A 72,089-nucleotide genomic window follows, 5' to 3' on the forward strand; every position below is an offset into this window, starting at 1 on the left:
TCCCTGCAACCACAGTCTACCTCCCCTTTAAGAGTTGCAGGTTGTCTTTAAGTAGCGCTAGCCACTCCTGATATCGGGGCCCCCTGCTGATGCGTGCAGTCAATCAACAGCGCAGGTAGGGCTGACTGCACGCAGCAATCATTCAAATCATCAGGCAGCACGAATGTTACGTGCTGTCTGCATCACAACCGACGGGCGCAGGTTAATAGCACACTGCGATCCCAGCGCCCGTTTTCAGGGGTTACCCAATATAACCCCCTACATATTTTCCCTCTTGCGAGAGCTATCATAGACAAAAAGATGTGATTTCATTCTTTAAGCAGTGCATTTATAGCAGTTTCAGGAATGAAAAATGTTCTTTGACAGTAATAAAATGAATACCACATTAAGAAACTTAACCTGTAATCCAAAGCATCCCCACAAAGATGGACTATTTCTGACAGAGAAAGTGATAACAGAGACTCAAAATATGGCCTTATTACTATTTTGAGTTTGTCAGGCTCTTAGTCATTGCCTTAATGATTTTTTGTTCTCTCTCTCTCACCCGTGGGTTGAAACAGCTCTGCTATTACCATCTTGAACAGGATGACATCAGTCGACTGTGCGATCCCATTCTGTCTGTGCGGTGGTTTCACATTGCAGTGTCGATGTGCATGGTGTCACAGCACTGTCGTTGTGATCATTGCCTTCTAATGATGCTGAGATGCAAAAATGCAATTCAGAACCCTTGTGCTTTCTGAAGGCTTTCCGTAATTATGTGCAGAAGGGGCCTCTATTTCTCCTTGCTCGGGCCTGCAGGAATGCCTCTGCAACGAGATTAGGAATGTGCTGTGATTCAGTCTGGTGCTCTGATTCCCCTCTGTGACATTCAGCATTAAAACACAGAACACTGTGTTTTGAAAGTAACACTGCGGGATTGAACCTCTGAAGACGTTAAGCCTTTGTGTGCTACCATCTCACAATGTAGTTTCTTACAAACATACGAGAAAACGACAGGGAAAAAGACCAGCTGGTCCTCTCTCCACCGCCATTTAATCTCCTTGGAGAGACAGAAAAAGTAGGTTTTAAGGCCAACAACTGTCGAAACTCTTTCAAAGTTGAAAGTATGTGAAGATATCGAAGGACATTCAGGACTCAAAGAATTAACAGGTGTTGGCTAGGGACCGCGTGAATGGACTAAATGGATGGATGGGGGTTAAGTACTGGCACAGATGGGCAGGGAGCTCCAACCCTTGTGAGGGACACCTTATTAATGAGTTTGGCATTAAACGCAGCAGTGATTTAACACAGGGTTAAGATCTGTTGGGAAGATCCTCGACACGCAGTGCATTTCACGATTGAATTGGGACATTTCATGGGACATTTATACTGCAGAACTTGCTCGAGATGACAGCAACCAGATGCCTAGCTGCCACCTGCCATGATTCTTGGTAATCGTGGCAGGTTTGCAAAATGGCGGCATATTTAGCACAGGGGCTTGCCTTTGTTTGCATGTAAAAAGTACCATCAAATCTTAAGGCGTCAGGTCAAGTCAAATTAAATGCTCTAAATGGGACAGATTTCTGGCATCTGTTATAGATGTAAAATGGTCTCATTCAGATCAACAGCAGCAACAGCTTGCATTCATAAAATGTCTTTAGCAGAGCAAAAACAGACCAAGGCATTTCGCTGAGGTAAAAATGGATGCTGGTACAGCAGCTGGAGGAGAGCTGGGGAGGTGACTGAAGACGGGGTTGAGGAGATTGGTTTTGAGGATTTTCAGAATTTATGTTCCTCCAATTCTGGCCTCTTGCACATCCCCGACTTCCTTCGCTCCACCATTGGCGGCCGTGCCTTCATCCGCCTGGGCCCTAAGCTCTGGTATTCGCTCCTAAATCTCTCCTCCTCTCCACCTCTCTCTCAACAACAACAGTCACAATTTGCATTTATATAGCGCCTTTAACATAGTATCATGTCTCAAGACACTTTGCAGAAACGTCATGGAACAAAATTTGACACCGAGCCACATAAGGAACTTTTAGGACAGGAGACCAAAAGCTTGGTCAAATAGGTAGGTTTTAAGAAGCGTCTGAATGGAGGAGAGAGAGAAAGAGAGGCGGAGAGGGGATTCCAGAGCTTAGGGCCTGGCCGGTGAAGGCATGGCCGCCAATGATGGAGTGAGGAAAATTGGGGTTGCGCAAGACACCAAAAATGGAGGAACGCAGAGACCTCGGAGGGTTGTAGGGCTGGAGGAGGATACAGAGATAGGAGGGGCGAGGCCATAGAGGGATTTGAAAACAAGGGCTCCTTCGAAACGCTCCTCAAATCCTACCTCGTTGACCAAGGTTTTGATCGCTTGTCCTAATAAATCGTTCCGTGGCTCGGTGTCAAATTTTGTTTGATAACGCTTCTGTGGAGCACCTTGGGACGCTTTTATTACGTTAAAGATGTGATATAAATGCAAGTTGTTGTTGTTGTTGAGGAGGCTTTGTGAAACTAGGGTGAAAAGTAACTTTGGCGCTGATTTTAAAATGAGCGATACTCTTAGAAACCAAAAGTAAAGGAGGTGAATCCCCTTCGGACGGTTTTCCTACTCGCCCATCATAACATCAGCTGAAGAGCTGCAGACACCCAGGAAAACCGGCGTAAACAAGGGAATCCATCCCTGGAATGTCACCACGTACTGCCTGGAATTTTAAGGTGACATCTAGTAGATCACAACTCCACTTTGCCAATTCCCTCTCCACCTTTCCAGACGGCTTCTTTTGGGCCTTGTGTCCCAGGCGCCAGCAGCCCTTGTCCAAATAGCCATACTTCACGGGTGAGCCCAGACAGTAAGTGTTGGCAGGCTATTCAACCATGAGAGACGTTACAGGATCTTCTCTTTGCCCCAAATGGGTATGCGTCGTGTGTCAGCCTAGACAGTGGGTGTGGCGGGCTATTCCACTGGGCCAGGCATCACGGCTGAACCAGATCCTTCTCTTGCCCCAAATAAACACGCTTCACGAGTGGGCTGGGTATCCCTTTAAGGGATGGAGTTCTTCTGCCCGAACCCCGACTACGACCCATCTCCCGTGGTCGGAAGCCATTCTGCAGCGGACTCCCGGTGGGATTCCCATCACCAAGACGGACCCCGCCAGTTGCGTCAAGGGAGACTCAGGCATTGCTGAAGTGGGACGGCGGCTGCAGCATCACAAGAGGCAGGAGCGGCATTAAAGAGGAGAGAAGAGCCCTGAAGATTGTGAGAACTGTCCCACCGAAGAGCTTTGGCCAAGACCAAGGCCTTCAGCAGGTCAGTGCTGGGGGCAAAATGGAGGGGAGAGAAGGCCACTACAAGGCCCTCTCCCTCCCTCAGAGGACTTTGACGACCTTCCCGCTGCTACACTGGGCCTACCGCCACCTTCCAGCAGGTGACCCCGGGAGCGGCGGTAACTGAGGTGAATAGGAGGGCAGCGGGCTGGGGATCACCCCGCCCCCCCATTTGCATGCGGTGGGCAAGGAAAGAGTGACTAGTGGTTGCCTCAGTAGGAGGTGGGAAATGCGGGTTAAGCAGTGAGGAGGCTGAATTTTACTCTCATTCTCCACCACCCTGAACCAGGAGCAGAAAATTAGCTCTAAAATCTACTTTCAGATATTTTGGTCCATCTCTGTTTTTCCTGTTATGAATTACTGTCCCACTGTGAACTCAGCAAATATATAGGTTACCACCCCCACTGTGGTATCGCACAAACAGCAGCCACTGCATAGCTACCTTCCATTGATTAATTTTAACTGTGTTGGAGAGCTGCCCAAAATGATGCAACAATATAGTCTTAACTACCTATAGTACAATAAGCTGTTAAGATAATTCTTTACTTAAGTTACATGAAACTATTACAAACTGAAAGATGGAGATAAGGGAGCAGCTTTGTTAAAAAGAGTAAAATATTTTACCCAACAGTGTTTATTTCTCACAGTTGCATGTTGGATATTAATCTTTGGTTGCACAGTGGCAAAACATTAGCATCATTATTGAATAACCTATAATTTAATTTCTACTATATGACAACGACAGTAGCAACAGGTAACACAAGGGTAAACAAGGGTTGAGAAACTGTACTTATCTCATCTTCTGTCCACCTCTTCGAGTCTTCACATATTGCAGCCTATTATGAAGACTAAATACAAGCATACTAATCTAATCAAATTAAACCTTAATTATAAAGTGCCTTTGTGCTGTGCATATTACAAAAAGATGCTTTCGTGAATTTAGTGTCACATTGGAAGATAGGAACAGGAGTAGGCCGTTCAGCCCCTCGAGCCTGTTCCGCCATTCAGTGAGATCATGGCTGATCTGTGACCTAACTCCATATTCCTGCTTTAGTCCCATATCCCTTAATATCTTTAGTTAACAAAAATCTATCAATCTAAGATTTAAAATTAACAATTGAGCTAAAATCATCTGCTGTTTGCGAAAGAGAGTTCCAAACTTCTACCATCCTTTGCGTGTAGAAGTGTTTCCTAACTTCACTCCTGAAAGTCCTGGCTCTAATTTTTAGGCTATGTCCCCTAGTCCTAGACTCCCCAACCAGCGGAAATAGTTTCTCTCGATCTACCCTATCAGTTCCCCTTAATAACTTGAAAACTTTGATCAAAGCACCTCTTAATCTTCTAAAGTCCAGGGAATACAACCCTAGTATGTGTATCTCTCCTCGTAAATTAACCCTTGGAGTCCAAGTATCATTCTAGTAAATCTACACTGCACTCCATCCGAGGCCAATATATCCTTCCTAGGGTATGGTGCCCAGAACTGAACACAGTACGCCAGGTGTGGTCTAACCGGGGCTTTGTATAGCTGCAGCATAACTTCTACCCAGAAGGCTGGAAATTATAGGCCAGTTAGCTTAACATCTGTGGTGGGTAAAATTTTGGAGTCTATTATTAAGGAGACAGTAACGGAACATTTAGATAAGCATAATTTAATAGGACAAAGTCAGCATGGCTTTATGAAGGGGAAGTCATGTCTGACAAATTTGCTTGAGTTCTTCGAGGATATAACGTATAGGGTGGATAAAGGGGAACCAGTGGACGTAGTGTATTTAGACTTCCAGAAGGCATTCGACAAGGTGCCACATAAAAGATTATTACTTAAGATAAAAAATCACGGGATTGGGGGTAATATTCTGGCATGGGTGGAGGATTGGTTATCGAACAGGAAGCAGAGAGTTGGGATAAATGGTTCATTTTCGGACTGGCAACCAGTAACCAGTGGTGTTCCACAGGGGTCGGTGCTGGGTCCCCAACTCTTTACAATCTATATTAACGATTTGGAGGAGGGGACCGAGTGCAACATATCAAAATTTGCAGATGATACAAAGATGGGAGGGAAAGTAGAGAGTGAGGAGGACATAAAAAACCTGCAAGGGGATATAGACAGGCTGGGTGAGTGGGCGGAGATTTGGCAGATGCAATATAATATTGGAAAATGTGAGGTTATGCACTTTGGCAGGAAAAATCAGAGAGCAAGTTATTTTCTTAATGGCGAGAGACTGGAAAGTACTGCAGTACAAAGGGATCTGGGGGTCCTAGTGCAAGAAAATCAAAAAGTTGGTATGCAGGTGCAGCAGGTGATCAAGAAAGCCAACGGAATGTTGGCTTTTATTGCTAGGGGGATAGAATATAAAAACAAGGAGGTATTGCTGCAGTTATATAAGGTATTGGTGAGACCGCACCTGGAATACTGCATACAGTTTTGGTCTCCATACTTAAGAAAAGACATACTTGCTCTCGAGGCAGTACAAAGAAGGTTCACTCGGTTAATCCCGGGGATGAGGGGGCGGACATATGAGGAGAGGTTGAGTAGATTGGGACTCTACTCATTGGAGTTCAGAAGAATGAGAGGCGATCTTATTGAAACATATAAGATTGTGAAGGGTCTTGATCGGGTGGATGCAGTAAGGATGTTCCCAAAGATGGGTGAAACTAGAACTAGGGGGCATAATCTTAGAATAAGGGGCTGCTCTTTCAAAACTGAGATGAGGAGAAACTTCTTCACTCAGAGGGTGGTAGGTCTGTGGAATTTGCTGCCCCAGGAAGCTGTGGAAGCTACATCATTAGATAAATTTAAAACAGAAATAGACAGTTTCCTAGAAGTAAAGGGAATTAGGGGTTATGGGGAGCGGGCAGGAAATTGGACATGAAGCTGAGTTCGGATCGGTCAATGCCCTGTGGGTGGCGGAGAGGGCCCAGGGGCTATGTGGCCGGGTCCTGCTCCGACTTCTTGTGTTCTTTAGATTTGTGGTTGGGATCAGATCAGCCATGATCTTATTGAATGGCGGAGCAGGCTCGAGGGGGCGATTGGCCTACTCCTGCTCCAATTTCTTATGTTCTTATGTTCTTATGTACTCTAGTCCTCTAGATATAAAGGCCAGCATTCCATTAGCCTTTTTGATTATTTTCTGTACCTGTCCATGACATCTTAATGATGGATGCCTAAGTCTCTTTGGTCCTTCAATGTTTTGAGCTTTGCACCATTTAGAAAGTACTCTGATCTATCCTTTTTAGGTCCAAAGTGGGTGACCTCACATGTGCCTACATTGAAATCTATTTGCCACAGTTTTGCCCATTCACTTAATCTATTAATATCTCTCTGTAATTTTATAGTTCCATCTACACCGGATGGTAGAAGTTTGGAACAGATAATCTGTTTTTTAGTGATGTTGGTTCAGGGATGAATATTTAAGTGAAGAATTGGCTTAAAGGCTTACCTTAGCGCAAGTAATGGAGTCTCTACTTTGCTCTGGAGATAGGGCAGGTCGTGACCGTGAAATTACACCACAACATTAGTGAAGATGTGAAGCCAGACCACTTTGCATTGATGCAATGTTTGTCGGACAAACGGGCCTTAAAAGAACAAACGACTTGTAAAGCACCTCGTCCTCCCTCTCAGAAATACTGCTTGGATGAGTGCAGCTCCAACAACACTCAAGAAGCTCGACACCATCCAAAATAAAGCAGCCTGCTTGATTGGCACCACATCCACCATCCTAAACATTCACTCCCTTCACCACCGATGCACAGTGGCTGCAGTGTGTACCATCCATAAGATGCACTGCAGCAACTCGCCAAGGCTTCTTTGACAGCACCTCCCAAACACGCGATCTCTACCACCTAGAAGGACAAGAGCAGCAGGCACATGGGAACAACAGCACCTGCACGTTCCCCTCCAAGTCACACACCATCCCGACTTGGAAATATATCACCGTTCCTTCATCGTCGCTGGGTCAAAATCCTGGAACTCCCTTCCTAACAGCACTGTGGGAGAACCTTCACCACATGGACTGCAGCGGTTCAAGAAGGTGGCTCACCACCACCTTCTCAAGGGCAATTAGGGATGGGCAATAAGTGCTGGCCTCGCCAGTGACGCCCACATCCCATGAACGAATAAAAATAAGAAGTGACTTGGTTTACACTACCTATTAGGGGTGAATTTGTAATTTTCACCTGAATCGAACCATTTTAATTTGAATCGTTTTTTCCTTCAAATGGTGTCTCTCTCATACAGAAGAACAATTTTACCATTTGTGCCCTTCCTGTATATGTGTGACATTAATTCCAGAATCGTCAAAACTTCCTGTCTCCCCGTTTCATGCACTGGTGTCACTGCTTGGAGAGAGGTGACTGACCAGTGAGTGATTCTTGAAAAAATTTGCCCTTTTTTGCACGTTTCTATTCTCTGGTGCTCCAGTGCTGGCTTAATTGAACTGTCCATTATTCAACCGAGCTCCCTGGTGGACTAATACATCAGAAGTCCTTGACAATCCATCACCAGCTTTCATTCAAGTTCTCTGGTAGTTTAGTGTGTTCCCTGTAGTCTAGCAATGTTCTCCGAAAACTAGACAGTCTTATTAAAGGTTTTGAATTTGGATTCCCTAATTTTTGGTTGGTGAATGGGGATGGTGCAATTATGAAATGCAAATTTTTCTGAATATAACAACAACTACTTGCATTTATAGAGCGCCTTTAACATAGTTAAATGTTCCAAGTCTCTTCACAGGCCCGTAATCAAACAAAATTTGACATTGAGCCGCATTAGGAGATATTAAGACAGGTGATCAAAAGCTTGGTCAAAGGGGTAGATTTTAAGGAGCATCTTAAAGGAGGAGAGAGAGGTGGAGAGGTTTAGAGAAGGAATTCAAGAGCTTAGGGCCTAGGCTCAGGCTCAGGCTCAGGCTCAAATAGGATATCAAGCTTGCGAATAGTGTGGTTCAGCCTCAGACAGTGGCCAGGGAGAGAGACGGAGTCAGTGGCTAGAGAAAGGAGTCAAGGACTGAAGACAGTGGCTTCGGTCTTCCCAATATTTAATTGAAGGAAATTTCTGCTCATCCAATACTGGATGTTGGATAAGCAGCATGACAAATCAGAGGCAGTGGAGGGGTCGAGAGAGGTGGTGGTGGGGTAGAGCTGGGTCTTATCAGCGTATATCTGGAACATGATGTCGTGTTTTCGGATGATTCGCATATGCCTAGTGGCAATGTGTAGATGAGTAATAGGAGGGGGCCAGGGATTGATCCTTGGGGAACTCCAGAGGTAGCAGTACGGGAGCAGGGAGAGAAGCCACTGCAGGTGATTCTCTAGCTACGACTGGATAGGTAGGAATAGAACCAGGCAAGGGCAGTCCAACTGATCGATGGAGGAGAGTTGTTGGAGGAGGATAGTGTGGTCAACCATGTCAAAGGCTGCAAACAGGTCGAGAAGGATGAGGAGGGCTAGTTTACCGCAGTCACTGTCACATAGGATGTCACTTGTGGCTTTGAAAAGCGGCATTTCAATGCCATGGCACTGAAATACCTATTGTTTCTCACTAGTGGCTGTTGCCAGATGCTTCATAGAATCATAGAATTATAGAATGGTTACAGCACAGAAGGAGGCCATTCCACCCGTCGAGCCTGTGCTGGCTCTCTGGAAGAGCAAACCAGTTAGTCCCACTCCCCCGCCCTTTCCCCGTAGCCCTGCAGATTTTTTTCCCTTCAAGTACTTATCCAATTCCCTTTTAAAAGCCACAATTGAATCTGCCTCCACCACCCTTTCAGGCAGCGCATTCCAGATCATAACCACTCGCTGCATGAAAAAGGTTTTCCTCATTTCACCTTTGGTTCTTTTGCCAATCACCTTAAATCTGTGTCCTCTGGTTCTCGACCCTTCCGCCAACGGTCTCTCTGTTCCTGCACCACCTTAAGAATTGTACTATTTAGTTTATGTTGCCTCTCCTCATTCTTCCTGCCAAAATGTATCAATTCCACACTTCTCTGCGTTAAATTTCATCTGCCACGTGTTTGCCCATTCCACCATCCTGTCTGTGTCCTCTTGAAATCTATTACTATCCTCCTCACTGTTGTACCATTTCGTTTATATCAGTTGAGATAATGACTGTAGCCAGTAACTGACCAACTGACTCTGGTACACACTGGGTACCAAGAAGCAGTATACTAACGCAGTGCATCCTCACAGTGTCTATAGCTCCCCCAGATATCCATTGACCTTAAATGTAAGAGCCTTAATGAGCTGTACACCTCCTTGATGGAGAAAATGCCACCAAAAGTTAAAAAAAAAGAACGAATCTGTGAGTTTGATGATATTCAGATTCCGTAATAGTTTAACGAGGCCCAATAGTCACGTTTATTAGCCCTGGTCAGTTTGGTCACTTCAATTCTCCATCTCTATTTTCCTCTCCCCATTTCTCCTCTTCTTTCTGGAAGGGGCTGACACTTCCTGATATGTAGGGCCAGAATTTCCCACAACGGCGAGACTGGTGACGTACGCCATAAATTTCACCATTTTGCGCGCCCATCTCGCCGTTGCAAACTTACTCCGAATTCTCCTGGACTTGTAATTTGAATAGACTTAATGAGCAAAGATGCGAATCAGAAGCAACACAGCTAATGTCCGAATTAATTAAAGGCAGCTGCAAGATTCACTTCAATATTCATTGTCAGCCACGGATTTAAACCTGATCTGATGACTGAACTGCTAAAACTGGCGACTGCTTTTAAAAGACACATCCTGCCTTACATCTTACTGTAAATGATTCCTTTTATCTTTGATCTGAAACCATTGAATAGCTAAAATGTTAAATAACAAACCGCTTTGGGACGCCCTGAGGTCGTCAGAGGCGCTATATAAATGCAAGTCTTTCTTTCTTTCCTTCATATTACACCTTACCGAAGAATTCAGGGCCTAGAAATTCGGGAACACCCATATTTGGGGCAAACCAAAGTTTCAGCGGGGACCTGAAACAGGCATTAGGCCTGTTTACATATGCAAAGGGTCTATAGCCTGCCTCAGGTGTGGGTAAAGGACACCTCTTGTTTGTCCTTACCCCATATGGTGGGTGGCGCACTTACAGTTGGAATTGTGTGCGCACGTTCCTGCCCGCCATTTTGGGCTCTTAGGAGGCCGCGTTGCGCCTGAAAATTGGGTGCTATACAACCTAATTTCTAAGCCCAGGTGTTTTCTGAAAATGACTTCCAAGGAGCTTAGATTATTTGGAGCATATTTCAATGAGTCTCATACCATTTGACAAGCCATATACAATCAATTTAAATTCTGGTAATCATCTCGTGTAGAAATGAATCCCAGTGTCCAATACTCCTCCCACTCCTGAAAAATATAGTTGCCTTGTTTGCTATATGCTCTATTTTCACACAATGCAACTAGATAGAACAATATAAATAAGTCCAAACAATTTTTGTCAAAATAAAAAGAAATTGGTTTTATACAATGTCAAGGTCAATTTTTCACCAGTGATTTATTTACTGCTTAACTTTATTTACTGCTCATCCAAAACTCTGCTGCCCGTATCCTAACTCACACCCTCCCGCTCACCCACCACTCTTGTGCTCACTGACCTACAAGGGTTCCCGTTCCGGCAAATCCTCGAGTTAAAGTTTCTCATCCTTGTTTTAAAATCCCTCTATGTCCTCATCGCTCCCTATCCCTGTGACCTCCTCCAGCCCTACAACCCTCCGAGATCTCTGCGCTCCTCTAATTCTGGCCTCTTGCACTCCTCTGACTACCATTGCTCCACCATTGGTGGCCCTGCCTTCAGCTGCCTAGGCCCTAAGCTCTGGGATTGCCTCCCTAAACCTCTCTGCCTCTCTACCTCTCTCTCTTCCTTTAGGTCGCTCCTTAAAACCTACCTCTTTGACCAAGCTTTTGGTCACCTGTCTTATCTCCTTATGTGGCTCGGTGTCAAATTTTGTCTTATAATGCTCCTGTGAAGTGCCTTGGGACATTTTACTATGGTAAAGGCGCTATATAAATGCAAGTTGTGTGGATATGAAATTGGCTAAGAGACAGAAAGCATAGAGTAGTGATGAACGGTTATTTATCAGACTGGAAGATGAAATTTAATGCAGACAAATGCACATAGCAAGACAAAATGGGTGACACATGTACTCCAGGAATGGTGTTGAAATTGCAAAGGTGAAGTTGAAAGAGACCGAGGAGTCTTACTAGAATCAACACTCAACATGTTCAACCAATGCAAAGCAGCGATCAACAAAGCCAATAGTGTGTTGTTGAACTACATAGCTAAATAATAGTCAAAGAAAGTTATGATCAAACTGTGCAGTGCTCTGGTCAAACCATGCCTTGAGTACTGTGTCCAGTACTGGTCATTGAGAAACAGGAGAGACATGCAAGAATTGGAGGCACAGGAGAGCTACAAGTGTAGAAAGGCTTTGATGCTTTCACTCAGCATTCTAACTCGTGGCAGTATGTTTCCAAAGAAATATTGCAAATCAAAGTGAACCTTTTATGTAAAGTGTCAGCTGTGGCTCAATTGGTCGTACTCGCACCTGAGTCAGAAGGTTATGGATCCAGAGACCTGAGCACAAAATCCAGGCTGATACTCCAGCACAGTACTGAGGGAATGCTGCACTGTCGGAGGTGCCGTCTTTTAGTTGAAACATTAAACCCAGGCCCCATCTGTTCTTTCAGGTGGACGTTATAGATCCCACCGCAATATTTCGAAGAAGGGCTGGGGTGTTCTCCCCGGTGTCCTGTCCAATACTTATCCCTCAACCAACGTCACTAAAAACAGGTTATCTGGTCATTATCTCATTGCTGTTTGTGGGACCTTGCTGTGGGCAAATTGGCTGCCACGTTTCCTACATTACAACAGTGACTACAATTTGAAATTACTTATTTGTCTGTAAAATACTTTGGGACATCCTGAGGTTGTGAAAGGCGCTATATAAATGCAAAAAGTCTTTCTTTCTTTCTAAAGTGGTCACTGGCTGTTTAACAATGTGCAGCATTGTTATTCAGAATGTTTTGTTTGTCTGTTTAGGGCTACAATTCAGATCTAACAATAGACTGGGTGAGTAAAATCCCTCTATCTGGTTCAACGGGGAAAAGGAGAAAATATGAATGGAACTATCAGTTAAAAAAATTACCTACTTGGTCGCAATCAACTGACCGTCCCTTTAGTTCCACAAACAAACCTGGCTAACTTTTTACATGATTAGAAGGGCTACAAGCTGCATTTTAAATGCATTTATTAAATCATAACATGATAATAAAATGGTGACTAATTTACCAAGGTAATGAAATCCCTATAAATCTCCCAGCAGGCAGCCCAAGTAATTTCCTGCAGTTTTAATTCAAAAGTAATAAATTGAACTGCTGATGGATCCTCTATATCCATAAATCAGACCGCAGCTAGGTCCCCAAGGACCCACCAGCTCCATTATTTTACAGTCTAAGTGGTAGAGGTAACAAAAGGGAAATTTGTGATCGCTATTGATTTTAATGGTGGGGTGGATCTCTAAAATTTAACTTCTCACTGTTTCAGTGAACCGGCACAGAAGTCCCAGGAAATTCTGGCACGCCGTTAGGAGCGTGGGAACATTTGGAATGGAAGTAGGCCATTCAGCCCCTCGACTAATGGCGTAAGTCACTTAAGCCTAGTGTGCATCAGTGACAGCACACTAAGTTGCTCATTTACCTATACAAACAAACTAATAAGAGAGAACTTGCATTTATATAGTGCTCCTCGTAACCTCAGGATGTCTCAAAGCACTTTACAGCCAATGAAGTGCATTTTGAAGTGTAGTCACTGTTGTAATGTAGGAAACACAGCAGCCAATTTGTGCACAACAAGGTCCCACAAAGAGCAGTGAGATAATGACCAGATGATCTGTTTTAGTGATGTAGATTGAAGGATAAATGTCAGCCAGGACACTGGGGAGAACCCCCCTGCTCTTCTTTGAACAGTATAATCGGATCTTTTATGCCAATCTGAGAGGGCAGATATTTTAACGTCTCATCCGAAAGACGGCACCTCTGACACTGCAGCACTCCCTCAGTACTGCACTGGAATGTCAGCAGGATTTTGTGCTCAAGTCTTTGGAGTGGGGCTTGAACCTACAACCTTCTGACTCAGAGGCGAGAGTAGAATGACTGACAGGCTACAAATGTGGTTAAAGCATTTTCTGCTCCAAGGAGGCAATTCTATTTACTGATTGAGGTATTCTGATGTAGGAGTATGCAAAATGTAACAGGATTAATATCAGATTTACAATTAAATGTTAAAAAAGCAAATGACAAGGAGGCTATCTGTGCAAATCAAGCTTGTTACCGACAACAGCTCACAAAAGGAATTGCAAATTTTACAGGTCCCACAAAAAGGGTTGCTAGAACTACTGGAGATACAAAGCAAGCCATGCCAATAAGCCAGAAAAGACTCGTTAGTTTGAGAAAAGTAGCATCTCTCGTGATGGAGGAATAATGTAGAGAATTACGTATTGCTATTGAGTGGTTATAAACCATCAGTGAGAGGAGGATCACCTTTACTTTTTTTTTATTCATTCATGTGACGTGGGCAAGGCCAGCATTTATTGCCCATCCCTAATTTTTTTTAAAATTTGTTCATGGGATGTGGGCGTCGCTGGCGAGGCCGGCATTTATTGCCCATCCCTAATTGCCCTCGAGAAGGTGGTGGTGAGCCGCCTTCTTGAACCGCTGCAGTCCGTGTGGTGAAGGTTCTCCCACAGCGCTATTAGGTAGGGAAACCTATTACTGCTGGCATATTGTAGAAAAGTACATCTTAATAAAGCAGTTATCCCATATGTCATATCAGGAGCTCATCATCCCTCTTAAAGGAAAGCTTAAAAATGACATTTTCTCATCTATTGATAAAAGTAGGTTATTAATCACATTTAAGCTTTCCTTCTGGGTACTGCAGGGACATCTTAAAGCACCCAAAGGCAACTGGTATGAATGTGATAATTTTACTATGCTATATACCTATAGACTAAATACCTATATAAAGTACTCTGCACAATAGAGATAAAATGAAATCCATAAATGCTAGAAACTGTAACAGAAAATGCTGGAATACACAGCAGGTCAGGCAGCAAGTGAAAAGAGAAAAAGGCTGGTTAACGTTTTATGATGGGACCCTTTCATAGCTCAAGCAGCAGGCCCACTGAACAAAAGTATTGTGATTTAGATTGATATGTGCCTTTGGTGCTGAATAAGAGAAGGGAAAGGGAGACAGTTTCTTCTGAACAATTAGCCTTTAAATCAGTGTACCATTTATTTAATATAGACAGCATGTGGGAGGCAATTTCTGTGACTGTATTGTGGCAATATGATGAATGAGAAGAGAAATTTTGTAGGATAATTAAAGATCAGGCTCACTCATTGAACCTTATAACAAACGATGCGTCCTTTGTACTACGATGTGTATCAGAATGATTAATGAAATTGCCATTCATATTTCAACAAACCAAATGCAGACACTTGCATTACCATGCTAAAAACGTTTGATCAAAAGAAAAGATATTGCCATTGGCAAATAGGAAGAGGCAAAGAATTTTTTTCTAGGTTAAAACAAAAACAAAGTTTGGTATGGAAACTGCCACCAAAAGCATTTGATCAAATTAATATGAGGGTCAAAGCTGGAGTACGATGTTCTTTTCTGGGACTTCACCCAAGCTGTTGAAAATTTCAGGGACCAGTTTCTCAAGATTATGGTCATTGTTATCACTTTTGAGATTAAAGCCACATTGGTCTCCTTTGATTAGCGCTGCATTAGTAAACCTGTGATCGAATGATAAGAGAAAAAAAACTTGCAAATGCTGGAAATCTTGGGCTCGTTTTTCCCGGGAAATTGTGGGTGCATTGGGGGCGGGGTGCTCCGAAAATCGGGGAAATCCCGTTCGGGTTAACCTGCCGACTTCCGAGTTCCCCACGGACGCACTTGAGTGCGGCGGGTGCCCAGAATCCAGAAGTCCCTCCGGCAATTAAAGTCGGCGGGATGATAGTTAAAGAGCCAAATGTACCTCATTGAGGTACTTGGGGCACTGACATATTAGGTAGTTGGAACGATTTTAACTTACCTGGGTGGCATGCCCAGCACTTCTGATGCATGTGTGGTGAAACCAGACGTGAAGGGCCGGATCAGGCAAAAATAAATAAAATAAAAAACCATTGCACGAAGTTAAAACACAAAATCAACCTACCTTTCCACCCTGTTCCGATATCCGATGTCTCCCTCTCCGATCTCCCCCTCTTCACCCCCCCACCCCCCACCAATGTCCCCCCGATCTTCCCCTCTTCACTCCCCCTGAGCCATCGGACATCGGAGCAGGGTGGAAAGGTAGGTCGATTTTGTTTTTTAACTTCCTTCTATGGTTTTTGATGTACTTTATTTTGTTTCTTTTTCCCTGATCCGGCCTTTTGGCGTGAATCAGAAGCGGTGGGCAAGCCGCCCAGGTAAGTTGAAAATCGTTGCAATCGCTTAATCTGTCATAAGTAAAGTGCCTTAAGTACCTCAATGAGGTACATTTGGCTATTTAACTGTCACCCTGCCGTCTTTAATTGCTGACGGGACTTCCGGTTTCGGGTTGCCCGTGCGCACATAGGTGGGTCCCTGGGAAACTCGGAAGTCGGCGGGTTGGAACCGGCTTCTGAACCTGAGCGGGATTTCCGTGATTTTTGGAGACCCCCATCACCATTGCACCCACAATTTCCCCATAAAAATGAGCTCAATGAATCTCCAGTGACCTTGACCACAGATGTTTTACCTCTATAATCTCCAACATGATGCTGCCGTGAACATCAGATGCATAATTTGTTCTCCAGATGGAGACCACACCGCTGACCCTACGAACCAGCCAATAGCGACAGGAACAGTGGATACACACTTGGCCAATATTTATTTTTAAAATTGAGATTTAACATTTAAGTTTTAAGATTTAAGATAATTGGCAAAAAATCTAAGGCGACATGAGTAGAATTTATTTTGTGCAGCGAGTTGTTACGGTCTGGAATGTACTACCTGAAAAAGTGATGGAAGCAGATTCAATAGTAACTTGCAAAAGGCAATTGGATATGCACTTGAAAAGGAGAAATTTGAAGGGCTGGGGGAAAGAGCAGAGGAGTGGGACTAATTGGATAGCTCTTTGAAAGAGCCAGCACAGGCATGAGGGGCCGAATGGTCTCCTTCTGTATGATTCTATGTTTCAATGATTCTAGTTAATAGCCAAGGCGAGAAACCTTCAATGCTGAAAAGAGTAGGACAGAAGATTAAGCAAGTTAATAATATTACCGGTGATACAATTCTCCCCACTAGATAACTAAGGAAATGGATGTTTAATACTGGATACTTTCATCTGTCATGGTTTCAGCTCCAGACAGCAGCTTTCACCCCACAAGGAGGTCAGACGTTTACAGCAGAACAAGAAAGGTCACAGCGAACATGTGCAAAGTGACATTTTGTTTCTTATTATTACTACTTTAAATGGGACAGAATAACACAGACACCACCTCCCCAAAAAGACATAAATCAAGGTAAATGTGCGTATTCAACAAAGGAATCCAAAATTCAACACACCTCAATTTAGTTCAGGCTCAACTTTACATTATACAAAGGATAACTAGGCAGATTTGTATAAAGCGGTTAATTCTAACCCTTAATGTCAGAGTAATGTTGAATTAGAATCATAGAATCATAGAAAGGTTTCAGCGTGGAAGGAGTCCAGTCGACTTATCGAGTCCATGCCGGCTCTATGCAAGAGCAATCCAGCGAGTCCCACTCCCCTGCCCTATCCCCGAAGCCCTGCAAATTTTTCCTTTCGAATACTTATCCAGTTCCCTTTTGAAAGCAACAATGAATCTGCCTCCACCACCCACCCTGGCAGTGCATTTCAGATCATAACCACTCGCTGCGTAAAAAGCTTTTTCCTCATGTCACCTTTGGTTCTTTTGCCAATCACTTTAAATCTTTGTCCTCTGGTTCTTGACCCTACTGCCAATGGGAGCAGTTTCTCTCTATCTGTCTAGACCTTTCATGATTTTAAATACCTCTATCAAATCTCCTCTCATTCTTCCCTGCTGAAATACATGCTAAAATGTTGCAGGCGATGCTATATTGTCATTGATTCATCAGTTTATGATATTACAGAAAAGAGGCATGCTGTATACATAATTGCACAAAGTGCTGGAAACATTTTTGTTGGGGGAAGGACATGATAATTATTTCTAAAGCAATTGTTCAGAGACACAACATTCTTTCTTGTTCCTTCTAAGTTCCAAATATTCCATCTTACATTCTCTCCATCCTTCCTGCCTCCTCACTGTGTTGAAATCAAGATTGATTGCATTATCTCCTAGTCTCACTTTTTCTTTCCCAGGCACTCATAGCTGTGGGACAATTGTCAGCGTGGCTCAGTTGGTTCTCTTGCTTCTGAGTGAGAAAGTTGTGGGTTCCGGCCCCACTATGGACTTGAGCTTCAGTGCAGCAAAGATTGTTGAAGGTGCTGTCTTTTGGATGAGATGTTGATCTGAGGCCCTGTCCACCCATTTAGTTGGACAAAAAAAAGCCTCCCATGGCACGATTCAAAGTTCTTCTGGTGTCCTGGACAACATTCCTCCCTCAACCGACATCACCTTAAATTGATTAACTGGTCATTCATCCAATTTGCTGTTTGTGGGACCTTGCTGTGCCAAAATGGCCTCAGTATTTGACTGTATTTCAAAAGTAATTAATTGATTGTGAAGTCCTTTGCGATGTCCCTAAAATGTGAACATGTCCTATATAAATGCAAATTCGTTCTTCCTTACCACCCATGGTCTTCCTTTCTTCCTAAAATCTACAGACTTTTAAAACCCAAGCTTGGTGTCACCTAACCACCATTTCCTGAATTATTTTGTCTTCTCCACTACTCTTTTCAAGCTGAGTGCTTTTGTGCACCATTATTCTTAGTCCCTTCATCTAGATTTTCAAAACAATCAACCAGCCCTACCAAGCAAATACTTTATAAAAGTGTAACTTTGATAGCATTTTGTTTCCATTAAAATTATTTACATGGCAGCAAACATGAATTAAACATGGCAGTGCTTTCAATAAATAAAATGCTGTAGTCTAAACATATGGAATTGGCATTACTAGTGCAAAACACTGAAATAAAAACCAGGGAAATTAAGCAAGACATACATTGATATAGCACCACAGAACATCCAAAAGCACAGCACAGCCAACAAAGTACTTTTGAAATGTAGTCACTGTTGTAATGTAGGCAGACACAGCAGCCAATCTTCACGCAGCAAGGTCCCACAAACATCAACAAGGTAAATGGTCAGATAATTTATTTTGGTTGAGGGATATCTGTTGGCTAGGGCACCAGGAGAACTCCACTGCTCGTTTTCAAATAGTGGCATGCAATCTTTTTCATCTACCTAGGAGAGCAGACAGGAACTCAGTGTAACATCTCAACCAAAAGGACAGCACCTCCAACAGTACTTCACTAAGTAACAGCCTAGATTATGTGCTCAAGTCGCTGGAGTGTGCCCTGAACCCACAACCTTCTGACTCAAAGGTAAGATTGTTACAACTGAGCCAAGGCTGACACCTATGGTGCAGTAAGGGGCAGATTAAATATTTGACATTCCCATTAATACTCTTGGCCCAAAAAATTGTCATTTCCATATTTTAAAAGTTGGAAGAGTACACTCATTATGCTAGTAGATATAAAATATAGATCAATTATTCTTATTGTAAACCAGTTCCCTCAACGTTTATAAATGTTAGCTTTATTAATCTTGGTGAGTATGTTTGATATGGTATTAGGCTCCATAAATTATGTTCATTGAAACTTAATTTTGTATGAAAATTAGATTAATAAGAAAATAGATGTTCTCAGTTACTCAAAAATAATGAATGGGGGGGAGAGAGGAAGAATTCCTCTTGTTCTTTTGTGTAACAAAGTGTAAGTTCTAGAATTCCCTCCCAAAACCTCTCCACCTCTCTCCCTCCCTCTCCCCCCTTTAAGACACTCCTTAAAACCTTAAAATGTTCCACTCCAGCCTATCGTGTGGCCTCCTTGTGTGAGACTTCCAATTTAGTACCAATTTTGGGTAGTGTTAGTTTGTGAGACCACACCATGGGTTGACAAAATCCCAAATCATATTTTACAAGTCCCACTGCAGAGACCTAAGTAGACTATCTAGACTGACACTTCAGTGCTATACTGAGGGAGTGCTGTACTTCTAATGAAATGTTAAACCAAGGCCATGTCTGCCCTCTCAAGTACAAGATGGCATTTTGCAAATAAGAGCAGGGAATTCTCCCGCTGTCTTGGCTAAAATTTATCTCTCAACCAGCACCTAAAACAAATTATTACCATGTCTATTGTCTAGTCAGCTACATATGTGTGTAAGTGAAATCAAATTAACACAATTATCAATGTTATCTTCCAAGCATCAGAAAACAGAAACTTAATTTTTGACAGAGAAAGTCTATTCAGTAATTAACCTAATACGATTATTTTAATTGGGCTTAATTAACACACGTCATTAATCAGGTTTCTCTTTAAATAGAATGATTATACCTTCCAAGATTTCCAAAGATGGCATTTATGGGGTGTGAGCTAAAGGGGAAAGTAAAGAAAGAACTTGCATTTATATTGCACCTTTCATGACCTCAGGACGTCCCAAAGTGTTTCACAGCCAATGAAGTACTTTTTGAAGTGCAGTCACTGTTGTAATGTAGGAAACGCAGCAGCCAATTTGCACACAGCAAGGTCCCACAAGCAGTAATGAGATAATGACCAGCTAATCTGTTTTAGTGATGTTAGTCGAGGGATAAATGTTGGCCAGGGCACCAGAGAGAACTCCTCTGCTCTTCTTCGAATAGTGTCGTGGGATATTTTACGTCCGCCTGAGAGGACAGAAGGGGCCTCGGTTTAACGTCTCATTTGAAAAATGTTATGACTCCCTCAGTACTGCACGAAAGTGTCAGCTTAGAGTATGGGCTCAAGACCCGGAGTGGGGCTTAAACCCATGATCTTCTGACTCAGAGACGAGAGTGCTTCCACTGACCAAAGGTTGACACCGCGTATTATTGTGTAATTAAATAAATTCACATTTGTAACTTGTATATAATTAGCATACAACATCAATACTTTATTCCCAATAGCTTAATAAATGGACCTTCCAAATTTGTTTTTACATAATAAAAACACAGTAACAATTACAAATTACAATGAATCATCCAATGTTACTAAATAAAGTACAAATCCAAGCAAGAGGACAGATAACATTTAATAATTAACCCCTCACTCACCTGACGAAGGAGGTAAGCTCCGAAAGCTTGTGATTTTCAAATAAAACTGTTGGACTATAACCTGGTGTTGTAAGATTCCTTACATTTGTCCACCCCAGTCCATCACCGGCATCTCCACATCATTAATAATTAACAGCAGAGGTATGATCAGTGCACAACTTACAACTTTTCTAAGATATTTAACTTGAGTGTGTAAACATTTCTCTGCTCGCTGAGTTCCAACATTCTTTTAGCTAGTATTTATGATTTACAGAACAGGGGAAATTTTCATAGTTACATTAAAAACAACTTACATTTATATAGCACCTTTAATATAGTAAAACATCCCAAGGTGCTTCATAGGAGCGTTATCAAACAAAATTTGACACCGAGCCACATAAGGAGGTATTAGGATAGGTGACTAAAAGCTTGATCAAAGAGGTAGGTTTTAAGGAGCGTCTTAAAGGCGGAGAGAGAGGTAACTAGGCAGAGAGGTTTAGAGAGGTAATTCCAGAGCTTAAGGCCTAGGCAGCTGAAGGCATGGCCGCCAATGGTGGAACGATGAAAATCAGGAATGTGCAAGGGGCCAGATTTGGAGGAGTGCAGAGATCTCGGAGGGTTGTAGGGCTGGAGAAGGTTACAGAGATAGGGAGGGGTGAGACCATGGAGGGATTTGAAAACAAGAATGAGAATTTTAAAATCGTGTCGTTGCTGGACTGGGAGCCAATGTAGGTTAGCAAATGCAGGGGTGATGGATGAAAGGAATTTGATGCGAGTTAGGGCACGGGCAGCAAAGTATTTGGATAAACTATAGGGGTACAAGGTGGGAGGCTGGCCAGGAGAGCTTTGGAACATTAAATTCCTTGATAATGCAGAGCAGTGCCTTTCCACATAATCAATGCAACATCCATTGTTCACTAATATAACAATTTCAGATTCACGCCACTGAAGTCATATATACCAACATATCCTTGAACGACTGTTTTTCCAAACCACAAAGAGCAGGCAAAATCTAAATATGCTTTATAAATGATGGGGTCTGTCAACTATAGATATCTTGTAAACTATGAACCATAGATCACACAAACTTGGAAAGCATTTTTTTAGTTAACTAAAAAATGATCTAGCACAAGTAGATAAGGAATGCAAAGGGTTGACAGACTGGGCAGAGGGAAAGCTGTTTGAGGGCACATGTGTCCATAAAATTAAAATTTGTAATTTATTCTCAGTGCTGTTACACAGTTGGACCAATATTCCTGGTGTGTTTCACTTGACAACCTATCTTGGTTACTCTCAGCAAGTATGCAATAAAGGAAAACCCTTGAGCCAACCATTTTGTCATCAATAATTAAGAGGGATTAGAAGCAGATTTTTTTTTCAGGCTTATTGTTCAAGTATATTACTTTAATCTAATTTATGTACTAATTACTGCACATACTCACTAATGGTCACTGTTTTAATTCTCTGAGCGGTTCATGCAAATGACAAACCTTTTTTGCATATGGCACAGAAACTAGATTAGAAAAGTGTCAGCACAGCCTTTGACCTGAACAGCAGTAGCACTGGAGTTTCAAACTGATTTTCAATCTTACAAGCATAAGTAATTATCATTAGAATTTTGACTTACTGAACGAATATTGCTATATGAATGCATTAAGTGTTCAGCTCTTATAGTTGAGCAGTATAATTTCAAAGCCAGTACATTCCTTTTAACAGAAATGTTAGCCTTTAAATAGGTTCATGCCTCCACTAAAATAACAGGCAAAAATGAATTGCAGTTTATGTGGCCATGCTCCAACATTCATGTTATTTCCAGGCATCCATTGTAACACCAACTGAAATTTACATTTTTACACCTGGAAAATATCAGAACTAAAGTTTATATAACAACAACATTGTGCATTTATATAGCACCTTTAATGGAGTAAAACATCCCAAGGGGCTTCACAGGACCGTTATCAAACAAAATTTGACACTGAGCCACACAAGGAGATATTAGGACAGATGACGAAAAGCTTGGTCAAAGAGGTAGGATTTAAGGAGCATCTTAAAGGAGGAGAGAGAGAAGTAGAGAGGCGGAGAAGTTTAGGGAGGGAATTCCAGAGCTTAGGGCCTACGCAGCTGAAGGCACGGCCGCCAATGGTGGAGCGATGAAGATTGCGGATGTGCAAGGAGACAGAATTCGAGGAGGCCAGATGGTGAGTTTTTGACTTTTTGACTGTGTGGAGGGGCAGGCATCACAGCCCCGTATTCAGCTGACATCCCCATATAGTTAGCAGAGTACACTGGTAGTGATCAGGACTGGGACCACTAGCTGATTTTTTTTGCCTTCCTGAACCCCTATCATTACCCTAGTTGAAATCAGATACACTGTATGAATACAATCCAGAACCTTCCTAGGCAGTGGAGCTTTACATACTGGATGCGACACTTACCAACTGACCCTTCAACAGAGGCCTCTTAAAACTTTTTAAAATTATCTTCCATTTAACATCATCACCTCAATAAACTTTCTATAATGTTATGACTAAAGGTATCCCCTCCATTGACTCTTCATACAGACAAAACTGCCTCTGACAGAAACACTTTCAGAAGTCTATCATATGCTAAAGTCTTTGGTTTACAATTACACGGCCACTTCAAATGGTTTAAAATTATTTCCTGTAATGTAATTGCAGCATAGAAGACTACCTTTAATTACACTTAAGTAAGGACATCTGATTCAGTCAATTTAATTACATGCTGGATTCTGAGACTGCGAGTTACAAGGCTGATGGATATCCTTTCTGGTGTGCATGTTGCTGTCTGCAATAAAACTAGTTGCTCTTAATCAAATTTTCTTATTATCCTACTTAAGGAACTGTTCCCAGAATTCTGGGTTTATTTTAAGGCAGATTGAAAAACAGCTTATTGGCTCCCAACTGCATTAATGACATTTGGATGTGTTCAGATTGTACTTTGAAACTTGAGCCAATAAGCTGCACCACTGCCAGTAAGTCTAGGCACTTCCTGGCAAATTTTATGAGAACTAGCTCAGTAAGCTGCAGGCAAGAGTCACCTGAACCAAAGAGAAAACCTAATTCAAATTAGTCAGTCACTAAAAGTTAATTTGTTCTTGGTCTATGGATGATGATGCTGCCAAGGCTGCATTTGTTGTCCATCCCTAGCTGCTTTGGAGGTGAGAGACTAAGTGTTTTTATAGCTGAATGGCTTGTTAGGCCAATTCAATGGACATTAAGAGTCAATTGTGTAGTATGGGACTGGAGTCATATCTAGGCCAGACCAGTTAGGGGTGGCAGCTTTCTTTCTCTAAAGGATATTAATGAGTCATTTGGGATTTGAATCTGCCCCATGGGCATACACCATGTGAATTAGTTGTTATATGGGACAATGTCAATGGATATCCATTGCCTTATCCTTATCTACTAGATCTGTAATGTCTTCAAAGAAATCCACTAAATTGATCAGACACAACTTGCCGCTTCTGAACCCATGCTAGCTCTCTCTAATCAGACCCTGTCCTTGCAGGTGATCTCTTAGGCTATCCCTAAGAATATACAAAAAAGCACAAAAGTAAAAGCCCAACTTATCCATCAAGCTTATTCAATCAACACCAGAGGTTGATAACTCTCTGTTAAAATAAATATTTCCTGGCATTTAACCTAACTCTACATTTTTATATTTTATACTGATGCCCACCCTAGTTCTCCCATTTCTATCTCGCTCAAATAGCCTATCCACCCAGACAGGTTCAATCATATCAACTCAAAGTCTATTCTTCGCCAGTGAAAAAAGCCCTAATATCTTGAACCTATCCTGATAGCTATGAGCCCTAAGCCTTGGACTCATTCTGGTTGTTCTCCTCTGGCCTTTTTCCAGAGGTCCTCCAGACATATTCTCAAGAGGCAGTGGGAGGAAGTAGCGGACAAGGGCAATGCCAGGAGCATAGCGCCAAGAACATGGATGCAGTGCAGATTGAAGTTCAATGATTTGACACGAGTAGTCAAGGTGAGTGAGTTCAACTTTCAAGTGGCATCTCCTACCAACTGCACCATTAGCCTCATCCACTGCTCAATGCACTACACCCCCCCATCACCCACCTACCAACAAACACTTTCAATCAGTACTCAGCCCTTCAAATCAGATGCTTCATCTCAACCACGCTCATTACCATTGCACACCCACAGCTCAAAGGTAACACACACTGGCAGCTATTCACCCATGTCAGCCACATCACCCAAACGTCTTGTAGGACACTCACTGATGCACTTCCCTCTTTCTTGCAGAAGAAGGTGGTGCATAACAGGAGGCAGCAATGAAGGAGGACAGGTGCGCCTATGTATCCTAACTCCCATGGAGGAGACAGTGTTGGCCAACATGGGAAGGACCATCGCTGAGGCCGTGGCCGCTGGAGGTATCGATGATGAGGGTCTCTGCGGACCGAATCCGCCTTCTCGCTTCCCACTTCTCCCTCATCCAACAATCTTGTCAGACTCACGTGCTGCAGATGGTGTGAGCACGCACATCTTACTTTCTCCTCTCCCCTCACCACAACTCAACCCGTGTCCCTTTGTCATTTCAGATACCCAAGAACTGGAACCTGCACAGTCAGAGGAGGCAGAGGGAGAAGACAGTGATGATGAAGACACACCATCACTCGATCTTTCACTCGCAGCCACCAGCTCAGAGATTGACACTACACGTACTTTAGAGGGTAGGATAGAGGAGGGATCTGCACAAGGTGGGACACCGGGCACAAGTGCGCGGGAGCCAGAGTGGGGGGAACGGATACCACAGGTGCCAGCTTGCCGACGGTGAGGTCGCACACAAATTCTGCTGCAGAATAGTCAGATGATGACTTTGATGGGCCAGGCTACAGAAGAAGGCTGATGCTGCACTGGGAAGCCTGCCAGTAAACCTGCGCTCAATGTCAAGGGGCATGGAGGAGTTCAGCTCCAACTTGGCACAGGGCTTTGCGCAGAACTTGGAGCCCATCCTTTCCAATATGGAACGGTTGTCACCTCCACAGCAAACCTGTGGAACCACCATGATACAGTGTATGATGACCGATGTCACAGCTTCCATTGCAGCACAAACATCTGCCATCCAAGGTCTGACTGCTGCCTTGGAAGTTCAGATTGCTGCTATCGTGGCTCTGGTGACCATTGTGGAACGGGGCTTCCAGGGCATCACAGCAGTCCAGCAATCTGTTCTCCAACAGATCACCAGGATTGCTAAGGCGCCGCCCCGGGAGAGTGGCAGTGGCTCCATGGAAGACAAACTTGCTCTCCTCTCTCAGGATGACAGCATTCCTGCTCCCACCCCTGCCACTCCGCCAGTGCCCTTGCTGTTGCCTGTCAGCCAGCCAGGCCAGACTGCTGCAGCCCAGACCCAGATAGTGCAGTCTGAAGTCAGGCCCTCTCAGCCCAGAGCTGCTCGAGGTCGTTCTCCACGGCCATCTGCACGCTCCTCAATTGAAGGTCAGCAGCCTTCCACCACCCATGTTCCAGCCATTGGGGATGCACCTCGTAGGAGCACTAGGAAAGGTAAAGGCACACGAGTGACAGGCATTAAGGAAATGCACAAGGATGAATAGTAACAATTTGTTTGAATCATTTCAAGTGTAAATCTATAAATGTGGTTTTGAATTTGTATTTGTGGTGGTTTTCATTTCTGCGATGAGCTGAGGGAGGAAGCAATGTGTAATCATAAGGAGGACGATTTGATGGTCATGGAGAGAGGAAAAGTAAGGATTGTGGGACTGTTGGTGAATGGGGAGGTGTCGTTGAGGTTACTGGTATCGTTCATTAATAATCTGATCACGCAGTGCCCTGGCAGACAGGGCCTGTCTACCTTGTAGCCTCCCTGCCTCTTCCTCCATTTCCTGCTGCACTTCCTCCTCCTCTTCCTCCACTTCCTCCTCCATCTCTTTCACCTCCTCCTCCTCCTCTGCCTCTTCCTCCTCTTCTTCTGCCTCTTCCTCTTGCTCAGGTTCTCGCCTGATAGGTGGTGCAAGGGCTGTTCCCTCATAAGGGCGAGGTTGTGCAGCATGCAGCATGCAATGACAAATTTTGATACCCATTCCGCTGAATACTGCAGGGCTTCTCCAGAGCGGTCCAGGTAGCGGAAGCGTTGCTTGAGGACGTCTACGGTGTGCTCTGTGATGTTCCATGTGGCAGCATGGCTCTCGTGCCTGTTGTGCACGTGTGCGTGCGTTCCTGACTGGAGTCATGAGCCATTTCACGAGGAGATTACCCTTGTCGCCCAGTAACCAGCCTTTGACTTGCCGTGCTGGTTGAAATATAGTTGACACAGAGGACTGCCGAAGATGAAGGAATCATGACTGCTGCCAGTGTAGCGGGCATTGACCCGCATGATGTGCTGTATGTGGTCGCACACCAGCTGCACATTGAGGGAGTGGAATCCCTTTCTGTTCATGAATATGGCCGAGTTCAGATGTGGAGCAATATGCATGCAGTCAATGGCACCCTGCACCATGGGGGTGCCTGCAATGCGAGCAAACCCTCGTGCTCACTCCTCCTGCGTGTCTCTGTCAAGAGGGAATGAGATGAATCTGTTTCTGAATGTGTACAGAGCCTCAGTGACCTCCCTTATATATCAGTACACTGCAAACTGCGAGATGTTGCTTATATCGCCAGCAGCAGCCTGAAAGGAGCCAGAGCCGTATAAATTAAGTGCCACGGTTACTTTGACAATCACAGGCAATGCTGTCCTTGCCCTGCTCTGAGGCTGCAGTTGTGGCTGCAGCAGTTGACAAATTTCAGTCACGACCTCTTCAGTGAATCACAGACGTCTGACGCACTGGTCGTCATTGAAGTTGAGGTGAGAGAATTGGTCCCTGAAGGCCCTCGTTGGATATGGCCCCTTGCTGAGTGCCCTGCTCCTCCTCCTCCTCCTCCTCCTCCCTCTTCTAGCAGCTTGTCCTGCTCTGTGTGGCCTCTCTTCATTCTCCCAGTCATGTTCAATTCCCAGAGGAAGCCCTGGCAGGTCACCCATCTCTGAAAGCAACTTTTCTCAGCACACTATTTTAAATGCCACTAAAAGTACGGCAAGACCAGCCAGAATACTCTCCATAGAACACTGCAACTTTCGCCAAAAACATTCAAAAACACATACAATTGCACCAACAGCCAAAACAAATAATCCAGTACCTAACCTGTAAGTACTTCATGATCCATTTAAATAGAGCTGGTGGGTGTCCTTCATGCTCTTTAGCTGTTCAGCTGTGCAAGGTTAAGACAGGGCGTTGGCTGGAGTGTGGAGTTCCAAAATGTCACCGGCTGCTTCAAATCAGTGTTGCACACTGAGTCATGTCATCATCTCCCAACTTTACATGCTGCCGGCGGTCATCAGGTGCGCACGTGCAATCCGCTTTACCAAGATAGCGTCCTGCGCACTTGAAGTCGGAAGTGTGCGCACACATCTCGGATGACATTTTCGGGACTTAGGTGTCCGCGTAATGCCTACAAAACGGGCGCTATAAATGGTACATCTTTAAACAAGTGGACATTGTATAAATGGGACACCTGATACAGGTGGACACTGTCCAAATGATACAGCCTGAAACTAGTGGACACTGACCAAATGGTACATCTCGAAACTAGTGGACACCGTCCAAATGGTACACCTGAAACAAATGGACACTGTCCAAATGGTACACCTGAAACAAATGGACACTGTCCAAATGGTACACCTGAAACTAATGGACACTGTCCAAATGGTACACCTGAAACAAATGGACACTGTCCAAATGGTACATCTGAAACAAATGGACACTGTCCAAATGGTATACCTGAAACTTGTGGAAACTTTCCAAATGGTACACCTGAAACAAGTGGGCGCTGTTCAAATGGTACACCTGAAACTAGTGGACACTGTCCAAATGGTACACCTGAGATCAGGGGATAAAATTTTTCAAAATATAAGCAGTGAATAATCATCAATTTTTAAGATGTGGAGATGCCGGTGATGGACTGGGGTTGACAAATGTAAGGAATCTTACAACACCAGGTTATAGTCCAACTGTTTTATTTGAAAATCACAAGCTTTTGGAGGCTTTCTCCTTCGTCAGGTGAGTGTGGGATTCCATGGAAGGTTACCGCATTTATAGTCAGAGAACAATACCTGATGATGACAGATAATCTTTCCAAATGCCCGTTGTCAAGGCAATCAAAGTGTTCAGACAGAGAGATGTTACCTACATGACTACTGAATATACAAACGGCCAGAACAAAAGACAGAGAGAGAGAGAAACATCCGAAAGGAAGAGAAAGACAGAGAATGACCCGTTGTATTAAAAACAGATAACTTTTTTTCGCTGGTGGGGTTACGTGTAGTGTGACATGAACCCAAGATCCCGGTTGAGGCCGTCCTCATGGGTGCGGAACTTGGCTATCAATTTCTGCTCGACGATTTTGCGTTGTCGTGCGTCTCGAAGGCCGCCTTGGAGAACGCTTACCCGAAGATCGGTGGCTGAATGTCCTTGACTGCTGAAGTGTTCCCCGACTGGGAGGGAACCCTCCTGTCTGGCGATTGTTGCGCGGTGTCCGTTCATCCGTTGTCGCAGTGTCTGCATGGTCTCGCCAATGTACCATGCTCCGGGGCATCCTTTCCTGCAACGTATGAGGTAGACAACGTTGGCCGAGTCACAGGAATATGAACCATGTACCTGGTGGGTGGTGTCCTCTCGTGTGATGGTGGTATCTGTGTCGATGATCTGGCATGTCTTGCAGAGGTTGCCGTGGCAGGGTTGTGTGGTGTCATGGATGCTGTTCTCCTGAAAGCTGGGTAATTTGCTGCGAACGATGGTCTTTTTGAGGTTGGGTGGCTGTTTGAAGGCGAGTAGTGGAGGTGTGGGGATGGCCTTAGCGAGGTGTTCGTCGTCATCGATGACACGTTGAAGGCTGCGGAGAACATGGCGTATTTTCTCCTCTCCGGGGAAGTACTGGACGACGAAGGGTACTCTGTTGGTTGCGTCCCGTGTTAGTCTTCTGAGGAGGTCTATGCGATTTCTCGCTGTGGCCCGTCGGAACTGTCGATCGACGAGTCGAGCGTCATATCCCGTTCTTACGAGGGCATCTTTCAGGGTCTGTAGGTGTCCATCGCGTTCCTCCTCGTCTGAGCAGATCCTGTGTATTCGCAGGGCCTATCCATAGGGGATGGCCTCTTTGACGTGGTTAGGGTGGGAGCTGGAAAAGTGGAGCATCGTGAGGTTGTCCGTGGGCTTGCGGTAGAGTGAGGTGCTGAGGTGCCCGTCTTTGATGGAGATTCGTGTGTCCAAGAAAGAAACCAATTCTGAGGAGTAGTCCATGGTGAGCTTGATGGTGGGATGGAACTTGTTGATGTTATCGTGTAGTCTCTTCAGTGATTCTTTGCCATGGGTCCATAGGAAGAAAATGTCATCGATGTATCTGGTGTGTAGCGTTGGTTGGAGGTCCTGTGCAGTGAAGAAGTCCTGCTCGAACTTGTGCATGAAAATGTTGGCATATTGGGGTGCGAATTTGGTCCCCATGGCTGTTCCGTGTGTTTGGGTAAAGAACTGGTTGTCGAAGGTGAAGACATTGTGATCCAGGATGAAGCGGATGAGTTGTAGGATGGCGTCTGGCGATTGGCTGTTGTTGGTGTTGAGTACTGATGCTGTTGCAGCGATGCCGTCATCGTGGGGGATACTGGTGTAGAGTGCCGAGACGTCCATCATGGTGAGAAGTGTTCCTGGTTCAACTGGTTCGTGGGTGCTGAGTTTTTGTAGGAAGTCTGTAGTGTCGCGACAGAAGCTGGGGGTTCCCTGTACAATGGGTTTCAGGATGCCCTCGACGTATCCAGAGAGGTTCTCACACAGGGTTCCGTTGCCTGATACGATAGGACGTCCAGGTGTGTTGGCTTTGTGTATCTTTGGGAGGCAGTAGAAGTCTCCCACGCGGGGAGTACGTGGGATGAGAGCACGTAGGATGCTTTGAAGGTCTGGATCGAAGGTCTTGATCAGTTTGTTGAGCTGGTGGGTGTTTGATCCATTTTTAAATGGATGCAGGAAGGTTCTTAAGGTATCAATTGGAATAGATCGCCTCTAGCTTATGCTGTTTTGTTACGCACTTGTATGAGGTGATTTTCTCCACCATACTGTGGTAGTCATGTTGAATCCTTCCAAAAAACACTTGAGAATTGTTTATAAAAAAAAACCTCAGACTGTGTAGCACATGAGAATACCACTGCCCACATTTACAGTACAACACATTCTTATTAACCATATAATGGAATGAGTCTGTGCACAAGTACACAGGGAGACATAAGCAATTCTTTTTTTTATAAAAACACTAGATCAGGATAAAGTTTTCCAGAATTATAACAAGTACTAGTTATAATAAATACAACACAACCTGACTTGCAGAGCATTTCATTCAAAAGAAATGAGTCACAAATTTAGAATCACAATCAATCCTTGCCCATAGCAGTGAAATTGATAATTCCCCTCAACTTCATAGTATCAAAGTATGTTATAATAGAAGTATGTTACAGCACAGAAAGAGGCCATTCAGCCCATCGTGCCTGTGCCACCCTTTGAAAGAGCTGCCCAATTAGTCTCACTCCCCTGCTCTTTCCCCCAATGTTACTGATGCTTTTGAGCCCTGAGTTGGCAATTATTTGGTGCCAGATAGAATGTCATGCGCAGGCATGTTAAACCAGTTACTGATAATCATTTGTTACAAAAAAGCTGCTTCCTGCATTAGTTTTCTTTTACTCAGAAGATAAAACTGATTCAGGCTTTTGCCAGGCTCCAGGTTTGATTGACTGGAAATGTATGTGGGGGAGGGGTAAAATTGGCCAACGTCAGTAATGCAAAAGGGGCTGATTATGAATCGGCAGCTCCGATTCGTTTTCGTATTCCTTTTTATTGAAGTCAATGGGCATCTGGAGTTGACCAATTTCACTCCCACGGAAGACTCAGACAATGGGGCGATTCTCCTATTCCGGCCAGTACAACGGTGAGTGGGCCAGGACTTCTGCCCACCCCCTCCATGCTTGGGTCAGTGGTCATTCCATATGCACGGCAACTTCCGGTGGGATTCCCGCTATCGAGAAGGAGCCCACCAGTGCAACCAAGGAAACTTCAGCTCTGTTGCATCGGGGTCGCCGCTGCAGCAACAGAAGAGGCAGCGAACTAACCTTAAAGGGGCAGCAGAGGCCCGAAGATCAGGACAGAAGGCTCCCGATGAAGGCTTCAGCAGTCCTAACACTTTACTGCTGGAAATTCCTTGCTCATACCGTTGGGCTCCTTCTGGATACTGGGGTGGAAAGGAGAGGAATGCAGTGGGTAGGGAAGGGCAGGGAGAGAGAAATCCCTGGTGGGGCAGGGAGGCTGCAGTCGGCCTCACCGCCCAAATTTTCCAACATTCCCGCTGCAATCCCGCCCAACTTTGGACAGGATTGCGGAGGAGAGGTTCCCATAAAGTGTCGTCATGGCTACAGTGTTTGCAGAATCTCATAAGAGAGCCACGGCTGTAGGAGGCAACGTGATGTACCAACATTTTACACAGCATCTGTGAACCTACCACCTTTTATCAGATGCTGACCGACCCGTTGTGTATTTTCAGCAATTGCTGGCATTTTTGAAGATTTCAAGCATTTGTCTCTTCATATTTGGAGATGTTTGGTTTTCCCATTGTTGTTTTAGATCTTGAATACTTATTTTTATAGCTGATCACTATCCAGGACGGACTGGGCATATATATTATAGCATATTTAAAAGAGAGTTGAATAAATACTTTTAGGGAAAAAAACTGCAGGGCTATGGGGAAAGAGCGGGGCGGGGGGTGCCTGATTAATTGGATAGCTCTTTCAAAGAGCCGGCACAGGCACGATGGGCCGAATGGCCTCCATCTGTGCTGTATGATTCTATGATTCACATATACTTTATTAAAAACACTGCGTGTTAAAAAGGCTTTAAATTCCTTCATCAAAATTGTACATGTTTACATGTTGTAAGCGGGGATTTTTTTTGCAGTCTTCTGAATTCTTTTGGGCCTTTACTGTGGATCCTAAATCACTAGACTGTTCCCTGCCAGAGATATCTTCTGGCAAAGAGCCTCTGCAGGTGCTATGGCAGATGCTTGAAGATGCGTTAGACTTGCATTAAACGGCACTTGTTTACAGTAAAGGTTCCAATAATCTCAAGAGGAGTTTGACCAGATGTACCTGAAGAATTCTGACTCAGCAGCATGGACCAGAGCCAGAAAGGTGTACAGTTCAAGAACATTTTGATTCACACATAAATAAATTGCAAAATGGATATTCGGCCCATCACGCCTACACTCCAAAATGTAAATTAGTATGTGAACCACTTTGAGGTGTGTTGATGCCAAGATAAGCCACCATATAAATTAATTAATTCATTCTTTTCCTCTTTCTCCATTTCTTTCTCCCTTCTTCCCTCCCTTGCTCTCTTCCTCCCTCCCTCCCTCCCTCCCTCACCCCCTTCCTTCCTTTCTTTCCTCTTTTCAATTGACTATTTACCGTTTTCACAGGTGGGTAGTGGAGGGTGACAGAAGCATAAGTTTAGGTCATAAAATTAAAGTGTTGGAGAGAATGGCAACTGACTTTGTTTCGACCATTTTTTTTTCTTGCTTAACAGTTACTTGGAGTCTTGCACACTGCCGTTAGCCAGTTAACACATTTTTAGAAGTTATCTGGGGGTCAGTCTAGATGCCCACTGATTTAAATGTCCATGAGATTTGTCCAGAATCAAGAGGTCATGATGCACATGGTGATGTAACACATCTGGTCAAACAACACTAGTCACATACAGCAGTGACTCGACTTTATATAAGAAGCTTATATGGGCTGTCCAGAAATATTCACACTGTTTAAATGAAGAAAGTCTATGCTAAATTGCAATACTTATTGCATTACAGGAAAGTGTATCAAAAATGGATGCTGCATTATGTTCTTTCAGCCTAAAATCCGACGTTATTTCACATGCTTCCCCTAAATTAACAATTGGGCTTGACAGACAAAATGGGTGTTTTGAGGACAGGCAACAAGACAATAATTAGGATCATCATAAGCATCAAAAGCTTCCATTGTGCACCTATTTAGCAATTCAAATGCTCAATATTATGGCCCGGAATTTCCTGGAAGCTTGTGCCAAAACAACGGCCTGAGTGCAGCGTTATACCGATTTGCAGCGCAAAAGATCAAGGAAATTTGGGCGTAAACGACTTCTGCTGGTTTTTACCCTTCGCCCGAGTTTCCTCGATTGTTTGTGCCAATTCCGTGAAACCTCCACTGAAACCATCTTCCGCTCATTAACATTGCCCATGCAATATAGCATCTCGCACAAATTTCCTGCCTTTGCGCTACTTTTCTGCTGCCCTAGACTTAAGCCAAAAGATTTAGGCGCAGTCGGGACCAACGTCACTATTTATGGATGTAAACAATCTTACAACACCAAGATATAGTCCAACAATAAAATTGTTGGACTATAACTTGGTGTTGTAAGATTGTTTACATTTGTCAATCCCAGTCCATCACCGGCATCTCCACATCATGACTATTTATGGAGGTTAACAGTGATTTTTTTTGGCATTTGTTTTTATTTTTTCTTGCTGAGACCTGCACTGTATTTACTTTACCTTTGAATGTTTTTTATGGCGTCAGAAAGTAGAAACATTAAAAAGTAGTGTTACATTAAAAATTGAAAAGCTCCCACGATTGCAATTTCTTGAACATGCTGTGCCTGATGTGCATAAATGATGGTTTGATGCCTTCAAACTTTAATTTTCATTGATACAAGGGGACTTAAAGAAGAAATATGGTGCAAGTTCTGCGCTTTCCCCGATTGTTTTTGCTGATTTCCAATTGTTTATGTTGGTTTTTACAAGGAGTAGGTGGCCTCCTTATTCCTTCCGTCAAAATGTACCACCTCACACTTCTCTATATTGAAATTCATTTGCCATTTACATGCCCATTCTGCAAGTTCCAGCATATGTTAATCAGATTTGCATGAAATTTTGGCTGGCAAGTTCGGCGTAGAAACCGGCATAAATTTTGCCGTATTGTTCATTTTACACCGATCCAGGAAATTCCTGGCTGTTATTTTCCAAGGGCCTAAGTGGATGGAAAGATGGCATCAAACAAGAATTCTAATCAGTAACAGAATGGAGAATCATGTAATGAAACTAGCCAGTGTATTGAATGATTCATTGAGAAGAAACATTTACTTAGGTAATTCATAAAGTTGCTACCATTGTGTTATTAGATAACAGGATCCCAAGTCAGCATGATGGATAGAAAGTGGAAAGAATGATATTTATCTGCATTTGGAATTCACTCTCTGAAGGAACTAATAAATTAAACAGACGAACTGCAAATAGAATGCCCATACCTTTGATGAATGAACTGAAGTAGATGTGGATTTACAAGTTGGCAGGCTATCCCAGCTCATGTTCTTGGTGAGTTAGAAAACTTTGGCTCAAACTATAGCCCATGGGTCAAATCCAACCCCCGAATCCTGGCAGTCCAGCCCATGAAGCTCAGGCAATACACTCTGATTATTTCTTATTTGCTAATTATGTCCAGTTTAAATTTCTCAGGCCTAGAGATTTGGAAAGGGCCCTTAGTACCGTTGCCTCTAGTGGATAAACCTTAAATCGAAACAAGGTCTCTTAGTAGTGGCAATTTGAGAAAATATGGATGTTAGTGACAACATTGTTTTTAAAATTTATACGCGGCAGATAAGCCTCTGTGGCATGCCATAATTGGCCACAAATACAAAGAGCTTGGTATTCCTGCTCTCGAACAATCATTATTTCGGTTTAATGTAATTAAAGAAATCATTTGGATGAACTAGAAAGAAACTTTAGCATTCTGATTCAATTTTTAATGAAGATGTGAAAGAGCTACATTTGGAGTAATAATCATCAATATCCAACAATGGCCTGAAGAAGATTTGGAGAAGAATGAAGAAATTGCAGTTCCTTCATCGTCGCTGGGTCAAAATCCTGGAACTCCCTTCCTAACAGCACTGTGGGAGAACCTTCACCACGCGGACTGCAGCGGTTCAAGAAGGCGGCTCACCACCACCTTCTCAAGGGCAATAAAGGATGGGCAATAAATGCTGGCCTTGCCAGCGACGCCCACATCCCATGAACGAATAAAAAAAAGTCCTTCTAAATCCAATAGGGAATTCAGGAGAAATATCTTTACCCAGAGCTGGTTAGAATGTGGCAGTCACTACCACAAGGAATAGATGAGGAGACTGGCATAGATGCATTTAAGGGAAAGCTAGGGTAGTTACTCAAACCGGCAAAAGGTGGAAAGTGGTGTTCCACGGGGATCGGGGCTGGGGCCACCGTTGTTCACCATTTACATAAAGAATTTGGACTCGGGAATCAGAAGTACAATTTCAAAATTTGCGGACAACATCAGATTAGGGGATATAGTTAATACCAAGGAGGACTGTGACAAAATACAGGATGACATTAATAAACTTGCAGAATGGGCGTGTAATTGGCAAATGAATTTCAATATAGATAAGTGAGATAGGGTTAGATGAAGTAGGGAGGGAGGAGGAGGTGGAACATAAACACCAGCATGGACCTGTTGGGCCGAATGGCCTGTTTCTGTGCTGTTCATTCTATGTAATTCTATGTAAGTGTGAGGTATTACATTTTGGTAGGAAGAATAAGGGGGCCACATACTGCTTGGATAATAAGAGTCTAAATGGAGTAGAGGAGCAGAGGGGTCTGAGGGTACAGGTACACAAATCACTAAAAGTAGTGATGCAGGTTAGTGAGGCCATAAAAAAAGCAAACCAAGTACTGGGGTTCATTTCTAGAAGGATAGAATTGAAAAGCAGAGCAGTTATGTTAAACTTGCATAGAACCTTGGTTAGACCACACTTGGAGTACTGTGAACAGTTCTGGTCTCCATATAATAGAAAGGATATAGAGGCACTGGTGGAGGTGTAAAAAAGCTTTACTAGGATGATGAGAGATTATACCCATCAAAAAAGATTGAGCAGGCTGAGCCTCTTTTCTCTATAAAAGAGAAGACTGAGGGGTGACCTGATGGAAATATGAAAATGTTTGATAGGGTAGACATAAAGAAGATGTTTGCACTGATATAAGATAGTCCTAATATTGTTCAGTTCCATTTGCAACCCCTCAGATAATGAAGCAGTCCGTGCCCGCATGCAACAAGACCTGGACAACATCCAGGCTTGGGCTGATAAGTGGCAAGTAACATTCGCACCAGACTAGTGCCAGGCAATGACCAACTCCAACAAGAGAGAGTCTAACCACCTCCCCTTGACATTCAATGGCATTATCATCGCCGAATCCCCCATCATCAACATCCTGGAGGTTACCATTGACCAGTAACTTAACTGGACCGGCCATATAAATACTGTGGCTACAAGAGCAGGTCAGAGGCTGGGTATTCTGCGGCGAGTGACTCACCTCCTGACTCCCCAAAGCCTTTCCACCATCTACAAGGCACAAGTCACGAGTGTGACAGAATACTCTCCACTTGCCTGGATGAGTGCAGCTCCAACAACACTCAAGAAGCTCGACACCATCCAGGACAAAGCAGCCTGCTTGATAGGCACCCCATCCACCACCCTAAACATTCACTCCCTTCACCACCAGCATACTGTGGCTGTAGTGTGTACCATTCACAGGATGCACTGCAGCAACTCGCCAAGGCTTCATCGACATCACCTCCCAAACCCACGACCTCTACCACCTAGAAGGACAAGAGCAGCAGGCACATGGGAACAACACCACCTGCACGTTCCCCTTCAAGTCACACACCATCCCGACTTGGAAATATATTGCAGTTCCTTCATCGTCGCTGGGTCAAAATCCTGGAACTCCCTTCCTAACAGCACTGTGGGAGAACCTTCACCACGCGGACTGCAGCGTCTCAAGAAGGCGGCTCACCACCACCTTCTCAAGGGCAATTAGGGATGGGCAATAAATGCTGGCCTTGCCAGCGACACCCACATCCCATGAACGAATAAAAAAAAGTCCTTGTAAATCCAATAGGGAATTCAGGAGAAATATCTTTACCCAGAGCTGGTTAGAATGTGGCAGTCACTACCACAAGGAATAGATGAGGAGACTGGCATAGATGCATTTAAGGGAAAGCTAGATAAACACATGAGGGAGAAAGGAATAGAAGGATATACTGATGGGGTTAGATGAAATAGAGAGGGAGGCAGCTCATGTGGAGCATAAACAATGGCATGGACCTGTTGAGCCAAATGGCCTGTTTCTGTACTGTATATTCTATGTAATTCTATTTATTGGGGTAGATACAGAGAAACTGTCTCCTCAGTTGATGAATCAAGAACGATGGGATATAATCTTAAAATTAGAGCTCAGCCAGTCAGGAGGAAGCATTTTTTCACCCAAAGGATAGTAGCAACCTGGAATTCTCTCCCACAAAAGGGTGTGGATACTGGGACAATCAGATTTTTCAAGACGGAGATCAATAGATTTTGTAGGTAAGGGTACCAAGGGATCTGAAGCTAAGGCGGGTGAATGGAGTTGAGGTACAGATCTCACTTGATCTAACTGAATGGTGGAACAGTCCCGAGGAGATGAATGGCCTATTGCTGTTCCTATGTTCCTATCTTCCTAACAACGACACAGTTGGTTGAACATCTCATCTAAAAAGCAGTACCTCCAAGCACGCCTGCAGCACTAATGCTAATGTGCCAGTCTAGATTATGTGGTCAAGTTCTGAGGTGGGGCTTGAATATACAATCTTCTCACTCAGAGGCAAGAGTGCCATCAACTGAGCAAAGCTGCCACCAAAAGCAACTGGGAGAAAAACAATCTCGTAACACAGTAGCTCTTCCTAGTACTATAAAGGAACTATCGTCAATAATATTCTGCGGGGGTGGGGAGCGGGATGTGGGTTCTCCCAATCGTCCACTGTAATTTCCGTGGAAGATCCAAGGAAACCCAGGAGAAACAACATTTACGCCATTTCTCTGGGGTTTCCATGAATCTTCTGGCGAAGGTATACAGATATTTGGGAGAATAGCTGCAGAAATTCGACCCCTATAACTTCAATCTTATGTTCCAGTGGGGTGTCAGTAGAGGATGATTGGATGATTGTCAATGCACTCTGTATGAGAAGTAATCTAAGTTGGCTGATACCTTAAAGTATCTAAGACAAGAGTTTGTGCGTGAATGTCGACTCCCTGCTGCTTAGTTCCGATTAGGAAAATACTGCACGGACTAAATTTCTGATTTCTTTACTACTTGAGAGCCAGCTAAGAACATAAGTAACAGAAACAGGGTTAGACCATACGCCCCCTTGAGCCTGCTCTGCCATTCAATAAGATCATGGCTGATCTTCGCCCTCAACTCCACTTTCCTAACCTATTCCCATATCCCTTGATTCCCTTAGTGTCCAAATATCCATCGATCTCAGTATTGAATATACTCAACGACTGAGCATCCACTGGCCTCTGGGATAGAGAATTCCAAAGATTCACAACCCTCTGAGTGAAGAAATATTTCCTCATCTCAGTCCTAAATGGTTGACCCTTTATCCAGAGGCAACGCCCCCGAGTTCTAGACTCTCCAGCCAGGGAAAACAGCCTCTCAGCATCTATCCTGTCAAGCCCCCTAAGAATTTTATACGTTTCAATGAGATCACCTCTCATTCTTCTAAACTCCAGAGAATGTAAGCCCATTCTACTCAATCTCTCCTCATAGGACAACCCTCTCATCCCAGGAATCAATCTAGTGAACCTTTGCTGCACCCCCTCTAAGGCAAGTATATCCTTCCCTAGATAAGGAGACCAAAATTGTACACTGTACTGCAGGGGTGATCTCACCAGAGCCCTGTACAATTGCAGCAAGACCTCCTTATTCTTATATTCGAACCCCCTTGCAATGAAGGCTAACATACCATTTGCCTTTCTAATTGCTTGCTGTACCTGGATGTTAACTTTCTGTGATTAATGTACATGGATACCCAAATCCCTCTGACTACCAACATTTCTTAGTCTCTCACCTTTTAAAAGATATTCTGCTTTCCTATTCTTCCTACCAAAGTGGATAATTTCACATTTCCCCACATTATACACCATCTGCCATCTTCTCGCCCACTCACTTAACCTGTCTATATCCCTTTGAAGCATCTTTGCATCCTCCTCACAGTTTATTTTCCCACCTAGCTTTGTATCGTCAGCAAACTTGGATACATTACACTCGCTCCCCTCATCTAAGTCATTGATATAGATTGTCAACAGCTGAGGCCCAAGCACTGATCCTTGCGGCACCCCACTAGCTACATCCTGCCAATCCGAAAATCACCCATTTATTCCTACTCTCTGTTTTCTGTCCGTTAACCAATCCTCAATCCACGCTAATATATTGCCCCCAATCCCATGAGCCCTAATCTTGTGCAACAACTTCTTGTGTGGCACCTTATCGAATGACATTTGAAAATCCAAATATACTACATCCACTGGTTCCCCCTTATCCACCCTGCTAGTTACACCTTCAAAAAACTCTTAATAGATTTATCAAACATGATTTCCCTTTCATAAAACCATGTTGACTCTGCCGAATTGTATTTTGATTTTCTAAGTGCCCTGTTACCATGTCCTTAATAATAGATTCTAGCTGTGCTTACCCATAAATTTCTTCTGTAACCACAAAGACAAACCCTCTTGCAATCGTGAACCTATATGCAGCTGTAGATAGAATACCTCAGAGATGGTATAAACCTATACTTAGATTTCCATGGTTCTTTGTTATTCTTAAGAAGTCAATAGTTTTTTTCAGCGATGTATAATTATCTCTCAAGTGTCTCTCTCCCCCAAAATTACACTAAATATACATATAAGTTGACAAAGAGGTAAGCTATTTTATTTGTTGGCTTCTGCCCTTTATATGCAGCCTATGGTGCTCCTTTTTCTAGTTAAAAAAAAAGCACAATACCCTCAATTCATCTAAAGTGTGTTTAGTGCCATACCAATCAACCGGTAAATAATGATAAGCTGAATCATAGATATCTAACCAGTATATTTCCTGAGCCACCAGCCCAAGTGGGCAGATGGCATGCTAATCTTACTGATAAACCATCTGTGGGCTTTGTGTCTGGGCCAAACTTACCTAGCCAGCCTAAACCCAGGATGTCCTGATTTGATGTCCATGCCAACCATTTATTGGCTGCTGGTGCTTGTTCCTCTTTGGATATGGGTCACTATGGGGAAAATAAAACACCCAGCTGGCTACAGCGTTTGATGCAAGACCTGAGTAGCATGCAAGAAACACAAGATAAGATTGACTAATGCAAAGGCAATGGTCACAACTATTAGTATCCAGGATTTTACCTGTGCATAACATTTGTATCGTTTTCATTTTTACTCATAGTGAAAATCTAATGGAATTACTGCCATGTCATCATGTCAGAATATTCTCTTACAATTCACTATATTAAAAAAAATGTTTGGAATGAGAAAAGGCCATTGGGCCCCTCAAGTCTGTTCCTTCCACAGTTCATGCATGACCACCTCAACCATGGACTCCCCCCCACTTCAAGGCCTTTATATTCTCTTAACCCCTATGTGGATCAAACAGATCTAATAATATTCCTATACACTCAATCCCATTCCTTAACAGGTGCTGATACAATTCCTTTTAAAATCTATCCGTTGACACAAAATTAACTACGATTTCAAGTACTCAATTCCGCAGATAATTTTTTGCATGAACTAAACAACACACTTCAGATGAAAACCTGTGAACACGACTTAAATGACTAATGGAATTAAAGGGACAGTGACAGTGTGGAGATATATTTGGCTAAGTGACAGAAAGTAGAGAGTAGTGATGAACGTTTGTGGTGCAGACTGGAGGGAAGTATAGAGTAGTGTTCCCCAGGGGTCAGTATTGGGACCACTGCTCTTTTTGACATATATTAATGACCTGGACTTGGGTCCAGAGGGTATAATTTCAAAGTTTGCAGATGACACGAAACTCGGAAATGTAGTAAACAATGTGAAAGATAGTAACAGACTTCAGCAGGACATAGACAGACTGGTGAAATGGGCAGATATATGGTAGATGAAATTTAACGCAGAGAAGTGTGAATTGATATATTTTGGTAGGAAAAATGAGGAGAGGCAATATAAAGTAAATGATACAATTTTAAATGGAATGCAGGAACAGGGAGACCTGAGGGTGCATGTACACAAACCTTTGAAGGTGGCAGGACAAGTTGAGGAGACTTTTAAAAAAGCATATGGAATCCTGGGATTTTTTAATAGAGGCTTGGAGTGCAAAAGCAAGAAAGTGATGCTAAACCTTTATAAATCACTGGTTAGGCCGTAGCTGGAGTATTGTGTTCAATTCTGAGCAGGTGCAGAAGTGATTTACTAGAATGGTGCCAGGGATGAGGGACTTCAATTATTTGGAGAGACTGGAGAAGCTGGGGTTGTTCTCCTTAGAACAGAGATGGCTAAGGGGAGATTTGATAGAGATGTTCAAAATCATGAACGTTTTTGACAGAGTAACAAGGAGAAGCTGTTTCCAGTAGCAGAAGGATCGTTAACGAGGGGACACAGATTGAAGGTGATCGGCATAGAGCCAGCGGCGACATGATGGAACATTTTTTACACAGACAGTTGTTATGAATGCACTGCCTGAAAGGGCGGTGGAAGCAGATTCAATGGTGACTTTCAAAAGGGAATTGGATAAATACTTGAAGGGAAAAAAATTACAGATCTATGGGGAAAGAGCAGGGTTATGGGACTAACTGGACAGTTGTTTCAAAAAGCTGGCACAGGCATGATGGGCCGAATGGCCTCCTACTGTGTTGTACCTGCTATGATACCATGACTTGTAATGTGCTTTAATGCCAGATAGATTTCAAAATGGCAGGATCTCCAACAGCCACACACCACGCATTGCAAAACCAATTTGAAAGAACCTTTTTTCTGAAATTATGAAGTCTTTCCCAGCAGGAAAGTTATTTGGAAATTTGAACCATCCCTTAGCCTCTAGACCATGGTCAAAAATCTACAACACGTTCTATGAAACTATCAAAAAATCAATGTAATCTTCCAAGTTCAAACGTATAAGGAGTACAATCAGACTAGCAGATGGTTCCATTGGAAATTTTGGAATTTTCCAAAAGAAAATCGGCTGGGTGTAAAATAGACACGGCCGCCTATGGTGGAGCGGAGGAAATCGGGGATGCGCAAGAGGTAAGAATTGGAGGAGCACAGAGATCTCAGAGGGTTGTAGGGCAGGAGGAGGTCACAGAGATCGGGAGGGATGAGACCATGGAGAGATTTGAAAACATGGATGAGAATTTTAAAATTGAGGCATTGCCGTACGGAGAGCCAATGTAGGTCAACGAACACAGGGATGATGGATGAACGGGATTTGGTGCAAATTAGGATACGGACAGCAGAGTTTTGGATGAGCTGAAGTTCTCAGAAGGTGCAAGGTGGGAGGCCAACCAGGGGAGAATTGGAATAGTTGAATCCAGAGGTAACAAATGCATGGATGTTGAGAGAATCAGGTTAGTCGAGGATGAGCTTCGATGGGATGAGCAGTCTGTCTTCGTCCTTTTTCTAAAAGCTGTCTGTGGGATCTTGCTGTGTGCAAATTGGCTGCCACATCTGTCGAGAAACAACAATGACTAGACATCAAGATGTAATTCATTGGCTGTGAAGCACTTTTGGGCATTCTGAGCAGATGAAATGCGCTGTTGTCAACCAGTGAAGTACCACAAGAAATTCGTTTCCCCAGGACTGCAGGATTGCAGTACAACTAACGGAACATGTAACAGCTGACAGTTAAAAGTAAGGCCAATCTAGCGACTTTGATGACTAACAAGACTTACACGTGTGGTAATTGTCTGTGTAGATCATCTAAATCATCTTGTCAGCAATATTAATCATCATCGTTTTCTTGCACAATATATTGCACAAAGTCACTTATTCCCAGTCATGTGCCATTTATTGCAACTATACATTCACGATATATTCATTATTTCTGCTGACAATGGAAGTAATGTATCTCCAAAAGTAAAGAGTAGTTTGATTCAAAGCCTGATGGTATTTAACCGAACAGGGCACATATGTTGACATGCATGGAGCTCGTAAACAGGACAGGTCTCTTCAAGAAAACTTGGAAAGAAAACTAGAGAAAGAAAGACTTGCATTTATATTTCACCTTTCTTGACCCCAGGACACCCCAAAGTGCTTTACAGCCAATGAAGTACTCTTGCAGTGTAGTCACTGATGTAATGTAGGAAACACGGCAGCCAATTGCACACAGCAAGGTCCCCCAAACAGCAAAGTGATAGTGGCCAGATAATTTGTTTTAGTGATGTTTGTTGAGAGATAAATATTGGCCAGTACACCAGGGAGAACTCCCCTTTCTTTCTTCAAAGTAGAGGATACAACTATTGGGATATCATAAGAACATAAGAACATAAGAAATGGAGCAGGAATAGGCCATTCGGCCCCTTGAGCCTGCTCCGCCATTCAATAAGATCATGGCTGATCTTCTACATCAACTGCACTATCCCCATAGCCCTTGATGCCTTTAATATATAGAAATCTATTTAATGCCATTAATATCTAGAAGACTATTTAACAGAGTTAAAGGTGAAATAGCGTATAAATGATTCCCAGAGACAACTGCATGTATTTCTGGAGCCAGGAAGGATTGAGGGATATGGGCATATATATTCCTCATGGTGTAAACCTTTATGAAAAAGTGTGTAGACTGGTTTGTTAAATAAGGAGAGTGAAGAGAAAAAAAATACATTGTTAAGGGCTTATTAACTGCTTATTAACATCTGGAATCATTTTATTGAACCTTTTTGTGTAGAAACCATTGGTATTTTTCTGAACTTAGAAACAATTGAGGTGGTGATATTCTCGAATGTTGAGGCCTGTTGTTAATTTACTCCCAGGTGGAAAGCTGCCTCAATGGGACACACTGTCTAAAGTAGAGCGCTTTCTCTCAGAGAGAAGCGACTCACTGTTATCTCCGACCGCCTCCTGTCACTCACACGTGGGCCCCACTGTCAATTATGGTCTGCATTGTCAAAAATAATCAGGCTTAGCACTGTATCTACTGGGCTGAGCTGGTTTCCCAGAAGACACAACTACCTGGAAAAGTGTCTGTCAAGGTTTAGGCTGACCAAAGTAGCTGTCATGAGTGACTTCTCATCCTCTGCGATTTCAACCTCCATCTCAACTCATCATGCTCGCTCTCTCTCCTCTGAGTTCACTGCCTTCCTATCCTCCCTTAATCTCTCCCTCCATATAAACTCCACTATCCATATTCATGGCCACCCCCTTAAACTTGACCTCTCACGTGGTCTCTCTACCCCCATCGTGTCAATCGCGGATAAGGCCATCTCTGATCACTTTCTTGTATCCCTCTCCACCCACATTCCCCTTCCCCCTCCCAACCCCACTTCCCCCTGTGTTCACCCCGGAAGACAATCTTCCCCAAATCACTTACAACGGCACTTTCAAATTCCCAACTGTCTAGCCTTTGGTCCTCCATTCACCACTATATTTCTGCAGTTACCGATCTGTTCAATCACACCCTCACCTCTACCTTTGATGCCATTGTCCCTGTTAAAACCATTACACTCTCTTACTCTAGTCATTCCCCTGATACGGCCTTCATCTCCGTTCCCTTGAGTCTGATGGATGCAGACTTGAACATCTACGGAGGACAACTGGTTTAGCCATTCATCGCCAGATCGTGATGGACCACATCAAGCACTATCGGATCCTGCTCTCCTCTGCCAAAACTGCCCACTATTCCAGGATCATCCTGGAATGCAACGATAACTCTCGGTTTCTCTGCTCCACTACATACTGTCTTCTTTGACCCCTCTCCCCTGCCCCCTCCACCCTCACTTCCAACAACAAGTGCGAGGAGCTCATGGACTTCTTTGTCACTGAGATTGAGACCATTCATTCAGCAACCTCTGCCACTTCCCTCCCTTCCCCTAGCCCATCAAGCCAAACTTCCCTTAAGGTTCCCCCAGCCCTAGCCCTGAAGTTCATCTTTCTCTAGTTTCTCTCCTATCTCCCCTCATGCCCTCTTTGAGCTCATCTTGACCACGAGGCCCACCTCCTGCTCCCTTGATGTTATTCCCACCAAACTGCGGACTACCCAACTTCTCTTCCTGGCCCCCATTGTTAACAGCTCCCTCTCCTCAGGTACTGTCCCCCTCCCCTTCAAATCCGCAGTCAACACCCACCTCCTCAAAAAGCTCACCCTTGACCCCTCTGTCCTTGCAAACTATCGGCCCATCTCCAACCTCCCTTTCCTCTCCCTTTGAACGTGTTGTCACCTCCCAAATCCTTGCCCATCTTTCCCGCAACTCCAGGTTTGAATCCATCCAATCAGGTTTCCACCCCTGCCACAGTACTGAAACAGCTCTTATCAAAGTCACAAATTACATCCTGTGTGACTGCGACAGTGGTAAACTATCCCTCCTCATCCTTCTTGACCTTTGACACAGTTGACCACACCATCCTCCTCCAACCTCTCTCCTCCATCATCCAGCTGGGTGGGAGTACCCTCGTCTGGTTCCACTTTTATCTATCCAGTCGTAGCCAGAGAATCACCTGCAATGGCTTCTTTTCCTGCTCCTGCACCATTTCATCTGGAGTATCCCAAGGATCTATCCTTGGCCCCGTCCTACTTCTCATCTACATTCTGCTCCTTGGCGACATCATCGAAAAACACAACGTCAGGTTCCACACGTATGCTGACGACACCCAGCTCTACCTCACTACCACCTCCCTCAACACCTCCACTGTCTCTGATTTGTCACACTGCTTGTCCGACATCCAGTACTAGATGAGCAAAAATTTCCTCCAATTAAATATTGGGAAGACCAAAGCCGTTGTCTTCAGTCCCCGCCACAAACTCCATTCCCTAGCCACCAACTCCATCCCTCTCCCTTACCACTGTCTCAGGCTGAACCAGACTGTTCACAAACTTGGCGTCCTATTTGTCCCTTAGATGAGCTTCCGACCACATATCTGCTCCAACACCAAGACTGCCTACTTCCACCTCCGTAACATCACCCGTCTCCACCCCTGCTGCAGCTCATCTGCTGCTGAAATCCTCAACCATGCCTTTGTTACCTCTAGACTTGACTATTCCAATGCTCTCATGGCTGGACTTCCATCTTCCACCCTCCATAAATTTGAGCTCACCCAAATCTCTGCTACCGGTATCCTAACTTGAACTGGGTCCCGTTCACCGATTACCCCAGTGCTCACTGACCTACATTGGCTTCCAGTCTGGCAACGCCTCAAATTTAAAATTCTCATCTTCGTTTTCAAATCCCTCCATGTCCTTGCCCCTCCCTATCTCTGCAATGTCATCCCGCCCAAAAACCCTCTGAGATCTCTGCGCTCCTCCAATCCTTGCCTCTTGCGCATCCTTGATCTTAATCACTCCACCATTGGCGGCCGTGCCTTCAGCTGCCTAGGCCCTAAGCTCTGGAATTCCCTCCCTAAATCTCTCCGCCTCTCTACCTCTCTCTCCTCCTTTAAGTCGCTCTTTAAAACCTCCTCTTTGACCAAGCTGTTGGCCACCTGTCCTAATATCTCCTTATGTGGCTTGTTGTGAAAATTTTGTTTGATAATCGCCCCTGTGGAGCACCTTGTGACATTTTGTTATGTTGAAGGCGTCATATAAATGCATGTTGTTGTTGTTGTTGTTGTTGTTGTTGAGCTGTGCAAGCTGGTACAGGAAGATCTGCAGAGGAGGTCAACAAAAACACTGAACTGTCAGTGGAACTCAAAATAATCACTGCACTGAATTTGGACTACATACAGTGACACCACTATTCCCAGCCAGAATGGAGATGATTGAGTAATTCCTCCATCAATCACGCCTGGAGACCGCACTGCTGTAAGTGACTGGGATTGATTTTATGCACATAATTTGTATGTAACTATCCTCTATTCACTGCATGTTGCTGGAGAAATCAGCCCGCTTTTATCGGAAGAAGTTGCTGCAATTTCAGTCATGCGTTCTCTTTGCTTTGTTTCGTAGAGACTCTTTTTTTAAATAGACTCTGTAGACTGTTTGCAGTAGTGCGCTGTTTAAGCAGACTCTGCTGAGTAAATAGACTTTGTTTGCTGTACAGTAGACTGTTTGCTGTGAGTCCTGCCTAACGTCCTGCCCTGCCTCCAATTCATTGGCTGGCACAGTGGTGTCAGTCGACGCTCCGCTGAATTTCTATACCACCAAAACCTTCCATGCACTTACCAGCAACTCAACCAGAATCAGCTACTGTGCAGTGAACTGTTGCATTTTTGATGTGATTGAAGTTCTCTACTAGAAGACAAAACAATTCACAAGGTTCATTATAAACCATTACCATGATTCTTCCTAACAAATGCCCATGCCCTTTGCATTATTGAGCCAGCACTAATATGCTCAATAGTCAACACTCAGGCAGCCTGGATTGGCTCAATAACTCATCCTTTGGTGCTGAAAAGATCACCCATCTCACGTATCCCTTGCCAACTTTACTTGACCTGGTGTTAAATCACTTGCGCATCTCAATCATAGAATCATAGAATCAAACAGCACAGAAGGAGGCCATTCATAGAAACATAGAAACATAGAAAATAGGAGCAAGAGTAGGCCATTCAGCCCTTCGGGCCTGCTCCACCATTCAAAATGATCATGGCTGATCGTCTAACTCAGTACCCTGTTCCCGGTTTTTCCCCGTATCCCTTGATCCTTTTAGCATTAAGAAATATATCTATCTCCTTCTTGAATACATCGAATGAATTGGCCTCCATTTCCTTCTGTGGTAGAGAATTCCACAGGTTCACCACCCTCTGAGTGAAGAAATTTCTCCTCATCTCGGTTCTAAATGGCATACCCCGTATCCTGAGACTGTGACCCCTGGTTCTAGACTCCCCAGCCATCGGGAACATCCTCCCTGCATCTAGTCCTGTTAGAATTCGGCCCATCGTGCCTGTGTTGGCTCTTTGAAAGACCTATCCAATTAGTCCCACTCCCCCGTTCATTCCCCATAACCTTGCAAGTTTTTCCTTTTCATGTATATATCCAATTCTCTTTTAAAAGGTACTATTGAATCTATTTCCACCACCCTTTCAGACAGTGCATTCCAGATCATAATAACTCATTGCGTAAAAAAAATTCTCCTAATTCCCTCTCATGTCCTTTGGCCAATTATCTTAAATTTATGTACTTCGGTTGCCAGTGGAAACAGTTTCTTCTTATTTACTCTATCAAAACCCCTCATAATTTTGAACACCTCTATAAAATCTCCCTTTAACCTTCTCTGCTCTAAGGAGAATAATCACAAGATTAGGGCTCATGAGATTGGGGGTAAAAATTAGCATGGATAGAGGATTGGTTTACAGACAGAAAACAGAGAGTAGGAGCAAACAGGTCATTTTAGGGTTAGCAGGTTGTAACTAGTGGGGTGCCACAAGGATCAGTGCTTGGGCCTCAGCTGTTTACAATATATGTCAATGACTTAGATGAGGGGACCGAGTGTAATGTATCCACGTTTGCAGATGATACAAAGCTAGGTGGGTAACAAAGCTGCGAGGAGGACGCAAAGAGGCTGCAAAGGGATATGGACAGGTTAAGTGAGTGGGCGAGAAGATGGCAGATGGAGTATAATGTGGGGAAATGTGAAATTGTCAACTTTGGTAGGAAGAATAGAAAAGCAGAATATTTTTTAAAAGATGAAAGACTAAGAAATGTTAGTAGTCAGAGGGATTTGGGTGTCTTTGTACACGAATCACAGAAAGTTAACATGCAGGTACGGCAAGCAATTAGGAAGAAAAATGGTATGTTAGCCTTTATTGCAAGAGAGTAGGAATATAAGAGTAAGGAAATCTTGCTGCAAATAAACAGCGCTCTGGTGAGACCACACCTGGAGTACTGTGTACAGTTTTGGTCTCCTTATCTTTTTTAAAAATTCGTTCATGGGATGTGGGCGTCGCTGGCGGGGCCGGCATTTATTGCCCATCCCTAATTGCCCTTGAGAAGGTGGTGATGAGTCGCCTTCTTGAACCGCTGCAGTCCGTGTGGTGACGGTTCTCCCACAGTGCTGTTAGGAAGGGAGTTCCAGGATTTTGACCCAGCGACGATGAAGGAACTGCGATATATTTCCAAGTCGGGATGGTGTGTGACTTGGAGGGGAACGTGCAGGTGGTGGTGTTCACATGTGCCTGCTGCTCTTGTCCTTCTAGGTGGTAGAGGTCACGTGTTTGGGAGGTGCTGTCGAAGAAGTCTTGGTGAGTTGCTGCAGTGCATCCTGTGGATGGTACACACTGCAGCCACTGTGCACCAGTGGTGAAGGGAGTGAATGTTGATGGTGGGGGATTCGGCAATGGTAATGCCGTTGAATGTCAAGGGGAGGTGGTTAGACTCTCTCTTGTTGGAGATAGTCATTGCCTGGCACTTGTTTGGCGCGAATGTTACTTGCCACTTATGAGCCCAAGCCTGGACGTTGTCCAGGTCTTGCTGCATGTGGGCTCGGACTGCTTCATTATTTGAGGGGTTGCAAATGGAACTGAACACTGTGCAATCATCAGCAAACATCCCCATTTCTGACCTTATGATAGAGGAAAGGTCATTGATGAAGCAGATGAAGATGGTTGGGCCTAGGATACTGCCTTGAGGAACTCCTGCAGCAATGCCCTGGGGCTGAGATCATTGGCCTTCAACAACCACTGCCATCTTCCTTTGTGCTAGGTATGACTCCAGCCACTGGAGAGTTTTCCCTCTGATTCCCATTGACTTCAATTTTACTAAGGCTCCTTGTTGCCACACTCGGTCAAATGCTGATATATTTACCTTAGAGGGGGTGCAACAAAGGTTCACTAGATTGATTCCTGGGATGAGAGGGTTGTCCTATGAGGAGATGTTGAGTAGAATGGGCCCATATTCTCTGGCGTTTAGAAGAATGAGTGGTGATCTCATTGAACATATAAAATTCTTAGAGAGCTTGACAAGGTAGATGCTGAGAGGCTGTTTCCCCTGGCTGGTGAGTCTAGAACTAGGGATCATAGTCTCAAAATAAGGGGTCAGCCATTTAGGAGTGAGATGAGGAAAAATTTCTTCACTCAGAGGGTTGTGAATCTTTGGAATTCTCTACCCCAGAGGTTTGTGTATGCTCATTCGTTGAATATATTCAAAACTGAGATCGATGTTTTTTTGGAAACTAGAGGAATCGAGGATATAGGGATAGGGTGGGAATGTTGTGTTGATATATAAGAGCACCCATGATCTTACTGAATGGTGGAGCAGGCTTGAGGGGCCGTCTGGCCTACTTCTGCTCCTATTTATTATGTTCTTCTCTAGTCTCTCCACATAGCTGAAGTCTCTCATCCTTGATATCATTCTACTAAATCTCCTCTACACCGTCTCCCAGGCCTTGATATCTTTCCCAAAGTGTGGTGTCCAGAATTGCACACAATACTCCAGCGGAGGCCCAATCAGTGATTTACAAAGGTTTAACATCACTTCCTTGGAAGGGCAGGAAAGACCCAGAAATGTAAAAAGGGAATTCAACGGAAACTGGCCAGCGTGTCTAAAACAAAGCACAAAAATATAATTAAAATAAGCACAGAGTTGTTTCATGATAGGTCTGTGAGAATAGGGCTGCAGCAATGTACTGCTCAGCATTATGGTCCCCCTGAAGCCATTGAGTATTGTAATTCATGGTTAGAGGTAATTGACTGCCATTCATCTCAGGCCCAGAGTCTTACATCGAATTACTTCAGAATTCAAAAATGAAGCCAGCGAGTTTTCGAAATATATTGTTTGAGGGCGTGCTCAACTTAAATTCTTACAAAACAAATACCTCAGGGTCGGAAGACAGGACAGCAATGGTTATGTTTAAAACTAAAGAACAAGACCCCTATAAATTGTCATTATAAATAGATTTAATGAAAGAATTGTTCTTCAACTTTGCACAAAAGGAATATTCGTTCCCAAGCAGTTGCAAGACAAGTGAGTATTTATTGATAGAAAGAATTAAAGCAATTTTTTCTGTGATTCTTTTCATATAGCATTCTTTTTTGATGGAAAAAACATAATTATACAGCATATGAGGCCATTAATACAACATGATAAATGGCCATTATCTAATGCAATGAATTCCACATAAGTGGGATAACAAGCCAACCGGAACCACTTCCCTAGGAGCACCACTGAATGCCAGCTGTAACCATAGTAACTCCCAGATAATAACTGTCTCAAAGGTTTCTGTGGCACCATTACCGCACACAAAGCATATCTGGGTTGTGGAGAACATTGAAAATTATGAGGTTGGACTGTAAATTTCCATTCAGAAGATGTGCATCATAACATGAGGCTTTATATTAACTGATACATTGTCCAAGATTGCAGTTGAAAGTTTTCTTTAGATATTAAACTGCAAAATCTTTTCTTTTCCTTATGCTGTGTTTTTCCCCATAACTAATAGTGGCAGATGAAAAATCATATCATACAAAATATATAAAATTACAGTCACAGGAGAGAAAAAGGGGTTATACTGAAAGATCCAGAGACCAGAGGAAGTAATATATTGCAGTATAATTATGAACTATTTGGCTTCTCTTGAGCTTCAAATAGCACAGTAGTACTCTTTGGGGATTCTGAAGAAAGAAAGAGTTCTCCTCTAGAACTACAAGTCTCCGAGATCTCAGCGCTCCTCCAATTCTGGCCTCTTGCGCATCCCTGGTTTTCATCACTCCACCATTGGCGGCCGTGCCTTCAGCTCAGGAATTCCCTCCCTGAACTTTTCCGCCTTTCTACCTTGCTCTCCTCCTTTAAGACGCTCCTTAAAACCTATCTCTTTGACCAAGCTTTTGGTCACCTGTCCTAGTATCTCCTTATGTGGCTCGGTGTCAGATTTTGTTTGATAACGCTTCTGTGAAGCGCCTTGAGATGTTTCACTATGTTAAAGGTGCTATATAAATTTAAGTTGTAGTTGTAATAATTGTAAGGTGTAGAGTTATGTATTCTGTGTCATTCATTCCAAAGTGTTACTCAAAGCTCCTCTGGTAGATTGATGCATAAGGACTTCACCCAGTGTGGTACTGAGCCATACAGACCAGATGGTCCTAGGTTGGACCCCTGCTGAGTTTGTCCTTTTGTCAAGGCCCCAATAATACACCTGGGCCAGGAAGTGGGAAACAAAATAGTTAAACACTGGTCTTTCACCTCGGAAATCTGGGTTTGTTTCCAGCCCAGATTGAACGCATGAAATTCTCAATCAACTATACAGGCCCTAAGTGAAATATTTTTGAGCTATCTGAATCAGGCTCCTAGTGGATATGAACACACACAAGTACAAACCTGGCATTGATTGGCACTAAATTCGAATCTCCCTGTGAAATGCCAAAAATAAATGGGAAAAATGTCACACTGGTGCAAACACTGAGGTGCATTGCTGGAGCAACAAGGAGGGAGCTTTACACTGCAACACCCCTCCAAATCACACGCCTTCCGGATTTGGACATATATTGTCATTCCTTCATCGTCGTTGGGTTAACTGTGGGAGTACTTCAGCGCACACATTGCAGCGGTTCAAGAAGGCAGCTCACCATCACCTTCTCGAGGACAGCTAGGGGTGGATAATAAATGCCGGCCTTGCTAGCGACACCCATGTCCCGAGAAGGAATTAAAGAAAAAAATGCCAATTTAAGGGTAAATGTAAAGATTTTGTTGCTGGGCACAGAGTTTTCATGCTTTAACTGACCTGGGAGTACTTGATATTGATCATAGTACTTGGAATGGAAAGTGTTCTATTAACCAGCACTAACATCCTTCATCATAAGAAAAGTCAAAAGACTATTTATTGATAAATGTACAATGGTGTTTATCTGTGAGGAAGCAGGGATAGTGAAGCTGGAACAATATCCTCCTAATGTCACTGATTTCTTCATAGATGCCCCTACAACGTCTGGCTCACCAACCAGCAAGAAACTGCTTGCATCTCCAATTGTTCCATCAACCTCAGCGTACTCAACACTGATAGACCCTTCAGCACCAAGTTAAATTGCGATCGGCAGCATTTTACAAGTGCACCTCTACCATTGGTAGCATTCTCCCTGCATTTAAATGGCCCGGAATGATTAGCACTACCCAGCTCGATGGTCGAGAAGAAAATCGTTTTTCACTGGTGGCTTTAAGGGCACTAAATGAAATCAGCCATAGGCAGTCACTAAGGGATCAATCTTGCAATTTACTGCTCCGGCACAGAGCCTTCCTCGACCGGAGGGCAGAGGTCAGCACACCTGACAGACGAGCTACAAGCTTTTTAATGAAGGTCAAGAATCTCCACAGTACCAATTACCAACATGTGCTCCCGTCATGAAAACTCTGTGCCCAGCAACGAAATCTTTACATTTACCCTTAAATTGGCAATTTCTTCCTGCAACAGGCCACAGGACGCCTGGAGGGCATAGCAGAGCCCCTCCTTGATGCACCAGTTTAAGGTTGGGGTCCAGGCATGTTGTTGGTGCACAGCAGAGGGAGCTTAAGGCTAAAATGGACATGACATGGCAATGTTTAGTGCTGATTTTACATGCTAAAAGTGTCAAAGTAGAACAATGACAACAACTTGCAATGATACAGCGCAATTAACATAGTGAAACGTCCCAAAGCGCATCACAGGAGCGTAATCAGACAAAAATGGACACCCAAGCCACATAAGTGTCCAAATGCTTGGTCAAAGAGATAGGTTTTAAGCAGATTCTTAAAGGAGAGAGAGGTAGAGGGTTAAATTCAATAACCCCCCGAATCCAGGCGTGGGGGGTCACAGTGCGCGATTAACCCAGTCGTCCCGATGCAGGCAGCACGTGAGATTCATGCTGCCTGGTCGTTTACCTGATTCCAGAGTGAGTAGCCAGGCTTAGCTGCGTTGTTCAGTGACTTCTCACCAGCGTGAGTGGCTTGCACCTCTTAAAGGTAGCCTACACCTCTTATTTGCAAAAAAATAAGCTACAAGTCCATACGGAATCTGAACGGAGATCAGACATCGCACAAGTGAAATACAGATGCAGGTCCCGTCCCTAGGTTTACAAACTGTTGAGTTATGTTAAAACATTGAATAAAGGTTGCGCACTACTAAATCTCACATCCTCCAATCTGCATGCCAGACCTCACCAATCTGCCGATCTGAGTTTGCGAGAGCATGCACCAAGGTTCTCTGCTGATGCACTAGAGGCCTTGGAGCAAGAGGTGGACAGAAGGAGGGGCATCCTATAGCCGCAGGGGGAGGGGGCAAGAGGCCCTCCAGAAATATGCTCAAAAGACAGTAGGGGACGAAGTCAATGCCGAGCTCATAGCACCAGAAACATGGATGTAGTGCAGGACATAGTTCAATGCATTGACACGAGTGGTCAAGGTGAGTGAGGTCAACTGTCAAGTGGTATCTCCTACCAACTGCACCACTATCTGTATCCACTGCTCCACGCACTACACCCCCACATTACCCACCTACCAATAAACTCTTTCAATCAGTACTCAACTCTTTCAATCATACGCTTCCTCTCACCCTCATACATTACCACTGTTGCAAGCCACACACCCACAACTCACAGGTCACACACACAGACCATGACAGGTACATCACCCAAACATCTTGCAGGACACTCACCAACATACGTCCATCCCACTTTCTTACAGGAGAAGATGCTGCATAACAGGAGGCAGCAAGTGGCAGTGGCATTTAACCCCTCGAGCTTGTTCTGCCATTCAGTGAGATCATGGTTGATCTGTGACCTAACTCCATATACCCACCATAGCCCCATGTCCCGTAATACCTTTGGTTAACAAAAATCTATCAATCTCAGATTTAAAATTCACAATTGAGCTAGCATCAACTGCTGTTTGCAGAAGAGTGTTCCAAACTTCTACCACCCTTTGTGTGTAGAAGGTTTCCTAACTTCACTCCTGCAAGTCCTGGCTCTAAATATTAGGCTATGTCCCCTAGTCCTAGTATTCAAATATAGGAGACCTCCAAAAACAGTTACAAATACATCAGCAGCCAGAAGCAATAATCCAACAACTAACCTGTAAATCCTGCATGGTCCCTTTAAATAGCACTAGTGGGGGGACCCTCCAGGCCATCTACGACATGTTCAGCTCTTTGTGGTTAAGGCAGTGCGTTGGCTAGAGCGTTGAGTGCCAAAATGGTATCTATCCCTTTAAATCAGCGTTGCACGCTGATCTAACGCATAGTCTCCTTACTTTACATGGTACCGCCGTTTGTTAATTGCACGTGTGCAAACACCTTTACCAAGATGGCGTCCGGCGCACGTCATTCGCACACATTCTGGAAGCCATTTTGGGACCTAGGGAGGCCGTGTAGCACCTAAAAAATGGGTGCTACGTGGCCGAATTTATTGCCTGTGAAATATTCTATTCTCTCAGCACCTCCATCCTTCACTTTGATGAGCACAACATTTCACCAAACAAAAAAACCCAGAAATTACCAACAAATATTTTGTTTGTGTTAGCAATATTAACCTCACATTCAGTATCTGTTGAGTTGAGCTGAAAATAATTCAGCACACCATTGGTGGAGAGACCCACTGGTTTCTAATTTGTAGTGAAATCAGAAATATGTTTTTGCACTGAGGATCTATTCCCCTGTATCATTTAACTGGTGTCATCTCATGGTTCAGGCCAAAGCATAATTTTGGTTGTATCCTCCTTATAACCTCTTCCCGAGATTGCAGAAACTTGGCTTGTATTCCTTTGAGTATAGAAGATTGAGGAATCATCTAATCGAGGAGATTAAAGTGTTGAAAGGGTTTGATAGGGTAGATACAGAGAAACTATTTGCGTTGGCAGGGGGAATTAAGAACAAGAGGACATAATCTTAAAATTAGAACTAGGCCATTCAGAAGCGAAATCACTTTTTTACACAAAGGGTAGTAGAAATATGGAACTCTGCACCAAAAGTCTGTGGATGCTGGGACAATTGGAGCTTTCAAGACTAAGATAGATAGATTTTTTTTTTGTTAGCTAAGGGAATCAAGGGTTATGGAGCAAAGGCGGGTAATTGGAGTTGAGGTACAGCTCAGACATGATCCAATTGGATGGCAGAGCAGGCCCGAGGGGCTGCATGGCCGACACCTGATCCTAATGCTCCTATGTTCTTCCACAGGATGGTTTGTGTCCTCAAACCTGCAGTAGAACCTCTGCTTATCTCCTCTCTCGTTGGGCTCAACTCATACCCGGCTCCCAGAGGTAAAAGTGAAGCATTGTAACACATCGTGCCATATCATCCGCGGGCTTTCTTTTAATTTCAGTAATTACTGAATTGCATACATCTGTTTCACTCTTGCAAAGTTCAATATGCTGCCAGATTTACCGAAGGAAGAAAGTGTTTCAATGCAATGTTGAAAAAAAAAATTCATAGCGTTGATTCATTTCATAAGAGTCTGACTCACCAGCTGTTTCCTCTGAACTGACTCCAAATTAATAGTCATTTATTTCCAGATATCTAATATGGCAGCGTCCTCTTGCTGGAATAATTAGCACCTGCGTGGGTTACTGCTCAGGCAACGCTGCTGAGGTGAAAACTGGCTTGCAGAAAGAGACGAAAGTTTTTAGGAGCAGAAAGGAAAAAGATACTCCGTGCGTGGAGTGTTTATTTTGTTCAGGAGAAAAAGGAGAGAATGAAAGAAAAAAATTGCTGACAGAATCAGTAAATAACCTGGACCACAATCACTCAGGCAGTGGGCTTTAGCTTCTGAAATTACGTGACAAATAGTGGCAAGGCTTTGCAGATACAGCAAGATTTATAATGTGTGGGTTGCAAAGAAAAGAAGTATCTGATAGCCAAAATCTACCACGGTTTGCAGAAGAGCTGATAATGCTGAATGATTGCTCTTGAATAGAAAAAAACTTATATTTCCAAACATGCAATTTAACCTTGGAGACTGCAAGAGTTCAAGCTGATTCTTCGGATGTAAACCTTAAAATGTTCGTGTAAAATTGCTTTCAAAGTGTATTTTTTAAAGTTCAACATTTCGCAACCTTCTTGATTTTGTTTGTAACTTCACATATTTTCTCCTTTGATATGAGAAAGAATGCTTATGTTGGAGGTCTATTGGAATCCACTCCTATGAAGATTCTGCTGCACAGTTGGTCCTGAATGATGCCATTTCTTAAAGCTAGCTCAGTGGGATTGTTGCCTAGGAGACAACTTCCTTTCGAAATCTAAAGTTGGACTTATCATTATTGATATCTGACTGACTATAATTAAAATTACTTAGGCAATGTTAGAATGCCCTTGCCTCTGTGTCAGAAGGTTGTGGGCTCAGGTCCCATGCCAGAGACTTGAGCACAAAATCTCGGCTGACACTGCCAGTGCAGTTACTGAGAGAGCGCTGTACTGTCGGTGGTACCGTCTTTCTGATGAGACATTAAACCGAGACCCCGTCTGCCTTCTCAGGTGGACCTAAAAGATCCCATGGCACTCTATCGAAGAAGAGTTCTCCCCGGTGTCCTGGCCAATATTTATCCTTCGACACCACCAAAAGAACTGATTATTTGGTAATTATCACATTGCTGTTTGTGGGACCTTGCTGTACACAAATTGGCTGCTGCTTTTCCTACATTACAACACTTCATACTACAGTACTTCATTGGCCGTAAAGTGCTTTGGGATGTCCTGAGGTCGTGAAAGGCAAATAAATGCAAGTTCTTTCATTTTCTTTTCAATGGCTTAAGAGCTATCGTTATCTTATAATTCATAACACCTGTTGCTGTTTCAACAGCCTTGTATTTTCTGCTAGATACCAGTTTAGCTCAGAATCTTTTTAAATATCTGAAGGTACCACTGGCAAGAACTGTGAAATATCAATTTTACTTTTTATCCTTCGCACTTTTTGTTTTTCTTTCTTTTGTCTTTCACATTCCCCTTTTTAAATGATTATGTAACTGGCGTCATAGAACCTATTGTTAATGTTGCTCTTGTCTGAGGTTATGTTACTTGCAGTCAGTCTGTCAATACTGCTTTCAAAGGTCTTGCAGTCGCAATGCAAGAATGTAATGAATGTCAGGATACATTTCCAACTTCTATTTTAAATTACTTAGGAACTTTTAAGGTTTTTTTAAACTTTTATGTCAACAACAACTTGCATTTAGAGTGTGCCTTTAAAGTAGTAAAACGACCCAAGATGCTTCACAGGAGCGTTATCAAACAAAAATTTGACACCGATCCCTATACAGCGATATTAGGACAGGTGGCCAAAAGCTTGGTCAAAGAGGTAGGTTTTAAGGAGCGTCTTAAAAGAGGAATGAGAGGTAGAGAGGCGGAGAGGTTTACGGAGAGAATTCCAGAGCTTAGGCCCTAGGAGCTGAAGGCATGGCCGCCAATGGTGGAGCGATGAAAATTGGGGATGCGCAAGAGACCAGATTTGGAAGAGCGCAGAGATCTCGGAGACTTGTAGGGCTGGAAGAGGTTGTAAAGATAGGGAGGGGTGAGGCTATAGAGGGATTTGAAAACAAGGATAAGAATTTTAAAATCGCAGTATTGCCGGACTGGGAGACAATGTAGGTCAGTGAGCACAGGAGTGATGGTTGAACGGGATACACAGACACTTAAGGGTGAGTACATTGAATATGTGATAATTTCTGTATGTGGAAGCAAGGGTTAAAACAATTGGTTTGCCTCTGGCATCCTTCCCTAAACCCTTTCTCCTCTCCAACTCCCTCCTTCCCTTTAAGATCCTCAATAAAACTCACCTCTTTGACGCAGCTTTTGGTCACCCCTCCTAATGTCTCTTTCTTTGGTTTGGTATTTGAATATCCCCCAGCCTCTGTAAAACGCCTTGTGATGTTTTTTTTTGATTAAAGGTGTTGTATAAATTCAAACCTAATCTTAATCTTATAATTAGTGCTAGGCCATTCAGAAATGAAATCAGGAAACATTTTTTCACACAAAGGGTAGTAGAAATCTGGGACTCTCTCATCTAAAATGGCTGTGGATACTGGGATAATTGGAGCTTGCAAGATTGAAATAGATAGATTTTTATTAGGTAAGGATATTAAGGGATATGGAGCAAAGGCGAGTAAATGGAATTGAGGTGCAGATCAGCCATGATCTAATTGAATGGCGGAACAGGCTCAAAGGGCTGAATGGCCTCCTCCTGTTCCTAATGTTCCTATGATCCTATGTTTCAAATTGTTGTTATTTTGGTCCTGAGGCTCAGTGAGGTCAGGGGAAGCAAGGAATCCTGTCTAGCTCACGGATGGTGTTGCTGTTAGTGCCTGTGACTAGTAACCTTTCAAGAGGGGATCCCAGACTAACCCACATTTTCCCAATTCCAATTAAATTTGCCTCACACAGAACTGCACACATACTTCAAGGGTTGTACAAAATATCATCCAACCTCTAATGTTGTCTGTGAGAGGATAATATGTTATTGAGCTAATGGGCCAGAATTTTCTGTCAAGCTAATGGTGAGGCTAGTGGTGCTCATTATGTGCAAGTAGTACAGCAACTTCAGGCGAGGGGCAGATGCACGGCTAAACGCGGATATCCACAAGTTGCTGTTCAAGATGAGCCGCTCCGCCGTTAGCTTCGCGAAGACGGCATCTCGCTGTCCGCCTCACCGCTGAAATACTTGAATGGCTTGAAGCTGCTTTGTTTTCCTGATGGACATGAACTAAACTCGCCACAGAAAGTTAATTCCAGTCTTTTTAAGTCTAAGTACCCTTTTAACGACGTGATAAGTGTTAATTACTGCCAGTCAACCTCTCTGAAAATTAACTATTACAAGTGTGGAGTCTCATTCCTTCAGGTTTTAAGGGGGGAAAATTCGATAGGGCCTATTATTGGGCGTAGGTGGCGTGATCCGCAATTTACCCACGCCCAATGGCCCCTGCGCAGGCAGGACGAGAACTTTGTCTGGCCTGAATACACTCCATCAATCTGCATTGAAATCCAGGCCTTGCATGTTGATTCAATGAAATTTGCACTTTCCACCAGCAGGGGGAATCCCCAATCTCTTAAAGGGAGGATGGCTCTTCAAATCTCTTAAAGGTAGCCAGTACCTGTTATTTGCTAAAAATAACAGTCCGCTGTCTGCACGGAGTCTGAACAGAGATCAGACATCGCACACAGATGCAGCTCCCGTTCCTATGTTTACACACTGATGAGTTATGTTAAAACATTGAATAAAGGTTGCGCACTACTAAATCCCACATCCTCCAATCTGCCGATCTGAGTTGGTACCAGGCCTGCGAGAGTATGTGCACCAAGATTCTCTGATGATGCACTAAAGGCCTTGGAGCAAGAGGTGGACAAAAAGGGGGACATCCTATATCTACGGGGTGGGGGGGGGGGGGGGGGAAGTGAGAGCAAGAGGCCCTCTAGACATATGCCCAAAAGGCAGCGGGAGGCAACGGCGGACAAAGTCAATGCCAGGTGCACAGCATCATGAACATGGATACAGTGCAGGAAGAAGTTCAGTGCTTTGACATGAGTGGTCAAGGTGAGTGAGGTCAACTGTCAAGTGGCATCTCCTACCAACTGCACCACTAGTCGCATCCACTGCTCCACACACTACACCCCCAATCACCCACGTACCAACAAACTCTTTCCATCAGTTCTCAACTCTGCCAATTCTCTCACCCTCACACATTATCACTGTTGCAAGCCGCCCACCCACAACTCATAGGCCACAAACATTGGCAGCTATTCAACCATGACAGGCACATCACCGAGACACACGTCTGACTTTCTTGCAGAAGAAGGTGGCGCATATCAGGACGCAGCAAGTGGCAGTGGCATTTAGCCCCTCGAGTCTGTTCCGCCATTCGGTGAGATCATGGCGGACCTGTAACCTAACTCCATAAACCCGCCTTAGCCCCTTCTCCCTTCATACCCTTGGTTCACAGAAATCTATCAATCTCAGATTTAGAATTCACAATTGAGTTAGCATCAACTGCCATTTGCAAAAGAGCGTTCCAAACTTCTACCACCCTTTGCAAGTAGCAGCGTTTCCTAACTTCACTCCTGTACGTCCTGGCTCTAAATGTTAGGCTATGTCCCCTCGTCCTAGTATTCAAGTCTAGGAGACCTCCAAAAACAGTTACAAATGCACGGAGCAGTCAGAAGCAATAATCCAGCAACTAACCTGAAAATCCTGCATGGTCCTGCATGCTCAGATGGTGGTGGTTAAGACTGTGCGTTGAGTTGAGCATTGAGTGCCAAAATGGTGTCTTCTTTAAATCAGCGTTGCACACTGATTGTATCCATTTTCTTCATGTAGCCAGCGTTCATTATTTGCACATGCACTAACTCCTATACCAAGATGGCATCCGCCGCACGTCATGCTGGAAACGTGTGTGCGCTGCCAAGACGCCATCTTGGATGTTCGGGAGGCCGCGTAGCGCCGAAACAACGGGCACTGCACGACCCAATTTAGCACCCAGTTGTTGTTGGAAATTTTAAAAATGTCAGATTTAAAATTTTTACGTTTTTATTTACTTTTCCTTTCTGTCTCTTTTTTCTCTCTCTCTTAATCCAATCTTTCTTTCCCTCTCTTTATTTCTCTTTCTCTACCTGATTTGACATTGAATTCACCCACTCTGATTCATACTTCCTTCTCAGTTCGTGCACTAATTTACACTTCCTTCACAATCCTTCAATCTGATTGATTGAGGAGATACCCAGTTGCTTGCCCTGTTCACTCAGGTCCCAGATGCCCGGTTTCCCTCGCTGTGACGTTATCAGCTCGCACCTTCAGCAACTTAGCACCCAAAAAATTAAAAACCTAAATGGGCAAGGGAAAGTCTAACCAACGGCAGACGTCATTAGATGCCCCGACACTGAAAATTAAGGCCCAATACATGCTACTGTTTGCAAACACTGCAATAATTGCACCTGTTTACCATTTTTTTCTTTTTCCCGATAACGATAAAATCATAATTGTGACAGGTGAGCAAAAAGGATAATCCTAAGAAGCATATTTTCGCATTTGAGAGGGTACAGAGGTGACCAACAGAGATAATTCTGGATGTCAAGAATTTAAATCATGAGGAAAACTTAAGCAAATATATTTTGTTTTCTCTGAGCAAGAGACTTGATGTGACCTAATGGAACCTGTCAAGATTGTGAAGGGAAAGAACACATCTGATCCAGGTAAATATTACACTTTGTTTAAAGATTCTTATACAAGTGGATCAGTGTTAAAAATCAATGAATGAAGAGTCAAAAGGGAAGTCAGAAGAAAATTTATTTTACCTACACAGAGAGAACCAGGATGTCCAAGAGACAGATTAGTCCATATTGGTGCTTATCCTCCACATGAGCAGGAATCTTAATCCCAAATACCCACTCAGCGTGTATATCTCTTTGTTCTCCTTTGCTCCAACCATCTATCTAACCTATTATTAAATGTTGACACTGGCTTAGAAATTGGATTGGACCACGCTTGTTTTACAGGCATAAAATGGGTACCTACGGAGCCGATAAGCAGATGGTGAGTGTGTGTTCATTCCGCGCTGGAAGTGCGCCAGCCACGATATTGGTAAAAGTCTCCTGCATAGGCGTCCTGGGCGTGTGCCTGAAACAGGCATTGGGCCTTTCGCATTTGCAAATATGGGACTTAACACCAGTTTATAAAACACCGGTTAGGCCTCAGCTGGAGAATTGTGTTCAATTCTGGGCACCACACTTTAGGAAGGATGTCAAGGCTTGAGAGAGGGTGCAGAAAAGATTTGCTAGAATGGTACCAGGGATGAGGGACTTCAGTTATGTGGAGAGGCTAGAGAAGTTGAGGTTGTTCTCCTTAGAACAGAGAAGGTTTAGAGGAGATTTGATAGAGGGGTTCAAAATCATCAACGGTTTTGATAGAGTTGATAAGGAGAAACTGTTTCCAGTGGCAGAAGGGTCGGCAACCAGAGAATACATGTTTAAGTGGATTGGCAAAAGAACCAGAGGCGACATGAAGAAACATTCTTTTACATAAAGAGTTGTTATGATCCGGAATGCACTGCCTGAAAGGGCGGTGGAAGCAGATTCAATAATAACTTTCAAAAGGGAATTGGATAAATACTTAAAGGAAAAAAAGATTACAGGCCTATGGGGAAAGAGCAGGGGAGTGGGACTAATTGAGGTAGCTCTTTCAAAGAGCCGACACAGGCACGATTGGCCGAATGGCCTCCTTCTGTGCAGTACCATACCGTGATACTGTGAACGTCTGTATGAGGCCGCCTTTGTAAAAATGGTTTGTGACTGCTTGCACCATGCGCCATGCGTGCTAAGGTTAGTATTCTCAGATGCCTGTCAGCCAAACCAGCGATCCTAAAGGCAGCACTGGAGCCATTAAGTTTTATTTTGTATACTGTAAGCAACAACAACAACTTGCATTTATATAGCACCTTTAACATAGTGAAGCATCTCAAGGTGTTTCACAGGAGTGTTACCCAACAAAATTTGACACTGAACTACATAAGGAGATATTAGGACAGGTGACCAACAGCTTGGTCAAAGAGATAGGTTTTAAGGAGCGTCTTAAAGGAGGAGAGAGAGGTAGAGAGGTGGAGAGATATAGGGAGGGAATTCCCTGAAGGCACGACCACCAATGCTGGAGCGATTAAAATCGGGGATTTGCAAGAGGCCAGAATTGGAGGAGCGCAGAGACCCCGGAGGGTTGTAGGACTGGAGGAGGTTAGAGAGATAGGGAGGGGCGAGGCCATGAAAGGATTTGAAAATAAGGATGAGAATTTTAAAATCGAGGCGTTGCTGGACCGGGAGCCAATGTAGGTCAGTGAGCACAGGGGTGATCGGTGAACGGGATTTAGTGTGAGTTAGGATACGGGCAGCAGATGAGCTCAAGTTTGCAGAGGGTGGAAGGTGGGAGGATGGCCAGGAGAGCATTTGAATAGCCGAGTTGAGAGGTATCAAAGGCGTGGATGAGGGTTTCAGTAGCAGATGAGCTGAGGCGGAGGTAGTATAAGTATAAACTAACTGTCTGTCCTTTTCTAACTTTGAAATGATGGGAAATTTGCCACAGACGTATCCACAGTAAGACATTCAGGCAACCATTCTGATTCAGACAGTCAGATCCACATGGTTTTTGAATGTAAGGAATTCCTTATTAAGGTTACCACATTTCGTTACAATGGCTGTCTCCGTAGGATTGAAGAGACAGTTTAACACCTGGTTTGACAGAAACAAATGTTAAAGAATTGGCTTTCCTGGCTGATGTCACATCCACCCCCATCCACTGACTTGCCTGATAGGAAGCCCATATACACTCTGATACCTGCCACAGGTAGCAAGAAGAGATTTAAGATTAAACAAAAATGAAAGTAAGATGAATCTCATCGCATAGAAGCCGACTTTATCACTTCCTAGTACTTTTACACTGAAACTCCTTAACTTTATGAATCTTCCCCTTCTCTTGCAATCTTCAGGTTTTGTTTTTAAACCCAAGCTTGATGTTGTCTAATCACTGCTTCCCGCTCTATCTCATCTTCTCTTTTGCTCTGTTCAATCTTGGTGGTGTCTGACACTATAAGCCTTGGCCTTCATGCTGGTTTCTCAGAGTATTCGGGGGGTGAATATCCTATTTAAAGGCATCAGAGAGAGAGTGGGAATATGGTATTGAGATAGAGGATCAGCCATGATCACACTGAATGGCGGAGCAGGCTCGAAGGGCCAAATGGCCTACTCCTGGTCCTATTTTCTATGTTTCTAACAGAGTACATAGTAACATTAGGAACAGAAGTAGGCCATTCAGCACCTCGGGCCTGCTCCCCCATTCAATTAGATCATGACTGATCTGCACCTCAACTCCATTTTGCCGCCTTTGCACAACATCCTTTGACATCCTTACCTAACCAAAACAAAATCTATCGATCTCAGTCTTGAACGCTTCAATTGTCCACCAGCATCCCTAGCCTTTTGGGGGAGAGAATTCCAGATTTCTGCTACTCTTTGTTTGAAAAAATGCTCCTTGATTTCTCTCTTCAATGGCCTGGTTCTAATTATCAGATTATGCCCCTTGTTATTGATTGCCCCACTGGAGGAAATAGTTTCTCTGTATCTACCCTGTCGAATACTTTTAACATTTTAAACACCTCGATCAGATCACCTCAATCTTCTAAATTCAAGGGAATGCAAGCCAAGTTTATGCTAATCTGGAGTCCTCTTGTTCGTTGGCCATAACTTCGGCTGAAGTTACGGTGCAGGAGCGGGAGAAACTCCACGGAAATCCACCCCCAACATTTAGTTCATCAGTGAGTGATAAAACAGCCAGGTAATAAAAAGGCACTGCCGTGTGATTCAATAAACCTCCAGGTCATTGCTTCTAGAATTCGATGAACCTTAAGATCCTATACTGTATGATCAATAATATTCTATGTCCCACATTACTGACCAAATCTTTCATCTTCCCGATCAAACAAGGTGAAGCATGGCACAGCAGTAATTTAGAAAGAAAATCCACTAACTCATGTATATTTTACTTGATGGCAGAGGCCTCCAAATTAACTTAAAACACTGTGTCACATTTCGGATTTGGATTATGTTCTCAAACCATCCAAGCTTCACTATTGCAGTTTGGTGCGATCAGCTACAGTTTTATAATTAACTTAGAGTGTGGAAATGCATAAAGAGATACCTGACCATATTAACTCTTTCTAATACACCTAACCCACGAATGTAGAAATGCATGATGGATATTTGACCATATTAACTGACCAGCTAATTCAATTTAAAGCTCACATTTTAGTTTCTCACGAAAGACACACAGAAGCACAATTGTATAATTACTTCAAGCTCTCTCATGCTGATAACTGTCTGACTAACAGAAATGAATGACCATATAGCCTTGAGACTGGGTACAGACTTACTGATAATAAAGACAGTTTCTTAGGGAAAAGCACTTTCCCAGGCCCGTGTCCAACATCACGAGACGGTCATGGGAACCAGAGGGTGGGTTCCCTATTTTGATTGACTAACTACCTGAACCAATAAAGAATGTATGTGTACGCTCATATTCTATGACAGGTGGGCGTTGTTAATGAACTGTATAAACGTGAGCTGTTTCTTGAACTCAGCGAAGACGTAGCCTCAACCATTGTTTGGGGTGCTCTTCCACTTGTACAAGTTTCTTCATAAATTCTTGCTTGTCTGAATTAAGTGTTTGGGAGTTAATGCATTGTATATAATAGGTAATATTAAGTTTAAGTTTTCGACAAGAGGCACTCACTATCATCTATATATCCAATATGTCAAATAGTCTCGCAAAGAAATGGTCAGAAGCCCATGGGCCATGTTATGTATATCACTGGGCTAAATAAAATGGTTGGAATATAACAATCACTAAAATCTTTCGTGGATTTGGTCAAGAATTTCAGCCCTGTTAGTTACACACTATGTGCAACAAATCGGCTAATTTTTTTGTTGAAGTTATAGAGATATTGAAAAAGGGCAGTGATAAATTGGAACTGGTAGAAACATATTCACATAGGTTTTGCAAATGTGTCAATTTGACTGCATTAAACACTTGGAGCGGCTGGTTAAAAAAAAAAAATCACTAGCAATTTGTTAAAATAAATCTGAACAATCTAGGAAAACAAAACGTCAATGAAATTTTCTGATGTGCTCATTTTTAATCATAAGTGAATCTGAAGTAGCAAATTATTTTCAAATGCCCAAATTTGGACCATTTTGCTTGTGGTGCAACTTGACACTGTAAAAAATAAAGACCTTGTGTATGAGTGACCCCGTCTTGCATCTTCCGCTATCGAGTTAAACTCTCTGTATGTGGGAAATTATTTTCTTGTCTCCTCGTATATTTTCCACAATGGTGACAGGTGGCTGATACCTGTTCTAGATTCACAGAGCTAAAGCAGGTGGGTGAAAATTATTCATGCTGGTGTTACGTGCTGCTCCGCTAATATTCTGCACGACTGCCTGGCAGACATAAGTTCGAATCCATAACGTACAAAATTCTTAGAGGGTTTGACAGATTAGATGCTGAGAGGCTGATTCCCCTGGCTGGAGAATCTAGAACTAGAGGTCATAGTCTCAAAATAAGGGTTCCGCCATTTAGGACCGAGATGAGGAACAATTTCTTCACTCAGAGGGTTGTGAGTCTTTGGAATCTCTATCCCAGAGGGCAGTGGATGTTCAGTCGTTGAGTATATTCAAGATTGAGATCGATGGATATTTGGACACTAAGGGAATCAAGGGATATTGGGACAGGGCGGGAAAGTGGAGTTGAGGTAGAAGATCAGCCATGATCTTATTGAATGGTGGACCAGGCTGGAGGGGCCATATGGCCTACTCCTGCTCCAATTTCTTATGTTCTTAACCCTATAATTCTACCCCCAACCTCCATCCACAGTTAGTTCCTGATTTAAGATGGACAACCTAGGGGTGAGAAAGAGCGGAAGTAAGGCAACTCACAATAAGGATGGAGGAATATCAAGTGATGAGACAACTTGTGCATCTTCCCACCGCTCTTTGTGATCAATGAAAGTCTGATGTGGGGAGACCATTGGTTGGAATCACTCCCAAAACACAGAAACCCCCTCCTTCAATTTTCTCCCCATTTCTACCCGCCTCTCACAAGGGCACTGATTAACATGGCTTCCTAGGTGTTGATAGAATTCTACTACCTCACCCCAAGTGATCATTCTTCATCTGTGAACCTGGATAGCGATTATCACAAGGTAATTTGATTATGGGGGTATCACCCCCAAGCCTGACCATTTCCTCACCTGAAATTCACATACATAAGAATACATATGGCCCCTTGAGCCTGCTCCGCCATTCCATAAGATTATGGCTGATCTTCTATCTCAACTCCACTTTCCCATTTGATCCCCATATCCCTTAATTCCCTTAGTGTCCAAATATCCATCGATCTTAGCCTTGAATATATTCAATGACTGAGCACCCACAGCCCTCTGGGGTAGAGAATTCCAAAGATTCACAACTCTCTAAGCGAAGAAATTTTTCCTCATCTCAGACCTAAATGGCCGACCCCTTAATCTTGAGACTATGACTCCTAGTTCTAGACTCTCCAGCCAGGGGAAACAGCCTCTCAGCGTTTACTCTATCAAGCCCTCTAAGAATTTTATACATTTCAATGAGATCACCTCTCATTCTTCTAAGCTCCAGAGAATATAGGCCCATTGTACTCAATGTCCCCTCATAGGACAACTCTCTCCTCCCAGGAATCAATCCAGTGAACCTTCATTGCGCCCCCTCTAAGGCAAGTATATTCTTCCTTTCGTAAGGATACAAAAACTGTACACAGTACTCCAGGTGTGGTCTCACCAGTGCCCTATATAATTGCAGCAAGACCTCCTAACTCTTATACTCCAACACTTTTGCAATAAATGCAACCAGCTCCTTGCACTAGTCACTGGTTAGTGATCAAGAGCTGGAAGCTAGATTACTCTTCCCCTAGCTCAGGGATGCCACCAGCAATTGGACCACTGCGTACAGCCACCCCAGTTGAGATCAGTGAAGCATTGACCTAGGAGGAACCCTGGATCTTCCAAACCTGAGTGGCTTAGTACATAGATTATAAATATTTGTTCACAATTGTGTGTGTGCATCTGTGGGGAGGAGAGGTTTTCAAGGTCCCCATTAGTGTAATTTGGGTTATGCATCAATCGCAAGCAGTATTGTCATGTATATAATTCCAAGAAGTGTAGGAATTATACAAATTCAAGTCTCCCAATAATCCCATGAGGGGGTGAAGCACCTTCCTCTTCTCTGATGATTTAGGAGAGGTTTTGTACCAGTCTAGGTTGTCGATATCAGTGTTCAACTTTATGGGCATCCACGGTTATGGGCTACCAACGACAACACTCCCTAAAATGTTAAAATGATGCTATGGGACAGTAATGTACAAACACTTAATCAGATCACCTGAAATTCCTCTCACTTCTGTTTAAGCGAAGGCATTAATCCATTTCAAATAAATGGGTTAGGGTTACGGCAGGAATTTCAGACGAATGGGTTAAGCATTCACCCGCCAATATCCCAAGGCATAACTTGAAGGCCTAAACCTTTAAATCTTATTTCTTGTAGTAATTTGAAGGCATTTCTTGAAAGTCTGTCTTTCTGACATGCCTTGACCCACACTTTGCACTCGGTTCATTTCACACGATGTTGCCCGTTCAATCCTCTGCCAGTTTCGCACAAGAACACTGCCAATGTGCTCCAGCACCAAGACCTTGTTTCAGATGCCAAGTCCAGTCCAGTGTGGCAATCTCCCAGACAGATTTTCCTAACATATGACAATCTAATATCAAGCTCAGCTCCAAGTCACTCGGCTCAGTAGTTGTCAGCACACCGATGGCCAAATTAATGGGCCTGGCCCTGGTCACAGGTTCACGCTGATTGGTATGAATGGAATTCTGGCAGCATGAGAGCTCAAGAGAAGCTTGCATGATGAGTCAAAGAATTACCCAAACTCTCCAAAGGGCAGCGTGAAGGTCAAAGTCGATATAAGCACGTGATTTATTTTTAGTGACATTTCTTTTCACCAAACTTACGGGAACTCCTAGAATTTGGAATCAAGTAAATTTTAAATCAGAATAGCTTTTAAAATGTGAGCTTCACTTTTGGCAAGGTACTGAAATAGAAAAGCAAGCGTGCCCATTTTTGGTTCAAGCCCTGCGTCTGAACGGTGAGGCCTGAGGCGGCCCTGATATTGGGCCTTGGGCCTCATTTCAATGGAGCCGCGCAGGGCTGATGGCGAATCATCAATGAAGATCAGGCTGCAGCTGGTGTCATAGCAGTCCTCAGGTAATTGAGGAAGCGTGGCCAATCAGGCCTCAGGCCTCAGGCCGGTGGGGGGTGGTGGTGGGGGGGTTCGAGGTGGGGGGCAAGCGATGGGCAATCAGTGGCCAGGGGGGTGAGTGATCATTAGCCGGGAGAGAGGTCAAGATGGGCAGAGGGGAAATATCGGGCCTCGGGCTGGGGAGATCAATAGCCGCGTGAGGGGGTTGGGGGGTGGGATGGGGGGAGCGGCCCATATTCTTTTAATGTGGGATTGGGAGGAGCATTCCTGAAGACCAGGTGATTGAAAATAGGCACCATTGGACTCGGAATGGTGGATTCTGCAGGAAATTTGCGACAATGGTGCAGAACAATAACAACAACAACTTGCATTCACGTAGTGCATTTAATGTAGTAAAACACCCGAAGGTGCTACACAGGCGCAATATCAAGCAAAAAATTTGACACTGCGCCACATAAAGAGACATTACGACAGGTGTCCAAAAGCTCGGTCGAAGAGGTAGGTTTTAAGGATTGTCTTAAAGAAGGAGAGAAAGGCGGAGAGACGGAGAGATTTAGGGAGGGAATTTCAGAGCTCAAGGCCTAGACAGCTAAAGCATGGCAGCCAATGGTGGAGCAATGAAAATAAAGGATGCGCAAGAGGCCAGAATTGAAGGCCTGGGTGTGAGCCGGGATCTGGGCAGCAGAGTTTTGGATGAGCTGATGTATATGGAGGGTGGAAGGTGGAAGGCCAGCCAGGAGAGCAGTGGAATAGTCCAGTCTGGAGCTAACAAAGGCATGGATGAGGGTTTCAGCAGTCGATGGGCTGAGGCAGGGGCGGAGATGGGTGATGTTATGGAGGTGGAAGTAGGCGGTCTTAGCGATGGAGAGGATATGGGGTCGTAAGCTTAGCACAGGGTCAAATAGGACGCCGTGGTTCCAAACTGTCTGGGTTCTGCCTCAGACAATGGCCAGGGAGAGGGATGGAATTGGTGACTAGGGAACGGAGTTTGTGGCAGGGACCGAAGACAATGGCTTTGGTCTTTGCAATATACAATTGGAGGAAATTTCTGCTCATCCAATACTGGATGTTTGGACCAGCAGTGTGACAAATCACAGGCAGCGGAGGGGCCAATAGAGGTGGTGGTGAGGTGGGGTTGAGTGTCACTAGGGTATATGTGAAACCTGACGTGTTTTACGCTGATGTCATCAAGGGGTAACCTGTAGATGAGAAATAGGAGGGGGTCCATGGATAGATCCTTGGGGGACATAACGGGAACAGGAAGACGGAGTATTGTGTTGAAATGCAAATTTCTTCGATCATTTCAGAGCTATAATGGTGTAACTATGAATTTACTGCCAAAGATCGCAAGGAATTTCACCCTCATTGTCTACCACCAAATAAATTATAGAGCTTCTTGGATCATTATCACCATTGATGGACAGCGCAAAATCCTACAGGAATGTTCCGGCATCCAGGTGAGATTGCCAAACTCGTCCATCATTAACATCCCTCCCCCATCTCATCCCTTATAATCAAACTTTTGAACTTTGTTGCTAAAGCTCCAGTTTGTTATCAGTTAGTTATTATTTTGTCCCCTCCTCTTTTACTCTTTGTTAGTTTGCTGTAACATTGAATCCTGGACTTTCAGTTTTTGATGTAATTTGAATGCTTTCATTGTAACTTCTGTCTAGA

The sequence above is a fragment of the Heptranchias perlo genome, chromosome 14 (assembly GCF_035084215.1).
Source record: "Heptranchias perlo isolate sHepPer1 chromosome 14, sHepPer1.hap1, whole genome shotgun sequence".
Classification (NCBI taxonomy): Eukaryota; Metazoa; Chordata; class Chondrichthyes; order Hexanchiformes; family Hexanchidae; genus Heptranchias; species Heptranchias perlo.